At 33.3% G+C, this 72,089-nt stretch overlaps 1 protein-coding gene across 1 annotated transcript; it reads left to right on the top strand.

Annotated features, from left to right (window-relative positions):
* Positions 1–36,565: 36,565 nt before the first annotated feature.
* Positions 36,566–59,964, top strand: RGS21 (regulator of G protein signaling 21). The gene is made up of 4 exons (XM_025991648.1): positions 36,566–36,576; positions 41,166–41,242; positions 45,184–45,350; positions 59,685–59,964. The coding sequence occupies exons 1-4, from the start codon at positions 36,566–36,568 to the stop codon at positions 59,886–59,888; spliced, it is 459 nt and encodes a 152-aa protein (XP_025847433.1). The 3' UTR covers positions 59,889–59,964.
* The last annotated feature ends 12,125 nt before the right edge of the window (positions 59,965–72,089 follow it).

The raw sequence follows: 72,089 nt of genomic DNA, 5'->3' as shown, positions 1-72,089 counted from the left end.
GAAACCTCAAGAGAAACGTGACACAAACCTAGAGAACAAGAAAATGAAATTTTAAAATGAAGTAGGAATTTCTCTAATAATTTTCCATTTTTAAACATGCATATATGTGCATATGTCATAAAGTGTATATGTAAGTGTAAATTATATGTATATGTTTGCATATATAAACAAATATATACATGTAATTTATACCTTTTATACATATCTACCCCCTTTTTTGCATTTATGTCATTTAGCAACACAAACAAAATCTAACTCTGTAATTGTGTGTCCAGCTTCTGAGTGGAGAACACTAAGAAAATGAATGTGGACTTGGTCTCTCCGCTCCCAGTTGCAGTAATAACTACATGCCTGACAATGTTTTTAATATTCACCTTTTATTCTCTGTGTATTCATCAACCCAGAACATTCCTCTAAACAACATTTTCAGACCATAATATTGAAAAGTTTGAGAGTTATTAAGCTATTGAATTCTTATAATACGTAAATTATACACACATTTAGCTATGGTGTTACCTACAATGATGAGAAACATTAGTCAGCATTATTTAAGCTGGTTTGTCTGAGGAGGAACAGCCTGAAGCTCACATCCTAAAGACCCATGAACTACAGCTAAGAATAATTATTTACATTCCTTCTATTGTGAAAAATGAAAAAGATGTGCTTTTGGCTAAGTCTAAATTATGTATTTTTCTCCCATTATTTTAGATGTAGAATTTAAGCAAATAGAATATTTAAAAAACAAAACGGACAGATAAACTGAACGTAACCTAAATAATGTGTGTGCTATTGAGTGAATGCCATGCTCGAAGAAAATAAGCATGAGGAAAAAGACAATGGGAACCTCATTTTTAAACGTTTCTCTCATAGGAAAGACTCTATTACTCATTATTCTTTTATGTGCCTATTATAGAAAATATAAGCAATCTGTATTTGTGCAGTTAAGTAATAATTCTTTCCAAAATACTGTTGAAAGAAAGAAGGAGTGACATCTTTTGCCCAATCCTTAGAGAAACATTCTTCTCCAGGGAGCTACAAACAATGCTGCTAATGACATTCTGATGCATTCTTTGCATATCTTTGGGTACACATGTGTATACAATTCTCTTGGAATTATCAGATCATAGGTTTTGCTTTGCATATGTTCAACTTTAAAAGACACTTTCAAACAGTTTTCCAAAATGGTTGTTAACTGCTACACTTCCATCAGACCTGAGGGAGAGATTCTGTTGCAATAGCCTTGCCTACACTTGGCATTACCATAAAAAAAAAAAAAAAATTCTAGACACTGTAGTGGGTATCTACTGGTTTCAATGATGACTTATCTAATTACTAATATTGATGTCATCTTTTCACATGCTTATTGGCCATTTAGATATTCTCCACTATGAAGTTTGCTTCCTTAACTCTTTTGCCCATTTTTTTTCCAGTTGAGCTGAATGTCTTTTTCCTGATTTGTACAAGTCTATTGTATGCTCTGCATGCACATCTTTTTTTTTTTTTTTTTTTGGCATGCACATCTTTTGTCAGGTTATATGTTGCAAATATTTTCTCCCACCTTGTGATTTGTATTTTCTTTCACTCAGTGAGTTTATGAAAACACATTCACACACATACAATCATTTTATATGTAGGAAAGAGAGCAAAAAAGTTATCTGCATGACAAAAGATAACCATCAGCAAGTAAGAAACCATGTTAAGTTCCTGGCATATAGCCTGAGCTCAATAAATATGTCTTGAATTAATCAAAAGATGACAGCATACATTTCAGTTCTGTTCAATGAAATTCTTATCCAAATATTGTCTCAATATATTGTTTGACACAATAATAGTAGTTTCTAAGGGGAAAAATCATGATTAATTTTTGAAATATCTCATAATTGTGCATTTCCCACTGACCAAAGAAGAAAAGTATGGCACACCCTTCCTAAGAATTATGAAGAATTATTAGCATGCTTTTAAAATTATTGATTCAGGTAAATATACCACACACTATTCTATTTTTAATATTATTTCCAACTCCAGAAGATGTATCAAAGGAAGAAACAGTGAGGGTGTAAGAATATTAAATAGTAGAAAAGGGAATTTAAAAACAACTGTATCCATTGGAAGTGTTTTAGAATGAGATTAGTTCATGTTGAATTCAATGTTCATAATCATGTTTAACAGATATAATGAGTACTCCATTGCCATACAACCACTTATAATTTAAAAAAAATAAAGTTTTATTTGCAAATGCCTTGGACTGTGTTCCCGGATAGTTTTTAAATAAGTTGCTTGAAACCTCCCATAAAATCTCCATAGAAGACATAAAAGCACTATACATAAGAACAGTTTCTTTTGTGCTTTAAAAATTGCTCAGCTGGAGGAATATACATAAATCTATATAAACAAAGCAAGCATTTTTTAAAAGTCCTTTTGATTTTGTGAATATTTCCTATAGCTCTTAAATATTTCAATAGTTGCAATCAGTTAGGGAATCTATTAACATTACCTATTGTAAACTCCATCATGTCATAAATATATATTACTTCTCAAGGTGAAATAATAAAAAAGACCATTTAAGGAATGATACATTCCTTTAAATACTAACCTTTTAACAGTGGCATAAAACTAGTACATCTGCAATAATTTCACTAATATGGTCAACCACTGACATCTATTGGCAAAAATAAGCAGACAAGGTTTGGTTAAATTATAAATGCAAGTAAGATTTTTTTATATGGCTCTAATTTGAATATTAATACTTATTTAGAAATCGCTGTTAGGGATAGTTTGGTTGAGTTACATAAGGCCACAGGAGACTATTTAAAATATTTAGCCCTAAAAACTGAAGTTAAGAGTTCAAAGGGGCCTAAACAAGTTTATTTTTTCCCTCAGAAGATTAAAAATTAGAGAGAAAGCCAAAGTTGTTCTAAAGAAACACATCTCATTTCAGATTTGGAGAACTTTAGGCTAGTTAAGCTTAGCAAATACATGGTATTCTTAACTTTAAAAAAAAAAAAAAGAAAAGAAAAAGTGTCTTAAATTCTCAAGCAAATTAGATCAAAGTTTCATATCTCTTTTGCACTTTTATGGGCTTTTCATTGTCTTTACTCCATCCTTTTATTCCCACCCTCCTCCCCCATTAAGAATCACTTCCTTGACTCTTATCCATACTCTTCTCAGTATTTTATAACTTTAAGACAATGATGTATTGTCAACATACCACTATACTAGCAAGAGTCTGGGTGTAACATTGTTGATTTATACATTCAACAAATAGCTTTTAAATATCACTACATACTATAAACTGTTTTAGGTTCTGTAACTCAAAAGTAAACAATATAGGTAAGAACCCCAGTCTACCTGGAGTTTTCAAGTAGTAAGAGAAAATAAACAGAAAAAAAAATGAAATAAATGGTATAGTAGGTCAAGTGGTGATCAGTACTATCGCCATATTAGTGCCTATGGAGAAAATAATACAGGGAAGGAAGATAGTGGTAATTAGGTGGAAGACAGGCTTCAGGGTGCTAGCCCTGCTCTACCAGTGAAGACCTCACTTGATATTTGAGCAAACTAGGTGAGATAGTAGTATAGTATATCACGAAGATTGCTAGGGAGGGAATGTCCAGAAAGAAAGAAAAGCAAATGTAAAGATGCTGAAGAAGAAAAGTACTCTTAGGGTGGAAAAGCAGCAAGGAGGTGATGAATGTGGCTTGAAAGAACAAGCAAAAATTTGTATAATAGGAGACAATGTCAGAAAGGTGACAGGGGGATAAATTCTGTAAGAACCTTCAGCCCAGTCTAGTGCATAGCTTTAACTCTGAGTGAGATGGAAAGCCATGAAAAGGATTGAGTAGAGGAGTGATATGATCTGACTTACTTTTTCAAAAGGTCACCCAGGAGGCCAGAGTAAGAATAGACAGCAAAAGTAAAGGAGAACATGCAGAGAAAACTGTGGAAATCTGTGGTGAGCGTCAAACAGGATGGTGGTGATGGAGATGAAGGAGTTAAAATAGGGTGGTGACTATATCTTGGAAGTAGAATCTTGGACTTGGTAGCTGAATGGAAGAGGGGTTTGAAAGAAAAAGAAAGTCAAAGAAAAGTCTACAAAACCAAAATTATTTCCTCTCTGCAAGTACCAGAAAAAAAGCGAGAAAACTAGGGATTTTTCTTTCCTTATTTGCACTTAAATATGTGATAGATTCGTATGGTAACATAGTCTGATAACATTCTGAAAATCAAGGGCATTGAATTACTTCTCTCATAAGATATCCTTGGCCATGGTTGCTGCCAGTGAAAAATCTATTATCTTTCTAGGTATATATCAGACATATAACAAAACATGTCATTTCAGTTATGATAATATTATAGTATTAAATTGTTCCCTGTGAGCATTTACCAAATCTGTTTTCCAAAAACCCCTTCCATAAGTCGCAAGACACATATTATTAGAACTCCAGTTCCATTTAACTATAAAATTGCAATTAATAATACTTTCCAGTAAAACATAATACAACTTCCTAAGTAGTCACAGTATCACTACTATACCAGATTTAGATCATGAAAGGAGCAGAGACATTCAATGGTAATTTTTATTCAATAGTATCTGTAATTTGGACACTTGATTCATTTCAAAGATATTCTGTTGGCCAAGCTACCTGAGAGCTACCTCTGCATCAATTAGGAGATCCGGATATGTAATCAGCAGCTCCACATGAAGGCACCCTGGGTAGCAAACTCTAATTTCCTTGTATTTCCTCCAATTCATTTTGTATATCTGAAAGTGGCCATAATTCCTCTTGCAAGCTATTACTCTCTCCACCCACTATATGCAGACCTGTTTAGGTAAGTTCTAAAAAAAAATTCCATCCTTCAAAACATTTTCCTAAAGTTTTTGGCAAAATAATTTGCATTCAAATACCTATATCTTCACTGTCTCTTTTGTACGTTTTCTTTTACAATATTGTTTCTTAAGTTTGCTCCTCACAATTTTTTATCACTGTATTCATTTTAACTTCATGCACTTAAATTATTCAATTCTACCTGCAGTTATCTTGGAAATAAAAGTCCTTTAAAAATACAATCTATTATTGTATAGCATTAACTCAAAAAAATGTAGGCAGTTGCATTTAAAACTCTACTTTGTGTGTGCTTGTACGTGTGTGTGCACGTGCATTCTTATCAGGTGCTTTAAAATTTTCTTCTTTTCTTGGTTCTGACCTTCCATTTTCAATATCCTTTGCTTCTCACTGGATTGTGAATGTGCCCTTTCCCTATGTCTGAAAATCTTTCAACCTTCACCATTCATTCTAAGAATCAGCAATATGTTATGTTTTTATAGAACCTTTCTTCCAGGGAACAGAGAGTGTTTCATATATATTACCACATTCATCCTTAAAATTTCTCTCACAACACCCATAGCCCCGGCTAAACTATGTCTCAGTTGAAACCTCAATCCGTATCTTTAGTTCTTCCTTCCTTGACTGCTTTTCCTATAAACTCTGTAAATCACATTTTCAGAATCTTGCATCTGTAGAAAATAAGCATAATTCTATCACTCAAATGACTTTTCTTTCTAACCTTGTTCTCAGGATTCACCATCTTTATTTCAAAACTTTACCAGTCTTCCCGGTAGACATTAGGTTACTAAGGTCTCACTACTTGCCTCTGGAATTTCTTTTTCTCCTCCCTCAGGAAAGTGAAATAAGCAGAGGTGATAACATATAGTATCTGCTCTTTTTTTCAACTATGTCACTTATCTTTGTGCTGTTATAGTGTCATTTTTAAATTTATTTTCTTTTCTACTTTTGATTAAAAGTCATATTCTAAGTTTTATTTGGCTTTTATGTAGGTACCAAATTCGTGTTTTAAGACACTGGCCGCTTGGTAGTAAGAGCTAGAGTTTGTTATTGTTTACCGTGAAGTAGTCACTTTGGTAAATGCCCAAGTGGATTGCCTTGTTTAATCTTTAAAATAAGCATAAGAGCTCAATTCTATTTTCTATAGATTAGTGATAGAAAAACTATAGCGATAATGAAATATATATCATATATATAAACCTGTCCCTAAAGGTACATAGTAAGTGACTGAACATGGACTTACACTGAAGCAGTCAAACATCTCACTATTTATTGCTCTACATTGTCTCTATACAATTATCTTTGATTGAGAGTTTAAAAAACAGCAAAATTATTTTTCTCAGAATTCTTCAATTATGAATAAACAAAACACTAAGTCTGAGCTCAAACTTCAGAAAATCAATCTAAAATCTAACTATTTACTTAAAAAACTAGTTATTTAGATTACTAGTAAATGTTTTTTCATATTTAAAATAAGCCATTATCTTTAATCAGCCTTAAAATAATTAATTTCCTTCAGCATGTATTTTTAAATAAATAAAACCCTTAGATAGAACTTAAGAGGAAAGAAATATCCTATAGAAGGTATGCCTCCTATTTTTATGTCCTGAGCTATCCAGTTACCTGGGGTTTTTTTTTTCTTTTTTTTTTTTCTTCTTTTTCTTTTTCTTTTTCTTTTTTTCTTTTTCTACTTACATTAGTTACAAATGGCCTACTTCATTACACAGCATTGACTTTACCCTTTGACTTCTTAATTCTGAGGGCTTAATCAGCATTTCATGTGCACTGGTTTATTTTCATGCTCATTTCTCTTCAGTCACCTTAGGGACATAAGAACCATGTTAATTATACAGTCATTGAGACAAAAGCAAAACTTAACCTAAATTTAAAGATTGTTTGGGAAAAGCTAATGGTTGTGGTATTTTCTTTTGATGTATCACATTTCAAATACTACACATACAAGATCTTTTTAATGGAGTAAAGAAAAATGCCAAATGAACTAGCAAATAAAGGAACATGAATATATTTTCCCAGCAATGCAATTCTTAAATAATATTACTTTATTTAAGAGTATGTGAGAGAGCAAAGAAGGAGCTTGTTATTTGAACTAAAACCATAAAAGATCAAGACTAAAAATGTGACAACCCAATCTATCTAGTTTTTTTTTTTTTTTTTTTTTTTTTTTTTTTTGCGGCGGGGAGATGGCAGGAGCATAGGGGAAGGGAGGCTGCCCCCCCACTATAGAGTCGGTAAGTGGGGCTCCATCTCATGGCCCTAAGATCATGACCTGAACTGAAATCATCAGACACTTAACCAACTGAACCACCCAAGTGCCCCTCTATTTAGTGTTTTGATGTGATGTTAGTGTTACAGCTCAGAAGACAGGCCATATTCCATAAATTAATCATCAGTGCCTCTAAATCCTTGAATAAGAGGGTATTAAAGATGATCTCACTACAGTAGCTGTTTTACTGATACAAAAAAGATTCAAATGATTTGGCAGATAAAGTGGTTATCTTTTCCTCTTTTCCCACTTCAAGTGCATCTTTCCAATTTTAGGCTAATTTCTTTAAAAAACAAATATTATAGCATGACAATTTTCCTTCAAGTCTATTTGACTTAACAAACATGTTTATGCATTAAAAACTATTTCCTGATTAGCTGAAATTATAAAAAGAGAATATAGCTTTTAAGCATTTTAAATGTCCTTCAGATAAGCTTTGAATTATTGACTCTAAAGACTATGAGCCATGCAGATATCAAATAAAAGATAAATTTTCAATGCAAACACTTATACCATATGAAAGCCATGCAAATGCTGTTTTCAAAGGAAAAAAAAGACTTGTTTTTGTTTTGTTTTCTCAAATTATTTCCTTGAATACAATTGCAAAGTAATGATTTACATATTTTTGACTGAAAAAATAATTTACATGTCACAAGGTAAGTGACTTCACAAAGTGAAGATTTCAGGACACTGACACGTTTAGGTACCAGGTTATTAAAAAAAAAAAGGCACTCAGAGAGTCAAGGTTATCATTGAACTTGATTTACTATACATTGGTTAGAAATAGCCAAATCCTTCACATTAAAACTCACTAAAATCTAAATACCTTGAGTATGGAATGGATTCAATGGTGTTCAGATAGTAAACTTGATCTCAAAAATAATGTAGTTATATGAAGATTGTGTAGAAAAAATATATATATACATACATATATATATATGATAAGGAATATATCAATATAGAAAAGTTAGCACTTGGAAAAAAATTCATCTAAAAGAAGCACAGATTCTTCCATCCATCCTGTCAACAGAGAAGGAATCAAGAGAGCAAGAAGGAAAGCGTTTTCCTCTGCATTTCATTTATGTGAGTATAAAGAGATTTAACACTTGTTATATAAATGAATTTGTTAAAGATTAAAATGATGGCATTTAAAGAAAAAAATGCCAAATATTAGATCCTATTCATCAAACTCAGCAAGTTTAGAATCATAAAAAGAAAAACTTTTACTAGCTATTCATTTGGTAACATTTGCACAAAATAATGTATTGTCACAGATTGTCAGTGAACTGACACTGTGCCAAGTAGCCTTTGATTCAAATTTGTAAAAGAGTGAGATGAACAAAGAATATCAGACTCCACAGGGAGGGAAAAAGAGAGAGAGAGAGAGAGAGAGAGAGAGAGAGACAAGACATAGGATCATAGAACCCATAGAATTTTAAAGTTAGAATGTAAAAAACTATCTCATCCTTCTCCTATATCCAATGTCTTTTAAGAAAAGCAAATAGAACAAGAAATAATAAGACTTTACTCAAGGGCTGATTACCATGCTCTAAAGTTATAATTATATAAATAAAGAAAATGTAAGGTGTTATATATATAGCACACAAAAGCATATTGAATGTAAAATTACTCTTTCTATATTTGTATTTACATAGAGTTGAAATAACTTAGGCAGAACTTGAAATATCCTTTCAAGTACTACTTTTGTAATGTTTAAAGTTTTAAAGATGCATTTAAATTAGTACTTTCACTATTCTTCAATTATTTATTTTAAAAATAATTTTGAAAAATGTATGCTCATACCATCTTGAATAAGATTACGCCTTATGCAATATTTCATTTTTTCAAAATAGAATTTAGAAAGATTTTGGTAGTCATTGGGCACATTCCATACACAAGAAGTGGTGTCACTATTTTTGTACATTCACTAGTATAAGATTCATAGCAGTATATATATATGCGCATGTTAGTGGTTAGTAACATGCTCTAAAATTTATGACATAAAATGCTGACAGTTCTTTTCCTTTGTTTCCTTTGTCTCTAATATTTATCATATTGTAAAATATCAATAAATATTAGTATCTCCACCATATATCTGCTTTTAAAGAATTCAATGCCTTGCTATTTACAGAAACACCGTCAAAATGTAGTATTATCTATAAAACATAGTCATTAAACGTAAAAATGTCAAGTATGCCTTTGGGTTGTTAAGGGGACACTACAATTTTCCATTTGATTTGAAAATAAATCAAGCAGCCACAGCATTCTCAAAGTAACACTATTAATTACTTCTGCTAATTACCTCTGAGCCAAATGAATGCTTTGTGGGGAAGAAACAAAACAGTCTCCTATGTGGTCTGATTTGAGGGACATCTCAGAATCTCACCATATCAGCCTGCCTCTAACTTTCCCCCTCCTTGGGGCTAGCCTCTGACCTTCCCAGAACAGCAAAATCTATCAGAACTTCTGTGCCGAATTCCTCTGTTCTGATCCTTCTGTAATGTTGTCCTCTCCCAAGATTAATCTAGCAGAAGAACTAAGGAAGAAAGGTTTTCTATTTCTACAAGATAATTTTATCTTATATATAAAAGATAAAATTTCTAAAAGAAGAGACATTCCTGTGCCGAACATAATTTACTTCCCAATTTTGGCTAAGTTAGTTCCGTCTTTACTAGTGGGTCTTATCATTCAGGAGACATTTTAGAACTTAAACTGATAGTGATTGATTACTATCTTAACTGCTCAATCTTAGAAGAAAAAATATGTATTGAAAGAATAAGAATTTTCCTGTTCAACAATTTTTGGGGGGAGGGAGTTTTGAAAATGTTTTTCCTGAGAGCTAATACAGATCCTTAAATCTCTGTCATAATCACCATAAAGGTGTGCAGGTCATTTTCACTTAAAGAAAAAATGAAGAGAGGAAATGTTTTAACATAGTCGTGGTATCCATTTGTACACCAATAACTGAAGAGGAGGGCAGAGTTCAAATTGTCTTAGGAGTACAACACGCAAAATGTAAGCCTTTATAGAAAAAAGTGCACAGGGTGCCTGAGTGGCTCAGTGGGTTAAGCATTCTACTCTCGGTTTCCGCTCAGGTCATGATCTCCCAGTTGTGGGATTGAGGCCCATACTAGGATCTATGTTCAGTGCGAAGTCTACTTCAGATTTTCTCTCCCTCTCCTTCTTACTCTCGCTGTCTCTCTCTCAAATAAATAAAATCTTTTTTTTTTAAAGTGTACAACAAACTTTTTGACATAAAAACTCATTCTCAACATTTTATCAATTTAGTTTCAAAATGTTTGTATTCTAGGGAAGTGAATCTCAATTTCATATATAAAACATATATTTTCTACTTTTGCTGCCTATTATAGATTCCTCTCCTAAAGAAAACACAAGCATATAGAATTTGGTATTTGGAAGGAATTTAACACGAACTAAGGCTGATTATGCATGCAATTTACTGAAATGAGATAAACTCCTGGATATTTAGCAAACTTGCCTCAATCTTTTTATTTTTATATTTTTAGGAATTGACTCATTAAAATGAGTCATTGTGGTTTAGTAAGAAAAGCATGAAATTTGGGGGCTCATCACTATTGAGTAAACTTCTCACTCTGCTGATGATCAGTTATAAGAATTGAGGCTACCTTTTTGATCTGTTGGAAAGGAGTCATTTTAGCTATTTCATAGGGCACCTACGTGGGTAAAGCTGATTCTTAAATATAAAATTTCTGCTACAAAGCCTGACATGTAATAGACAGTTAATAATTGGCAATTTCCTTTCCATTTCAATTTTTACTACAGCTTTATAAAGTAGTATTTTTAACTGTTTGTTACACAATAGATGCCTTATAATATATGTTAATAGGGCTTATATTTGTGCAGTAGTCGCTGATTTATTCTGCTTAAGCTATGTGCTAAGCTCAAAGTTGAGGCTCGTGTAGTCCTTATGGAGACAGCCCTTACAAATATGCTGTACAAGAGAAGTATATTGCTCAGACGACTAAATCAAAATTATGCACTGAAGGACCTAGGGAATCAGGGAGTCAACTGTGAGAATTCTAATCCCAACTATGCCATCCTGGTAAGGTTACTTAACTTCCATGCCTCCGTTTCCTTATATAAAAAAAAAAAAAATGAAAAAAAAATGGTGGTAAAGGGGAGCTGTTGGAGGATGCTCAATGCTCAATTGAGCTACACCTGCAGTTGCTAGGAGGTGGCAACATTTGAGTACAAGGAGGATAGGGTGGACAAACACAATAGTACATCAGCAGTTCAAAGCAACGAACACATGGCAACATGGATGTACCTTTTAAAAAAACACAATGCTGGATGAAAGCCACTAAGAAACAGAACTAATATATAACATATATAATATATAAAAATGTATTTAAATACATGCATACAAAACAGTAATATACATTTTGCAGGACTAGATGTACTCAAAATGTTTCACACTATAATGGTTGTACAGGAGTTTGAGCAACAGGGGAGAGTTTATAGTAGAAACTCAGTAAATACTTATTCTCTAGCCCAAACCATAAAAAAAGTAAAGAAAAATGTATGTATAAGATAATGTGGTGTAATAAAAGCTCTCTCTGGTAAGAAAAACATTTGCAATCTAAAACAAGAGCTACAAAAAGAGGACTGTAAATTTCATCAGAACATATTTATGATTTATTACATTGTTAATTTAATTTCCTACTGCCACATTGGCAGTTTCAGATAAAAAAAAAGAGAACCAGAAATAGCATGAGAGGAAACAAAGCAAATTTAGGATTAGCTAATTGACTAAAAATATTGAAAAAATCTTTTTCAGCTTGGTTGATTTTAAATTAATAATGTGTATGCTTTTAAATCTGGCTAGCAAAAAAAAAAACCCATAAAGGCTAATTACAATGCTCAAGGATTTACAAAGATTTTAATCTCTATGTCATTTATAAAGCCTGCAATTAGCATATTTTCAAAGAACGGACTTGTATAGCAGGTAATATTATCATGACTCTGTCTTTAATTCATTTGATTAAATATCTAGTTTTAAATTGAAGTCTCACATAATGAAGAAAAATCCTAATGTTTAAGTTTTAAGCTAAGAATTCACATCTTTAAAATAGGTACATTAAAGTTTGTTAATAAAATCAGGTCAATATTCATAACAAAATTATTGTATTCTGTTAGATTTAGATTTCTATTAGACCCATTTTTCCACTAAGCAGTTATTCAGAAGAAGAAAGAACAATACACCTTGATTTTTCAAAAAATAAAAAATAAACTCTTTAAAACTGTGTGTCAACTAATGAAACCACCAATTTAGTTACTTTTCTCATTCTTAAGAATATAAAATGATCTAATTTATAATTAGTGTTGTTATGACAAGTACCTAATAAACTTATAATGATTTGAGATAGGGCTTAATTTCTTTGGAACTCGTGGAAAGTTTTATGAGTTGGGGCTTTTCTAATCCCCAAGCATATTGATGAAATCCAACTCTAATAAAAAATCATCTTGATCTTTGCTATTTTCTAATTATAGCTTTAGGTACTAAACACTAAAAATATAAATAAATAATGAAGTTATTGACTCTTTATCAGAAGGAGCAAATCCCTATTGATTTTATCTTTATGCCTTGTTACTGCTTTTTTTTTACAAATTATTTGCACAGACATATAAACATGATAATAAATTGAAAGATGTACTATATATCTGTACAATTAGTATAAATCAAATTATTTTCTCATTAACTCTATCTACACACACTGATATAATAATAAGAGCCCTGATATGAGGATAGCAATATGCTTTTGAATGTAAATTCTTCATTTTCAATACTTGAAACAAATCCTTCATTTTGAGTAGTGCATTATATTACCTTAGAATAGAAAATTTTAATTCCAAAAAACAACCAAAACACAGACCCACACCCACACATACAGATTATAACAAGTAAACCTTTTGTAACGTCTCGTTTTTGAAAAGGAATTTAATGCAGATTTTTCTTACAATGTCCTTGTAATCACACAATATGTTCCCAGGAAATTAAAAGTGGAACAGCTAATCCAATATCCTGTGCCTTGCAGGGGTCTACAGCTGATGCTTCCAGGGAAGTTAGAATCACATCCTCCTCCAATTTCTGTGTGGGTAATTTAGCCACAACATTACATTTGCTTCCTTTAGAACCTGAGGTGATGCATTTGAATATAGAAACATGACATTCGAATACATAAAATCAATCATAAATGTTTTTATCAGCTGGAGAAAACCCTATCATAGCAAGATAGTAATCAAACTAGTTACTCCAAACCTCAAAATATCTATTCCCATCTCTAAACCAATATTTTCTTCAAATGACACACAATAGATCTATTAAAAAGAAATCAATAAATTTGTAGTTCTAATCAATAGTACATATACTTTTAGTTTTTTCCCCAAATATGTTCCTATACTGAGTTTGAGTTCATAATAATTCAATTCAGCCATTGAAATGTTTGTTTGTAATGATTTTTTTCTACTGCTTTTATTCATTGTCCTCTCCATTTTGCATTTCCTAAATCAAGTGTCCTCGGGTTGTTTCCTGGTTTCCGAGGGTCTCCCACCAATGCCATACTTCTCTCAGCTCAGGGTCCCACACCAGAACACACCACTCAAACTCTCAACACACTCTCCAAATTTCACTACCTGTTGTGTTGTTTGTTTCCTCTTCTGGACCTACAGTCCCTCCATTTCTTTAGAGTATAAGGAGTGATTGGCTAGTTAATCTAAAAAATTGCCTTAAACTAAGTTTTTAATAACTGCAGTTGATGTTTATCAACATAAGTGTTGTCTAAATGTGTGGATTGGATCTTGGATAGGAAAAAGGCAAGCAGTGGGAAACCAGATGAAATCTAAATAAATTTTGGAGTACAGTTTAGAGTAATACACCAATGTTGGTTTCTTAGTTTTGATAAACATAACATGATAATTTAACCTGTTAAAGAAGAAAGTGGAATGGATGAGGAGTCTCTATGAACTCTATATTATCTTTGCAACTTCTCTGTAAAAATTAATCCAAAGTAAATAGTTATTTAAAAAAAAAAAAGTGTTGGGATGCCTGGATGTCTCAGTGGTTGAGCATCTGCTTTTGGCTTTCCCGGTGATCCCTGGTCTGGGGATGGAGTCCTGCATGGGACTCCCTTTGGGGAGCTTGCTTCTCCCTCATGTCTCTGCCTCTCTCTCTCTCTCTGTGTGTCTCTCATAAATAAATAGTCTTTTTTAAAAATAAAAATAAATAAAAAAAAAGTGTTGCATTTTAAAATAAGATTTCAGTGCATGAATAAAGAATAAAGAAGATGGAAATTTCGGGTATAATGGTGGTACTACAAAGAGAAATGAAGGTCAATTACTCCTCACTTTACCTCATAGAGGCAGCTGCCTCCTTCTGCCTTTGCATAAGGATTGACTGTGAAGGAAACAGTATTCATTTGCATGACATCTGGTCAGGCCAGGACATAATCTCAGATTTACTTTTCAAAAAGATGCATCTTGTTGCATATAGAGTGTGGCCTTCACGAAGGCAACATAGGACACAGATGAACAGTTAAGGAGTTGTTGCAAAAATGTCAGGCAAAACCTGTCCTAGGGGCAGCCCCGGTGGTGCAGCGGTTTAGTGCTGCCTGCAGCCTGGGGTATGATCCTGGAGACACTGGATCGAGTCCCACATCGGGCTCCCTGTGTGGGGCCTGATTCTCCCACAGCCTGTGTCTCTGCCTATGTCTCTGCCTCTCTAAATAAATAAATAAATAAATAAATAAATAAATAAATAAATAAATAAAATTAAAAAAAAAAAGCTGTCCTAACCTAGAGCAAGCAAAGAGAAAGAGAAATGCTGACAAAAGATATTAAGAAGCTACATTCGAGGTGGTGAGAGAGAGGGAAGAGTCAAAAAGGATTCTTGGTTGTTTTTTGTTTGTTTTGCTCAGTTTACTGAACAGATGACAAAAAAAAATGACTGAAAAATAAATTACAAGAGAAAGAGCCATTTCATTAGAAGCAGGCAAAGGTGATAAGCATGCACACACATAAGTTTGTGGAAATTTTAAGTAGAGATGAAAACTCATGAGAAAGGTCTGAGCTGAGATCAAGATTTGGAAATCATCAGCCTGACGGTGGTATGGATGAATTTACTAAAGATTATCCAAATAGTTATTGATAGAATTCGAACAGAATGCATATTTATAAATGAAAAAGTCAAGTGCCATACCATTAAAAACACATAATACAGAGATTATTAACCAAGTTATTTATTGAGGAGATTTACAGCCCTATGCTAAGTAATTTATATCCAAAAAAAAGCAGCTTGTAGGGAAAAAGACTGGTTGTTAAAAGCTAATTTTGTCTCATATAAATGTTTATATTTTATTTCATTATTTGTCCCTGAGAAATATCATAACTGATAAAGAAATTTAAATATATAGATAAGTACAGAAAGAAATGATACACATGTAATACTTACTTTTTCCACACATGTATTTCTCTCTACTCATAATGTTAAAAAATCAGCATACAGAGTTTTCTTTGAAATTAAAAGATCACTAAGTTTTATTATCAAAAATATATATGTATATACATACATATATATATAGTTATATTTTGGTTAAAATCAAGTTGGTAAAAGCTAGGATGATGACAAATTCTACAAGAATGATTCTAAAATTATTCTATTTAAATAATCTTCTTGCAAGAGAGTTATCACTGCAGTGTAATTATTGGTCTACATTCAGTATAATTCCCCCCTCATTTAGATTTCTCTGTAAAAGAGATTTATTTTACTGGATAAGGCATTAGTAGTTGCACTTAACAGAGATTTCATGTTGCACTGGTTGTGAAATTGAACTAAAAGTCAAAAACATGATTTGCTGTTCCCTTTGGAATAGTATTTCATTCTAATGAGAATTTCACATTGGGAAAATGGAAATAATGATTACATTGCACTTGAAAATCTGCACATAAAAAAACAAAAGTATTCACAGAGGGATATATATTAATATATATGTACATATGACATATATATAATATATGAAATATATAGATATATTTTAGACCTCCACCCACAGAAAACAAATTATATTGGTTTTATCCAAATTTATTAAACACTAGTTAGAACTTCTGACTTCAATGTTGAAAAATAAGTTATATTGAATCTCACCAAACATAAGCCTACAAATTTATCCTTTACAATCAAATGTATAAGTCACAATGTAATCATTCAGAAGCTGAATTGAAATAATAAAAAACCTGACATTTCTAAGAATAGACTGGAAAAGTGAAACTTCTTAAGCTATGAAAAACCATTTCCCGAGATAATAAAAAGACAAGTTTCAAAGTAGGAGAAAATATTAGCAAAAGACACATCTGAAAAAGATTGTTATCCAAAATTTGCAAAGCAGTCTTAAAAGTTAATAATACGAAAACAAACTGACTTATAAATAGGCCAAAGGTCTTAACAGATACCTCACCAAAGAAGATATAAAGATGGCAAATGAGTATATGAAAGGATGTCCCACCTCATATCACCAGGGAAATGCAAATTCAAATAGTGAGATACCCCCACACACATCTTTGAAGGACCAAAATCCAGAACACTGACAATATCAAATGCTGAGAAAGATCTCGAGCAGCAAAAACTCTCATTCATTGCTAGTGGAAATCAAAATACTACAGCTACTTTGGAAGACAATTTGGTGGCTTGTTACAAAAATGAACATATTACCAAACAGTCCAAAAATTGGACTTTTTGAACTTACCCAAAGGAGTTGAAAACTTATATGCACATAAAAATCTGTACAGATGTATATATCAGCTTTCTTCATAATTGCCAAAACTTGGATACAACCATAACATCCTTCAGTAAGTAAATGGATAAACTATGGTACACTCAAATAATGGGATATTTTTCAGCACTGAAAAAGAATCTATCATGTCATGAAAAGACATGTAGGAAACTTAAATACATATTACTAAGTGGAAGCAGCCAATTTGAAAAGTCTAACTATTGTATGATTCCAAATATATGACATTCAGGAAAAGACAACACTAAGAAGATAGTGAAAAGATTAGTGGTTGCAGGAAGTTGAGGGTGGGGCAGAGGGTTGGTAAGGAATGAACAGTGAGTACAGATTTTCAGGGCCATGAAAATGCTCTGCATGATATTATAATGGTGGATACATGTCATTATACATTCATGCAAACCCATGGAGTGTACAACACTAGGAGTGAACCCTAAGATAGATTATGAATTTTGGGTGATTATATCAGTGTAGATTTATCAGTTATCATGTGTATGTAACAAATGTAGCACTGTGGTGGGGGATGTTAGTAAAGGAGGAGGCATGTGTGAAGACTGGAAGTATAAGGGAAATCTCTTCCTTCTCGATTTTCCTGTAAACCGAAAACTGCTCTAAAAAAAATGAAGTTAAAAAAAAAAAGTTTTTGCTGACAGGGGGAATTTTGACTCTTCTCTCTGTCTTTAACTTTCACTGTCCCTGAGAATATAGGTATGCTGGCTTGAATATCTTACTATTTTAGTTTTAAATTGTCTTATAATACTAAGAAGAATTTTGCTTTGATTAACTGAAGACAGATCCCGCCGGAAGAATATTGATCTTTTTAGGTTAGTTTGTGAAAAAGAGGTAATGTGCTATGCTACATGAAAGATTGTAATGAAATTATTGCATCACAGAGATAAAATATGGCTATTGTGTAGCTAATAATTAAAATTAAAATTTAAAAAATTAATTAAATAATTAAAGGTGTGTACCTTGTAACTATTACAATTTAAGCACAATTGATATGGAATGGCTATAGTCTACATGGATGGACAAATCTGGACAGGCTTTAGAGGATTGGATTTAGAAAAAATGCTAGGTGTGACTTTAAAATAATGATATTCCTTTTTATGTTATACCACCTCTGGAACAAAAGTTATTTTAAAATCCATTAACACAGTTATGAGATAAACAATGGCATTTTACCCAGGATTGTTGAACAGGATATGGAAAGGAAAAGACCATATTAGACTCCCCAAAACTGTTTAAGTGAACCTGGTTTCCGACTTTAACCTTATAGTTTACTAGTTTTATGACCTAAGTGAATCATTTTCCACACCAAAAAAAATATATAAATAGCAATATTTACCTCAAAATTATTGTCAGTAACCTTGAATTATATGAGAAAGAATTCTATAAATACTGAATATATATGTGTGCTTATTATTTTTAAGTTGTATTGCCTAATCAAACATAATCAACAAAAAATATCATCTCTACTTTGATGAGTAAAATCCAATAATTGGCAATATGAACTATATCCCAAATGTAAAATGAAATGCAGCCTTCCCAATTTTAGAAAATGAAGGCATGCACAATAATATAGTCCTGTTGAAATTAACACTAATATCATATGAAGTTTATGTTTATAAAAACAACTGCTTTTTCAAATACAGCATTCCTCCAAAGGCTCAGAAGCAGCATCTGGATGTGCCTATATATCATTTAAGTTAAGAAGAACATCAAGTGTGCCAGTCACTTGCCCAGAGCAAGTGAATGATGTCAATAAATTGATATACTTACCTTCATAATTATAGACAGTAATATGAAAGACAGTAAAGAGCTCAAAAGAGCTCTCCAAAAAGTTCTAGTGGACTGAAAGCTCTAGTACCCCTTGAGCTGTTCAAGAATATTGTCAAGGATGGTAGAAGAACCAAAACTTACTTTGTCTTCTGAGGAAATGTTTTTTACAATATTCTTCCCAGAAAAGTTTTGTAATGACTCTTATTCACAATGATATTTTCAACCACTTCCTTCAAAAAATAAGAGACTCTCTGGTAACATATAAACTCCCCTTTCAATCTGCATCACATCATAGAGATGTTGTTAAACATTTTAAAATAAGTGGCCCAAGAAGTTGTTAAGAGTCAGTCAAAAAGCCTGCAGGCTTAATAAGGAGGTGGATAGGCATTACCAAATGGTAAAGGACAATGTGTACAAAGACACTAAGTGCAGTAGAAAATAAGCAGAGCCCAGGAAAATAACAGCAGCCTTACAGAAAAGGTTAGGAGACTAACCCTCCAGCAACAAGCAGATCACATAAATTCTAGGAAGTAGGAAATTGAAAATTAAATAAAAACCCTGAGTCTGAAAAATGTATGAAATAAGGAATATTGTATTTTTTAAGGGTAAGTGAAAACATCTTAAAAGGATTTGCTATGTGGAAAACAAAGTCCTACTAAATAATTAACTATTCTTTTGGGGGATCTAGAAATCAGTTTCTTCCTTAAAATGATTACATGAAGAAAAACTATCTTGGCAGAAAATTGTGATTGACTTCAGCATCTGTAGCAACAAGAGTATTCACAGTTTCTTATGAAATACTTATTATTTTTTAAGTCCTATTGCCTAATCAAATGAAAACCATTATCTTTATTTTAATTAGCAAAATCCAAGTAATTGGCAATGGGATTCTATCTCATATGCAAAATAAAAATGTAATATTCTCAATTTTTAAAAATAAAAGCATACACAAAGATGCAGACCTATTGAAATTAACACTGATTTCATATAATGTATACATATTATGCAATTTTATATTATTTATTAATTTAATTTATCAGAATGGAAATATAGCAATTAACGATAAAAGAAACAGATGGTTATCATTTACTTGAAATTAGTTGGTTTTATTATTGGTAATGTGCTTAGTATATTCCATTAATAATCTTTCTTTATAGTTTTCTTTTTCCTAAATCAAATGCATTTACAAGTTTCAAATAAGAGTTTCAACAAAATAGAACAGTTTCATTACCTATGCAATGGCATTTTATCACTTCGGTCAGACAGAAATGGCAAATTCTTTTTTTAAAATATAAAATCTCGTTGAAAAGTGTGTATAAATGCAAATTAGTACAAAGTTTCTAATGGATAGTTGACAATCAGTACAAAATATGAAATGTGTGGGGATCCCTGGGTGGCTCAGTGGTTTGGCGCCTGCCTTTGGCCCGGAGCGCGATCCTGGAGTCCTGGGATCGAGTTCCGTGTCGGGCTCCTGGCGTGGAGCCTGCTTCTCCCTCCTCCTGTGTCTCTGCCTCTCTCTCTCTATGTCTATCATAAATAATAAATAAATATTCAAAAAAATATATGAAATGTGCATATAATTTGACCTAGCAATCTTATTTCTAGGAATTTACACTGATACAACTACATGATAAAACATGTGAATACAGTAATATCTATCACAGTATTATTTAAAATTATGAAAAAAAAGGGAAACAACACAAACATTAGTAGAGAATTGACTAAATACATCATGACATCATTTTCAGACACAAGTTATTATGTTCAAGGAATATATTTACTGATACAGAAAAATTAAAGGTTAATATAATGGGATCTCATACTTACATTATAAATGTGATTACATTTCATTAATTTATTTGTATATCATTATATTATTTAGAATAATTTCAAATAGAACAACTCAGAAACAATTTCATGAGTCATTGTTTTTCCTTTTAAATCACAAAAAGAGGTTTAGAAACACTAATCTCAGAGTGACATAAGTAGTAAGTTATTTTAATCAATAAATCACAAATTTAATATTAACAAGTTTTGTTTGTGCATTTAGTGGCTTAGTATGATCAGGTTTAATTGAAAACAAAGTGACATCCCTGCACTAAATTCAGTGGAAAATGTAGGTATTTGGTGCCTAAGTACATACAGAACTGATCTCACTAGGATGAACACAAAATCCAAGTTACCCATTGCTTTTTCCTTTGAATATATGTTAGCATTATGAGGAGCATAAATTGTATATCCCATCATTAATTTTCTTTCTCAAAGTCATTGCCCTAAGATTAACCATGTCTTCTGATTATCAAAATAATATTTTGAATGTTTATGACTCTGCACTGATTTTTGAAAACAGTGAGGTGTGGAAATGTCTTTTAATTTATGTGCTTGGTTTTTTATTTTTATTTTTGTTTATTTAATTTTTAAGGTTTTATTTATTTATTCATGAGAGACACAGAGAGAGACAGGCAGAGACACAGGCAGAGGGAGAAGCAAGCTCCACGCAGGGAGCCCGATGTGGGACTCAATCCTGGGTCTCCAGGATCAGGCCTTGGGGGCGCTAAACCGCTGAGCCACCCAGGCTGCCCTATGTGCTTGTTTTTATTAAAGGAAAAAATATATTTATGCAAACTACCGCTTACATAAGAAAAATAAAATTGTATGACCACCTGTTACTCTGACTTAAATATTTGTAACCGTAGATTTAAAGTATTAAGGCAATTTCATAGACTATAAAGGAGAGAGATGTTTCTCAAATGAGGTGTGTCATGCAATTAATGTAAAACTGTAGCCAAATCTTTGTGCCATAATCTTGCTGCCTGAGGCAATAATACAAATGAGGATTGGAGGTCAGCACAGACAGAAAGAATTTAAAAAATTGAATCATGCTCCAAACCCAAAAAAAGTCTAAATATACAGATATCCACATTTTGAATAGGGAATTTTTTTTTACTTAAACAGCAATATTCTTATTCAAAGGTAGATTCCATCTTGCAGATATATCCATGGCAAGTTAAAGCCATGTTGTTATAAAAAGCTATTCAAAGAGGATGTAAAATGTTAAAGCTATTTTTAATTCCATTCTATTTAATTATTTTATACTTAATGTTATTAATATTGTATGTCAATCAATTTTGTTGTTACATCCAAAGACATGTGCTAAGTATTGAGAAGGAACTCAAAGCTGAATAAAAACTTATCCTCATGGATAAGAAATTTATAAAGGGAGAGAAAACATGCTCGTACACTAGCAGTACACAAGTTAAAAAGTGATGAAGCATCATGTAGATGTGAGGGAAGTTCAGAGGAATAAAAGATCACTGCCAGCCCTGTGGATGAGAAATGGGAAAGCATGCAAATCAAATTTTAATTCATGGGCATAATTTAGAAAATTAAACTTGATGAGTTTTGAGTATGGACAAAGATACAGAAAGGATCAATTAAAGTTAACTGGGAACAAAAATAGTTTTCCTAAAGTACAACCTACTTTGAAACAATAAACTTTGGAAGAAAAAATCAAGAAAATTGGGTTGGAAGCAGATTCTGGAAGATGTTGAAAGTCATCTTAAGAGGTTAACACATAATTTAGTAAGTAGCAGAGGGATATAAAGGTCTTAGGACTAAAAATGATGAGGTCATATATGTTTTCAGTAAGGCTCTTCTATGATATATAGGATAATTTGAGGAGGGAACAATCTGGAGACAACACAGTAAAGACAGATGTGTTAGTCTCACTAAAAAGTGAGGGCACAGACTAGGGTAATACTGGGAGACCTGGGGAACCATAGATAAATGTGAGAGATACCTAAATGAGACCTGGCAGTATAATATCTTTATGTGAGGGAATATTACTGATAACTCTGAAGTTAATATCTGAGTGGCTGAGAGTACAGTTTAGTGATAGGTAAAATATGAGGAATGAATGATAGGAGATGTAAAATGAGGAAATCAGTTTTGTCACATTGAATATGATGAGCTGAGGGAAAACCAGATTGAAGTGTTTAATAACTGGTACTGCAGCACTGAGGCTTATTTTGATAATTAATAGAGTAATTGCAATTTAGCAGATTATAGTGTTGATGACTGTGTCTATATTATAATAGCTCATACTTGTGGTTGATGTATACTGTTTGGTTGTGCCAATCTCTAATTTAATAAAGATTCGATGGTAGAAAACATATAGCCTGGGTAAATAGGAGCTTTGCATTCTTGTTTAGATCTAGCTGTATGTAGCAGTACAAATTTTGCACAAATTTTTCTTTTTGCTGGATCAAGAAGCTGTAGGTGAACTACAAAAAATTTATTGTTTTAAATAAACTGATTTTTCAGCTTTATTGAGTTATAATTGATACGTGGGAATTATATACATTTAAGATATATATTTGATGTTTTGATATATGTATATATTGTGAAATAATCACCACAATCAAGCTCATTAACATAACCACCACTTCACATAATTACTATTTTCTTTCTTAGTGAGTGTGTGGTAGGAATCTTTAAGTTCTACCTTCTTAGCAAATTTCAAGTACAAAATATGGACTATAGTAACCAGCTGTGCATTAGATCCCCATTACTTCATCTTGCATTACTGAAACTTTGTACCTTTTACCAAACATGTTTCCATTTTTCTCTTGTGTCCACACCTGGTCACCATCTTTCTATTCTGCTCCCATAAATTTGACTATTTTAGATTCTATATATAAAATAGATCATGCAATCTGTGTCTTTCTGTGCCTGCCTTATTTCACTTAACACAATGCCCTCAAAGGTCATCCATGTTGTCATAAATGGTAGGATCTCCTCCCTTTTTTAGACTAAATAATACTCCAAGTATAGATATGTACAAATTAGGATATGGATATCACATTTTCTTTTTTCATTCATCCATCAACAGACACTTAGGTTGTTTTCACATCTTAGTAACTGTGAATAATGCTGCAATGACCTGAGAGCACAGCTATCTCTTCAAGACCAGAATTTCACGCCCTTTGGATATATATCCGGTTGTTTAATAGTTCTATTTTTGATATTTTGAGAAACCTCCATACTGTTTTCTATAATGGCTATACCAGCATTCATTCTTGTCAACAGTGTACAAAGATTCTCTTTTTCCAAATTCTCATTAACACGTTACCTTTCTTTTTTTTCTTCTAAGAGTCATCCCAATAGGTATGAATTGATAGCTCACTGTGGTTTTGATTTGCACTTTCTGATGACTTGGTAATGCTGAGCACCTTTTCATGTGGCTGTTGGCCCAAATATATAAAACAACTAATAACAAACAAAAAGGAATTTACTGATATTAATATAATGATAGTAGGGGACTTTAATATATCATTTGTATCAATGGGCAGATCTTCTCAACAAAATAAACAAGGAAACAATGGCTTTGAATAACACACTGGATCAGATGGACTTACCAGACATATTCAGAACATTCCATCCTAAAAGAGCAGAATACACATTCTTTTCCAGTGCACATGGAACCTTCTCCAGAATAGATCAAAAAGGTCACAAAACAGGCCTCAACAAATAGAAAAAGATTGAAATCATACTATGTATCATTTCTGAACACAATGCTATGAAACTAGAGTCAACAATAAAAAAAAATTTGGAAACATATGAAGGTTAAACAACATGCTACTAAACAAAGAATGAGTCAACTAGGAATTCAAAAAAGAAAAAAAATTATATGGTCATTTGTATGTCTTCTTTTGAGAAATCTCTGTTTGGGTCATTTGTGCAATTAGTTTTAAACCAGTTTACTTGTTTTTTTGCTAATGAGTTGTATGAGTTCCTTATATATTTTGGATATTAACCTCTTACCATATTATGGTTTGTAAGTATTTTCTCCCATTCTGTAAGTTATCTTTAAATCTCTTAATTATTTTCTTTGCTGTGCAAAGATTTTTGGTGTAATCCCAATCGTCTATTTTTGCTTTTGTTGCCTGGACTTTTGGTGTGATATCAAAAAAAAAAAAATCATTATCCAGACCAGTGTCAAAGAGCTTTTCTCTAATCTTTTTTTCTAGTAGTTCTTTTTCAAGATTTTATTAAGTATTCTCTATACCCTATGTAAGGCTCCAACTTACAACCCTAATATCAAGTCACATGCTCTACTGACTAACAAGCCAGGTGCCACTCCTAGTAGTTTTAGGGTTTCAGATTTTATATATTTTAAGTCTATAATCCATTTTGAGTTGATTTTTGGATATGGTGTGAGATAAGGGTCTAATTTCATCCTCCTGTATATTAATATACACTGTTCAGAAAATTAAAAACCTAAATACCTAATTGGTAGCATAGTAAGAATAAAAATTAAGTCATGGGTATTTGTTGAATACCTGAAATTATTAAATTCCATGATAGAGTAGAAAACTTATAACTATATAGTAATTTAAAAATAATAATAAATATTTTTAAATATTTAATATTTTAGAGAATTTTTAAAATTAGATGCAAAAGTCTGTAATTTTATTTTAAAATAACAGATCAAAAATATATTTATCTCCTCTCCCTCGATAGACCATTTTGAAATAACATTAAAAGAATAAATATTGCATACATACATAATAACCAGGATATTCGGAGAAGGGTCTTGAATAAAAAAAAAAATTTCCAATTTGAAAAATTTCTTTGATGCAAAAAAATTATCAGTGAAGCAGAATCTTAGACTAAAATTTCACAATGAAGAAAAAAGACCATGTATAAGAGTGAAATTTAGTATGTTCATAATCTAATTGATTAATTGAAGTACAGAAAAAAGAAAGCAGAATTAAAAAGAATATATTGAGAGATTCCTGGTGGCTCAGTCAGTTAAGCATCCAACTCTTGATTTTGGCTGAACTCATGATCTCAGGGTTCTAAGACTGGGCCCCACCCATGTCAAGCTCCACACTGGGGGCATGGAGTCTGCTTATGATTCTCTCTCCCTCTCCCTTTGCCCTTCATCACACTCTCTCTTAAAAAAGAAAGAAGAAGAAAGAAAGAAGAAGAAGAAGAAGAAGAAGAAGAAGAAGAAGAAGAAGAAGAAGAAGAAGAAGAAAGAAGAAGAAGAAGAAGAAGAAAAAGAAAAAAAAAGAAAAAAAGAAAAGAAAAGAAAAGAAAAGAATTGAAAAACTAAAGAAAAAAAATCCCAGATCTGAAAAACATAAAACTTCATATTGAAAGGAATCATATGTACAGCTCAGGGAATTTAAAACACACACACACACACACACACACACACATGCACATTAAGGAATAGCATCAAAATATTAAATAATGCCAGCAACAAAAAATATAAAGAAATGTGAATTTCTTTGGGATCAGTCATCAGCATTATTGGATGAAAGCACACACTGGAACAATACCATCAAAATTATAGGGGAAAGTGGTTTTCAATTTAAAATTCTCTCTTGGGCAGCCCGGGAGGCTCAGTGGTTTAGCGCCTGCCTTCGGCCCAGGGTGTGATCCTGGAAACCCGGAATCGAGTCCCACATCGGGCTCCCTGCGTGGACCCTGCTTCTCCCTCTGCCTGTGTCTCTACCTCTCTCTCTTTCTGTGTCTCTCTCATGAATAAATAAATAAAATCTTTAAAAAATAAAAAATAAATCAAATTCTCTCTCAAACAATCAATTGTATATCCATTAGCAAAAATAAATAAGTAAACCTAGGTCTAAACTTCACATTTTATATAAGAATTAACTTTATCGATCATATTTTTAATGTAAAACATAAAACTCTAGATTTTTAGGATATAATAGGTGTTTGAGACCTAGGATTTGAGAAAGAGTTCTTAGAAATAACATGAAAAGCACATCCATAAAACAACAAGAGCAATGCATCAGACTTTACCAAAATTAAAAACATTTGCTCTGTGAAAGACTCTTGTAAGAGGACTAAGTAGTACTAGGAAATGATATTTATAAGCTACATATCTGACAAAGAACTTATATCTACTATATATAAAGACTTCTCAAAACTCAATAGTTTTTTAAAAAATAACTAGTGGTCAAATCAGAAAATGAGGAAAACTCATGAAATGGTACCTCACCAGGAGGGTATACACAGGGAAAATAAATACATGAAAAGATATTCCCCATCACTAGTCATAAGGGAACTAAAATAAGACCATGATGAGTTATTATTACATACCTGTTAGAACATATAAAATACAAAACAGTGACAAAACTAAAAGCTGGTGAGAATGTAGAAATACTGGATCTCTCATACATTGTAGGTACAGGTGGGAATTAAAACGATAGTCTCTTTGGAAATATTTCATGTTTCTTAAAAATATATGTGTGTATGTACATAGGTATATACATACATGTACATATATGTGTACTTACCAAATGACCCAGCAATTACAATCTTCACTATATATTCCGGATAAACGAAAGCATGTCTCCATAAATGACTTAGACACAATGCTTCATGATAGCTCTTTCAACCAAAACCAAAATGTTCCTCAATAGGTGAATAGTTAAACAAACGGGGGTACGTCTGTACTATGGACTATAAGAAGGAATCGGCTGGCTACTCATACATACACGATTTGGACAGATCTCAAGGATATTGTGCTAAGCGAAAATAGCTCATCTCTAAAGGCCACATATTGCATGACTTCATTTACACAAAACTATCAAAAGACAAAAAATAAAGAGCTGAGGCCAGATTAGTAGTTTCCACGGGTTAGAGATGATGCAGAGGGGGAGACTGTAAAGTCATTGACATGATAAAATAGTCCTGTATCTTGTTTGCCGTGATGGTTACATGAATCTGCACCTGTGATAAAAGGACAGAACTATGGATCATGTGTAAAAATGTCAAGTTTCTCATTTAAAAAATATTTTATTTTATATATTTATTTATTTTTAGAGAAGGGGAGGTGTAGAGGGAGAAAGAATCTTAAACAGGCTCAAGCCCAGCACAGAGCTCAATATGGGGCTCAGTCTCACCACCCTGAGACCATGACCCAAGCTGAAATGAAGTCAGATGCTTAACCAACTGAGCCACCTGACCCAGGCACTCGTCAATTTTCTCATTTTGATATGATGCCATAATTTTTTAAGATGCAACCACTGATAAAGTCTTAGTGAGGAATATATGGACCTCTCTGTCCTATTTTTATAATTTCCTGTGAATCTATAATTATGTCAAAAATTTTAAAAAACTTTAAAAAGGTAAATAAAGCATATTGTATGGCTTAAAATATAAGTCAAAATTATATCATTAATTCTGTGATAAAAATGAACTCCCTTAACATATGGCTCTTTAAACACATTGTGGTTATAAAAAGGATGGACTTCCTGTATGTATAATGCTTTCTTTGGTCTGCATGTCCTTTGCTAAGCTAGGCGATATTTTAAGACTCATCAGAAGTGTAGTAGAAAGCATATTTGGATTTAGAGAGATCTGAGCTTCAGTCCAAGGTCCAGAAGTTGTTAATTTAAGAAGTTTACTAGCTATGTAATCATAAGTAAAAATCTTAATGCATTTTCTGAGCTTCAGTTTATCATCTTTAAAGTGAAGATAATAGCGATTGTATAGTTTTGTGGTCAAGATAAAATATAACCTATATAGTGATTTCTACCAACATTCTTCCATTTTAGTTTCAGAACTGAATTTGTTGGGGCACCTGGGTGGCTCAGTCACTGAGCATCTGCCTTTGGCTCAAGTCATGATCCCAGGGTCCTGGGATCGAGCGTTGCATCAGGCTTCCTGTGGGAGCCTGCTTCTCTCTCTGCCTATGTCTCTACCTCTCTCTTTGTGTCTCTCATGAATAAATAAATAAATCTTTAAAAAAAGTAAAATAGCTAAATTTGTCTATGTTGAAAGAAACTTACATCACTTCACAGAACAATGAGTATAACCCACTTTTATAATTGTATCATGACGGGCCACTTAACGTATGTTTATTTCTAATTTAGAAACTTCATGAAATGAGAACAAGCAATATCTAAATTCTGCTGAAATATTTGTAGGAACCTGAGGATATGCCCCTCCCAAAATTCAGGGAAAAACAAATGCTGAAGAGGAGGAGATGGAATGAAAACTGAATTGCAAATAGATACTAGGGAATAATATTTGGTGCTTATGTTTGTGTATTTAGCTTACTAAAAGATCCCATGCAATAAAGGGCATAAAAAAATCATACTCTAAAATTTGCAAAAGAAAAAAAATTGCAAAGGAATATGTGCTCTATATCCACCCCACCCCCTTCATTTCCTTTCCCTTCTCCCATCAAGATTGGTTGACTCTAGGGTAGTACTTCTTTTAAAATAAGTTATGATGCATCTTTTACTTATGTCATCACAAGACTTCAAAACCTGCCTAATAAGTTTGCATATATCCTATTTTTAAGTTGTATTTCATATGCTTTTTCAAATAAATATTTAAGAACATATTAGGACCTATAATTAGCAGTATTAAGATAGGATCCTGAACAAATCTGTTCACTGTTATTCTCACAGGTGTGTCTTCTATTAAAAAAATTAATTTCATAGGTCATCAGAATAATGTTTGATGCATTTGTTCTGTTCAACATAAACCACAATTGAAAGACGTATATAACCTGAAATTTTAAATTATATGCAAGAAAAGAACATAGGTTTTTGGAATCAGTTAAACCCATGTTTGAGTTCTGATATGAATCTACTACACACTTTCTCATTTTTAAAATATTTTTGTTTATTTGTTTCTTTACTTATTTTTAGAGTGGTGAGGGGCAGAGGGAAAGTGAACCATAAGCAGGCTCCAGCCCAGCATGGAGCTCAATGCAGGGTTCAATCTCACCACCTTGAGATCATGACCTGAGCCAGAATAAGGAGTCACTTAAACCAAGTGACTTTTGGGATGAAGGAAATGACATTTTCAACTTGTTTCCTCACACATATAATGAGAATCTTAGAATTGATAGAAGAATGAAATTTAAAACTATGTAAAGCTATATGCAGTAAATGGGATATGATAGAGGCTTCAACTGACAATCACTCCCATTCATTGTATTACCTCTTAACCTACTCTTCACTGTTTCGTTTTTTTATACTTCCAGCGTGTCAGTAGTATTATATATGGTTTCCTATCATATCTATCTTGTTTTTTTTCCTCCTGCAAATATTCACTGGGCGTTCTTATAATGCACGGTACGATGCCATGTGCTTTGAGATGTACAAAACTATCTCTGCCCCAGACAAGAAAATAAGACTGGGACACAGTATTACAGTAGGAAACAGGAGATTAATAGCATTGTAGTGCTACTTGCTGAAGATTATCAGTAGATAGTCCTTCGGAGAGACCAAAGACTCCTGAGAAGAAGTAACTTTTAAGCTATGTTTTGGAGGTTTTTCAGAAGAAAAAAAAAGTGGGTGGAGAATTGCAGGTAGAAGAAAAATCCATCTGAGTGCCTCGGTGGCTGAGTCAGTTAAGCATCTTCTTTTGGCTCAGGTCACAATCCCAGCTTCCTGAGATAGAACCCTACATTGGGCTCCCTGCTCAGCGGGGAGCCTGCTTCTCCCTCTGCCTCTCCTCCTGCTCTTGCTTTCTCTCTATTTCTCTCTCTTTCTGTGTAAAGCTATTGTCTAAAAATCAATTGATTTAAAATTAATGTATATATGACATTTCTGAATTTCCTGTAGCCAGTCTATAAGTCAAGCCTAAGTACCACTGATCAGAAGATTAAAAGGTTCAAGTAGTCAAAGAATGATAAATTCAATGGAAGACAGTGTTTCTGTCTGATTCCTGGCAGCTCATGTATTTGATGACTTCCTGTCTTCTTTATAACATTGAAAAAAGAGTTCTTAAAGCAATAATCTACAAATTAAGAGAAACTCATTCAGCCTATCAAAAAATTAAATGGTTGAATGTCCCTGAGTATCTAGCCAGATATTTTACTAACACTTGTTATAAAGAGTGAATAGTTTTCCATTATCTCTTTTCCTCCACCATTCTAGAAAAATAATTTCACAAGTTATATAAATGTGTTTTTAATTTATTCATATTTATATATAATATATTTTCATATCTATGAAAATAAAATTATTGTGCAAGGATAAATACCTTGTTATGAAGAAAAGAAATGAACATAATCTTGTGTGTTAAGGAAGAAAGGTGATTGGCTTGGTGAGAACTTTATTTGCCTTTTTCCTTCTCCATTCTGGGTAACTAATAAATAGGAAGGATCACATTGTCCCTAGTTGGAATTTGGATTTTGCTGAAATAATATAATTAACATATTTTAATTTCTATCATAGCTTAGACAATTGATTCTAGTAATACACAATAAAATAAATAGAGCCATTGTTTTATAAAATAATAAAGAATATTGCACGCTATGCTTGAAATATATTTGGATGTAGCAGAGAACTTCAATTTAGATACACATTTATGTGAATTTTGTTTCATCCTTTCTTTGTAGGGATTAGTGTTCTCAAATGCATGGAGCACCTTAACATCTTCTCTCTGTTATGTGTTTTAAAAAACTACAGTGTACAGAGAACTATTCAACTCAATATTTGAAAATCCCACTCAATAAATACCACTACTCTGACTGTGGTATTTATGCCCTATCTAAATCTCTTGAATATTCTCTTGGACCACAGAAAGTAAACAAAATATTTTTGGCCAAAGATGTATATAGATTCCAGTTTAACTTGTTTTATAAATTATATTACTAATTTTATTAATATCTTCTTATGACAGCTACCTTGCCTTACATGTTTTTGTGTCGCATAACAAACGCTACCAGATAGTAAAGCAAAGAGGTTTAGCTCAAGAAAAAAGTCAAATAGTTGCTATGTGTATAAGATAGGAGGACAGAAATTTGAACAATTGGGGAGAAAAATCAAATAAATGGTTATTCACCTCTATGTTGTTAAAAATCTCAACTAAAGTAAAGAAAAACTGAAAAAAATCAACAGATATTATGAAGACTATGAGATTATAATGCAGAGTTAAATATTTTTTACTGAAAACAGAAGAAAGGAGTTGATCTTTTGATTTAGATAATACTTTTAGCTCTAGTCATTTCTATCAAACTATTCAAATTTAATTCTTATTAATTAATTTAAGTATATGAATCTATTAAAATGTAAGATGGTATTTAACTTTTAAAACTTAAGACATTTTTGCTTGCACCAGAAAACTTGTTAAACTTCTTAAACTGCTTCACTTTCCTGAAGCAGATGTTTCTTTGACTATCAGTGACTTGGTATTCTAAGATAACACAAAGAAAGTGCATTCAGGACATACAGCATGAGATGTGACTAGCAAGTAATGCGACGGATTTGTCAACAAGCATACTAAGGACTAAACATCCAAATGAACATTATATTTCTAAGCAGCCACTTTGGGAGATCAGACACATTTCAGTGGTGTTGCCATTGCTCAAAACATTTCAAACTTCTCTTTTAGAATGCTCTCAGAAATAATTTATGAGCCATACAAAACTCAGGCTCATTGCTTTATAAATTGCACCTCGTATCGCAGTAACTTGAAGCAAAGCAGAATTGAAAAATATAATTTTTTCTTTTGTTTACAAAAAGAAACTTGCATTTTAAAATAGTCCCCAAAGAAACTGGTTTTATATAAGTCTAGAAAAACAAGTGGAAAAGTAATGAATAATAATAATAATAATAATAAAATTCTTCCTTTCTCCTTATAATTTGAATAGAACATAATATAGACTAAGAATCAATGCAACTTGGGGCACCTGGGTGGCTCAGTTAGTTAAGCAGTTGCCTTTGGCTCAGGTCATGATTTCAGGATCATGGGATGGAGCCCAGAGTTGGGCTCCCTGATCAGCGGGGAGCCTGCTTCTCCCTCTGCCCCTCTCCCAGCTCCTGTCCTCTCTCTCTTTCAAATAAATAAATAAAATCTTAAAAAAAATATCAATACAACTTTCTTAGAAGTATCATCCATCTAATCTCAACTTTGTTGGTTCTGAGTGCTTTTTCAATGACCACTTTGGCAAATTTTCTCTCTTCTCATTCTCCTTAACCTCTCTTAGCTATCTGACACTGCTGATCATCCTTTCTTTTTCCCAAATTCCATGAACAGTTTTCTTAAAGGAAATTCCACACCACTCTATATCCTTAGCCTTTCCTGAACTTACTCTGCTGTTCTCTTTCCCATTCAGGTAAGCATTACTCTATGTACAGAAGCTACTAAAATATTTAAATATTTATGGAATAAATAGGCAAGCCCTTGTTTCTATGCTCTATTTTCCTGTGCTATTTCTCTTGTTAAACTAAATACCACAGAGATAACTATCACCACTGCTGAGTCAAGTTCCACCACTCAAACTTCCTCTCTCCGTCCTGCTCTACAACTGTGCAAACATAAAAAAATTATTCAACCTCGCTGAGTCTAGTTTCCTCATATGTAAGATAGGGACAAAACTATTCCCTCTCTCATAAAATAATGCCTTGCAAGATAGTGCTTAAGAAGTTTCTGATACATTTTAGTGTTCAGTTATTATTTTTTTAAGCTCTGCACCCAACACGGGGCTTGAACTCACAACCCAAGATCAAAAGCTGCATGTTCTACCAACTGAGCCAGTCAGGCACCCTTAAAAGTGTTCAATTATTTTAAATATTACTGTTTTCTCCAAAATCCTTCATGACATCCTCACAGTCAATTCAGTATATTTTATATGAATACTGCCTGAAACTTGCACCTAAATAAAATGTTATGTTTTCACCTAGATTAAATCATGCAACTACCATAATTAAATTCTGAATTAATTATTTTTCTCCTAACTTTAGTAGTGCAGATAGCAATGGTTTTCTTAGGCTAATAGAGAGCCATCATATAGACTTAAAAACTTGTATTGTCTTTGAGTAGGCTGTCAAAATGCTGTGACCACTCACTAACAGGAAAGTTAATCAAACACATCTGATAAACATCCCCATACTTCTAAACTTTCCTTTACCTGTTGACTTCCTCAAACCCGCTTTTCTTTTGTTATTATGGTGACCCTAGTGGGAAACCTATTCTTTCAGGCTATGAGGCTTGAAATCTGTTCTTTTGACCTTTACTATCCTAGCCTTTCTACACAGGCACCCAGTTTCTGAAGTTCACTCTTCCATCCCTCTCCAAATGTCCTTGTCTTAACTCTTGTCATCTCACCCTGGACCACCACACTATACTTCTAACTTTCCCAACTGCCTTTATTCTCACGTTTTTCCAACTCATTGCACATACAACCTCATCATGCTAATTGTCCAAAAATTACCAATATTATACTGTCTGATTGATCTTTATATCCCTATACCACTTATCATAATTTTTACACAATGTAAAAAAAGAAACTGAAATAAATTCCATATCCTTATGTAGAAGCCTCCACTGATTGCATGATGGTAGTACTGTTCATAAGAGTCCCATAATACATACTCTTTTTTTTTTTTTTTAACCATAATACATACTCTTAACTATGGTTCTGTGAATGCTAAATGAGGGGAAAAGAAAATTTTAAAACATATATAAACAGCACTCTGTAAGATGCTTTGGCTTAGTGTATTTCCATTTAGTCTCACACTACAACCTGTGAGAAAAGTACTATCTCCATTTCAGTAATAAAGATGATCAGAGAAGTCAAGATGACTATTCAGCGGGAAGGATTTATGCTATTTATGAACTCACTGCTCCACTCTCAAAATGTATGCCCATTTTATTCCATACTACCTTCTTTAAAGCAGCGTTTTAAGACTGGAGTTCCTTGAATGTATGAGTTTTCTATTGTTGTTGTAATATAATATTACAAACTTAGTGGTTTAGAATAATACAAATTTGTTATTTTAGAGTCCAGGAGGTCCAAAGTCCAAAATCAGTCTCAAGAAGTTAAAATCATGATGTTGGCAGGGCTGGTTGCTCCTGGAGATTGAAGGGAAAATCTGCTTCTCAGGCTTTTTCCTCTCCTAGAAGCCACATGAACCCTTTGCCCTTGCACCTTCCTCACACATCACTCCAGCCTCCTGCTTCTGTCACATATCCAGCTACTGACTTTACCCATCTGGTCCCCTTTTGTAAGGGCCTTGTAATTACACTGGGCCCATCTGAATAATCTAGGATAATCAACAAACCTTTGCCATGTAGACTAATCTATTCACAGGTTCCAGGCATTAAGACATGGACATCTTTGGGGGCCATTATTTAGCCTGTAACACTAGGCATAAGCTCTGACTTTAGAGCCTAAATCCCCTAGGACTAAGAAGTGAAGATATTTAGCTGTCTCAACAGTACCTATGCATTACAATCTTTTCTCAAAATGTACTGAACACAATAGAGAATCATTCAACCGAAGAAGACAGTTCATTTACTCACCTGCTCATTTATTATGAACCTTCATTTTGATAAATAAAATCCAATTCTTGGTTTTTCCTGAAAAATTAAAAGAAATTTGTAAGAAATGAGCAGTGCACATTACACAAATTATAATGTGTGTTCTGGAAGGATATATAGGAAAGAGCATACTTGCAACTGCATTGAACTCAAAATAGAAATTTCAATTTTTGTTTTAAAGTTTTAATATAAAATGAGCCTACTCCTAGCTTGTATTTCTTACCAACTTAGCATGGCTTTTACCAAGAGGGTCTTTAAATTTTGACAGGTTAGTTTTCCAAAATGTATATGTTCAAGTATATATTGTAAAGTTAGTGCTTCATTATACCCCCTCAGCAAAACGAAAAGTCTAAACATGTTTAATGATTCAGTTTTTATATAGCATAAGAACATTACTTAATGGTGCTTGAATTAACAAAATGAATTGAGCTAATTGATGACATCTCCTCTTAATGATACATTGACTTTCTGGGTCATCTTTTATACTTCTGTCACTCTCTTTAGCCCATGGCCACTAGCATATGAGGTGCCCTCTGGCATTTCTATAGATCAACTAAATGCGCCTGCTTCAATGCTAAGACAGGGAGAAGCAGATTTCCTGCTGTCTTCTGACTCCTTTCTTTCTCCCACCCTGAAAATCATCAATCTTTCAAGAGTGTTAAATTTACTTTGGGATCATAAATATATACTGGTGGAAATTTATTACCGAAGAACTCTGTTATATTGAGATAAAACCTTGATGAAGCATGAGGTTACATGTACAAAACTTTGACTACAAATAAAAATACCAAAATACAGCCTTTACTTTAATAAATACATTCAAGCAAGCATTATTCCTTAAACATCAGCATTGCATAATGAAATATTGGCAGAACACGCCATGAGATTGATGGTTAAAAGAAAGAGAGAAATGTGTGTTATTAAGCTATAAAAAGTGCATACATTTTGAAAAATATAACACCTTCTACTAGAACATTTTAGTCCATGAGTAAAATTGTAAAAATACTTAAACACAAATAGTTGTTGAAGATAAGGATACTAAAGGTATTAAAAGTAGAGTCTTCTGAAAAATCAAAGAACAAAGGGAAAAAAATGATCTTTTAGACAGACAAAAGACCTGAAGGTGAATATTAAATTTTATATACTTTTCTTTCTGAGTTGATTTAACCTCATGTGAACAATAGTTGTCTTGTAAATGGATGTATATGAACTTTAGAAACCAAACTTTCAAATGGAATCTATTTCAGTTATGCCACAGACTCAGAGAAATGTCACATTTATTCAAAGAGTTATTTGTTACTTAGAAGTTTAAGTGTTTTGACCAGTGAAGTTAACAACAAAATGAAAAAAGCTGAGCATAGCATGATTTAAAGAATGCCAATTTGTAACCCAGGGGATAGGTATTTGCATACTAATTGTAATGTTCCTGCTGTCACATTACCTTCAGCTTGAAGATCAGTCAGAAAAAGAAATTCGGCATCATCTGTGACAGTCAGACAGTGGAACGAAAAATGCCAGTGAAGTGAGTTGCTATTTAAAGCTATTTTTATCTCAGAAGATGTACAAATGAAACACTTGAGCCTTCATTAGTCTCGATGTTTTGTTTCCTTCATTTAAGATAAATATGCTAATTGTTGTGTTTCTGATTTATTTTTCCCCTTTCTCTATTAATTTCTTCTTCTTTTCTAAAATATGTCAACAATTCATGACTTGCTTTTGCACTTAATTCTAAAGAAAGGTTATACAAGGGAGAAAAAAACAGTGAGCTCTTTTTTTATGTGAAACTTTTCAAAATTAATTTAATAATTTTAAATTAAAGTTAAAGTTTGAGACAAAAGATATCAATGATCCTTGCAAAAGTTATTCATTATTGTAATACTTATTAAGAAATTTGAAAACACATATTAAACGCTGGGTAAGGAAGCAGCTGTCACTTCCTGGAGCACATGGACTCCTTGCTTGAATTTCCCATTCTCCAGCACACTGCTAATTGAGTGTGAACAGCTAAGTTGTTGGATTCCACATTTTTTAATGCAATACAACTGGTTCTAGCTGGCACAATTAGCAAGATAACTGGTAGTTTTCACGCAGTTCCCATCTGGCCTGGCTCTTCTCCGGACACATAATATGGGGACTGCTGGCCTTGATGGCACGTGCTTAATGAAGGAAACAGAAAGGAAATCAGCCAAAACCCCATGAAACACTAAGTGCAATTTTGGCTCCAGATACACAGTGAATTTTCATGGCAAATCATACACATATGAAAAGTTACTCTGATTATGCATCACAATTATACAGGAAATGCACATACATTCCCAAATGAGAAGAATCAGACAAAAGCTCTGTTAGTTACAACTAAAATAAAAAGGAAAAGAGAGAGAAAGAGATAACAGAGTGCCACATTATCCATTTATTTAAGATAACACATACCACGTAAAATTTAACCAAGTCAGTACATTTTTAAATTGACCACCTTCTTTTCTCCCCCAATTTGAATTCAATAGTTTCTTTAACATTTATGTAGTTACATTTTTTATTTTATTGTATTTTTTTAAAGATTTTATTTATTTATTCATGAGAGACACAGAGAGAGAGAGAGAGAGAGAGAGGCAAAGACACAGGCAAAGGCAGAAGCAGGCTCCACTCAGGGAGCCCGACGTGGGACTGGATCCCAGGTCTCCAGGATCACACCCTGCCTTGAAGGCGGCGCTAAACCGCTGAGCCACCCGGGCTGCCCTGTAGGTACATTTTTTAAAACACAAGATACATTTCTCACTCAAATCTAACATAAGAAGTGTCTTATTTTCATTTGACAATGTACAAGATTTAAGAATCTATCTTCTGAAGACTTTCTACCAAATAGTCAATTACTGCAATCCAGCTATTATTTACAGGAAATGTTTATGTGAAAAGCAATAAACTATTACAGAAAAGGCATTTTCAAAGTATTCATTATAAATGTTCCAGAACATGAGCAAAGTACGCTAGTACTTATGTGTATTGACTCATTCTAGGAAGAATTGTAAGAAGAATTTGGGTTATAAGGAGACACACCTGTGTTTGAATTCCAACTGCCCATTAGTATATGCAAGATATTGCACCAATTATTAGCATCTCTGAGGCTCCTTATTCACTGGTAACAGTAGGATTAAAACAGACTGTCATTTGCAAAATTAAATAAGGCAAAGTATATGACATCCCTAACAGTATGGTATAGATTGTGAACATTCAATACATTGTTGTACCTTTTGATGCTAGTAAAAATATTCTTTCAGTTTATTCATATATAACAACAGTTTACTCTTCCACAGAATTATAAATATAAAATCAACCCAGAATATAAAAATTTAAACAAATTAAGAACATTCTTTAAAATAGTTGCATCTTACCTAGCTTCAGAAAAGTGAATTCTGCATTGCCACCAACTCTCCCTCATATCAGGTAGTTGATATGAAACCTTTCAAATGAAACTTGAAATTGGTTAGAAAATAGTGAGCTGAGAGCATTCCAGAATTTATCACACACCAGCAGAGGTATTCCTTCAGAGAGCCAAAGGGTAGATTTTCCTTTTATAATAATGAAGCATTTGGTGGACCATAAATAATGCTAGAATATCCAAGTATCTCTAATTCTAACACCTATAATATTCTCTATCTATAGAAAACAATATTCTAGTATATCTCTCTAACTCAAAACACTAAAATTTTTTCCTTGATTTTACACCATTTCCCAGACTGTTTTTACTGTTTTCCACGTCAATAAAGGTGCCAAGAATAGCTGCCATTTATTTAAATACTTCCATTCCTAAAAGACTCCTTTACATCTAATAAGGACTTCACTGAGCATTCCTTTATATTTTGGGGCGTGAACAGATTTTGGCTCTTCCTAAATGACAAGACTTGCTTGCTCTAATGCCTTCTAGAGTGGATGTTGTCCATTTCCTCCAATTTCTCATCCCTCAGAGATGAGAGTGAGGTCCATGCTTCCCCTTGATGCTTTCACATCATGTCTCCTCTTCCCTCCACCATTAATCACACCCTTTGAAGCTAATGTAATTTAGCTCTAACCTTCAATAACCTTATCACTGTCACCTGCCAGCATCTTGAAAGCCATTGCACTGCTTCCATTGAAGGTTTTAATACCTGACACTATTTGGGATCTTGCCATTCATTCATTATCTGTTTATATGTTCAACAAACATTTTTGGACCAGACATAACTATTCTTGGTAGTAGAAAATAATATTTATTCCTATCATCAGATAGTCTATACAATGGGGAAGTGTATATTCATCCCTGAATGCTTTTCACCTAGATTGTTTCTCAGTGGTTTTTGTTTATGTTTAGTTTTCTGTGTGCTTTTTTTTTTGGTGGCTTTTTCTCATTCAAAATGGGTATACTGTGTGGCCAGGCTTGGGCTCAAAACTCCTCACTGCTCTGTTCAGTAACATATATTTCACTTATACTAAATGGTTTGTAATATGAATAGTCTGTTAACCACCAGAAACCAATCTTCAAATACAGATATTTTTAAACATGTGCATTTTAAATTATTTTTATGTCCATCTGAATGAAAAAACACTATTTCAAAATGGTTTCCCAGAAAATCTTACATCCCTAAGATTTAGTAAGTCAAGAGAGAAAGGGAAGTCAGCTGTCCACCACCAGGGAAGAAAGTTTCAGTCAGGAAATATAAGTAATGGAAGAGAGTAAAATGAATTCCCAGTCAGAGAGCCCCCTCTCTGTACCCTCTATAAGGACAACTATTATCTGAAAATACAACCAGATCTGCAACAGCAGAGGGGAGCACAATCAATCCCAACAAAAATAATAAAATCAGCAACAAATTACAAGAAGTAATACAAGTTAAATGCATAGCGATCGCTTCATGTAGTACATTTAAAGGTAGTGCATTTATCAGTCACCCTGATATGCAAAAGTAAAATTTTATTAAAGTGACTAAATATGAGATGCTTTCTATTTTCTCATCAATCATTTAAATAAAAATTTTCAATTAGCTCATCCCTTTCCACACGTAAGTCATTTGCAATTCACAGATACATAATCTAATTTTTTTTTTCTAGGTAGCAGATGCTTTCTATGGATAGGAGCTTATCTCATCAGAATCTTAGTTTATTAAGGGGAATAATGCATGATATATTTGCATCTCAGAAAGTTTATATCTTAAACCTGATTTACTATTTCTACATCACATCCCCAAAAGTATACCTTCTTCAGAAGACTTAAGTCTATAAATTTTTTGACTGCTTTGGAAAAGATATTACTCTGTCTTGACAGATTCCTATATTTAAATAAATCATCCCAGAACTGGAAGCATACCAGTCTGAGGAGAAATAAAGGCTGTCTTAGAGTGGGGTAAAGATTTCTCAAAATACTATAAATAAACACTTTTAAGATCATCACATGTTAGAAATTCTTAATTGAAAAATTTTAAGCTTTTTTGAGATATCTAATTATGACATGTATAATTTTATATACCATGAAAACTTAGAAAATGATTTATTTTCTAAGTCACTACTGTTATCATGATAACTTTTCAGGAATAGATCAGAGGAATGCCACATAAATTAACAATCAAAATATTTATAGTTGTGGGACACCTGGGTGGCTCAGCAGTTGAGCATCTGCCTTTGGCTCAGGGCATGATCTCAGGGTTCCAGGATGGAGTTCCACATTGGGCTCTCTGTGAGAAGCCTGCTTCTCTCTCTGCCTATGTCTCTGCCTCCCTCTCTGTCTCGCATGAATAAATAAATAAAATCTTTAAAAAATGTAGTTGAGAAGAAGAAATTCACTATGCTTCGTAGAACCATGAGCAATATTTCTCTTGTGCCTTTATTGGAAGGTAAGAATTTGCAAATATTAATAACATTATAAGCTAGATTAATAAGTAATTTGCTGATGTCAAACTATATACCATTCTATATAGCTATTGCTATATAGTGTAGAAAACATTATACAATTTTTGTTGACCTTTTGCGGTTTGATTAATGATGCAAAGCTCTTTAAAATTATGTAATTAAACAAATACACATAACTAAAATATTACTATAGGTTATAGAAGAAAAAAAACACAATGCTATTGTCAAGGGTAGATGTTGTTTCTACAGGTCACCAACAACAGACACACTGGCATGGTCTGAAAATATGGACACACTTTTAACCAACCAAGGTAAGACCCAACTAAGTTTAAAAATGTAATGATTAATAGTAAATCATTAATTTCTAAAAGTTGTAGTCATTATAGAACATAAGTTTGGTCATTTTTTGAAGCATGAGATTCCCAACAGTCACACAAATTTGTATGGGTCTCAAATCCAAATGGAATTAGGTTGGGCCTAAAAAAAGACATGATTATATAAACTCCAAACATTAATACAAAAAGAAAATCCCAAACAGGAAATAAGAAATTTGTCATTTTCTTAGATTCATTATCATTTGATGTATCTATGATGACTCTTCTTGTTACAAGTTGAAAGAAAAAAAACTATTGAAAAGTTTAAAATTTAAATAAATCACTTGTTTTGTCATGTCTTAGGAGCTAAAAAACAGTTTTTTAAACTATTTCAACTGACATTCTCATTTTTAGCAAAAACAAAAACATATTTAATGTATTAATATGTACATGTGCAGATGTGTATTTATATTTAATAGTGGCTCAAGAAGGTATTTTTATTTTCAATAAATAAAATATCCTGGTATTTGATCAAAGTAGTCATTTGGAATTTCTGTTTCTGTTATACATAATTCTGTTTTACAGGAGTTTTATCTGATACAGGGGAAAAAAGGAATGGCACTACAGAGACATGTATTTAAAAATGTTTAATATTTAATATTGTTGGTACTAATCAAATGGAATGTCTACTTTAAATTTGTAAAGTCAATATCAGTATATTAGAAAAGTTTACATAATAAAGTTGGGTGAATTCTTCATAGCTATTCATTCATATACAAAATTAGATTGAATTAGACAGAATTATTCTGATTTTATGATTCTTAAATAATTAATTCCTAAAGTATAGACATTAAAATAATCCACATCATTCCTAGAATCCAGCTAAGGACATACTAAAGTCATCAAAGATATGAAATTGCATTTTTTTAAGTTTTAAATGGCGTGTTTCTTTTTTACTTAAGTATGTAACCAGTACGACAAATCAGGTTTACTAAAAGCCTTGAGAAAGTATCTCTGCCGGCGGTGACTTGGCTGGCTTGAGTGGAGGAGTTCTAGAGGACAGCACCACCAAACAGAGGCACGGAAGACGTCAAGCTAAAGGCAAATGTTTTCATCTACAAACCTCCTGAGATTTTCTATTTCATCCCCACATAAAAAGTCACATATTTATTTGAGCAGCTGTTTGGTTTTTGCTTTTTATAATACCAGAAAAATAGCTTGAAAATTTGAAAATGCTTTTTAATGCTCTATACAGCTAAATGACTTACTAAATTATCTGTTAAGTCGACTTGGGGATATGTCTTGCAGATACTGTGTATAGGCTCTCATGGTGGTTTCAATACCTAGTGCTCATTCCACTTGTCAGCCCCGTTGAGCATAACCAGTAGCCATTCCATTCTGTAGAGATTGTCCTCAGAGAATATCATTTTAATTGCATGGAGCATATTATTCCAAAGTCATATGAAATCTTTTGATCATTCAAATTGTATATAGAGAATAGAAGCGTAGTTCAATAAAATAGTGTGTCCAAGACAGAGATAACTAGCTCATTTTAGCTGTTTTCTCTGGTCCATTGTATCTCAAACCAAGTGACAGGAGGGGGAAAGAATTTGATAATTATTATCTCCAAGTAGTCCTTCATTAAAATTGCAAGATGTGAGAAAATAATAAATTTCTTGATCTCCTACTTCCCATCTCTCATGGATGCATTTAGATAATCCTCATTGGGAGGAAGCCTCATATGCCTTAATGATACACATAAAATATTGCCAGATAGGAATCTACAACATTCTTTCAGTATCACTAAAGTATACTTTATCCTCTATATAAAATAGATTTTAGCGTAAATTCTGTTTTGAACCCTCAAATTCATCACTGTTCAGACAAAACTCATGGAAATTTTAATTGAGTGTTACTAAAAGGATTTTTATAACCTAAATTTGTGTCACAGAAGCTTCTTGGATGTATTTTTAAATGCAATAAATGTGCAGTTAATTGAATTTTTTATAGTGCTCACATATTAATGACATCTACACTCTCCAATATTTCTACTGAGAATTTTAATTGGTACCTGATAACTTTTTGCAATGACTTGTTATTTCAACTCTATTTTGAATAATAAAAAATTATTAAATCTATTTTTAATTTCCCAATGTTTTTGATGCTTTAATCTTGCTCCCTGAAGCCTTTTCTATTTTCTCTCACTAAAATCACTTTATTTCTCACCTGCAGCAACCTGCAAATAGCTGACTTTGGCCCCTTTTCCATAAATTTTTCTCATGTTTTCTTTTCTACTAGTTCATTTTCTCTTTCCCCTTATTCTCCAGAAGCTTATTTGTACCTACTTTGGAACTAAAAGGTTCAGATCTCTGAGTATGTAGTCAGGGAAGAGCAGTTTTGAGCACATGCAAAGGGGCCCTCATGGCAGAGGGAAGAGAAAAGCCACCAATGTTTTGGAAGGCAAATCTCTCCCGAGGCAAAAGTGCTGATGTGTATTTTCCTTCTCAGAGAGATCCACAGTCTCACTGATAAACAGATATTGACCTCAGAAAGGTGAAATCTGTGAAACCAAATAATATGAACTCAAGGTACTGCCTGAGTCCATTCAACTGCAGGAATGTGATAATGACCTTTCTAACTTGCTATCTAACTAGAAGCACACTCCTAACCTTACTCGTCCCTAAACTGATTTAGCCAGAATTACCTTCTCAAATGAGCTCTTGGTATACTAAAGAAGAATATTGCATGCCATATTTTGATGAGGAAAATAAAGAAAGGGATAGTCTAAACAGGTAGTCATAATCTCAAATGGGAATAATACTTGTGTAAATTTGGCTGAAAGTCAAATAATTGGGAGCAGTAGGACCTATGGGAATCACAGCCTGCAAAGCACTATCTCTGCTATGAAATTTAAAAGAAATAGCACATGCAAATCGAGACAAAGTAAACAAGCCTGCAGGTAAGTAGTCTAAAGTTTCTGGAGAAATGCAAGCTCAGGAGAATATCTGGGAGCAGGAGAGAAACACCATGCATAGGTTAAGTTAGACAGGTACTATGAGGGAAAATGGGGCACATTTTGCTTAGGGCAACACTGGAGAAAAGCTCATTTATTCCCTTTATTGACTTAAAATTGCCTATCACCACATAAAGGGGAGAAACATTCTCCCCAAGTATCTTGCTGGTTACTTTCTTGGTTTAAAGATTAGAATTGGCCAATATATTTGCTCAAAAGTAACAAATGCCAGTCATTCCTTCTTTGCTTTCAGTCCAAACCCACACAATCTAACTCCCTAGTATCAACCTGTGTTTCCTCACCAACTCATAGCAACAAAGATATCCTTACTATAAAGTTAGTATAACATCATTAACTTGATTTGGGCTTAGTGCATCGAGTGAATAAAACTAAGCCCATGGATTTCCTGTGAAGTAATTGCCTTCAAAACTTTCCTCTAGGGGCAGCCCGGGTGGCTCAGCGGTTTAGCGCCACCTTCAGTCCAGGGAGTGATCCTGGAGACTGGGGATCGAGTCCCATGTCAGGCTCCATGCAGGGAGCCTGCTTCTCCCTCTGCCTGTGTCTCTGCCTCTTTCTCTGCATCTCTCTGTGTCTCTCATGGGTACATAAAATCTTAAGGAAAAAAAAAAAAAAAACACTTTCCTCTAAACCTAGCTCCTAGGTGTTTCAGATCTGGAAAGAAAAAGTACAGGTTTTCTTTGTTAATGGAGCTAATTGGAAAATAGAGATAAGAATATTTTATTTTTATGATTATTGATCCAAAATAAGGTTTCTAAACTTAAAAACAAAGACATATAACTTAGAGATGGATGATAAATATTTGCCACTGAATACTCAGTAAATGCTCATTATTATACAATGTATTCATGTTGGTTATGTATATTGCACCCGTGATATACCATAGTTTTTCTTTTATATTTTATAGCTGGTTTGGATGCTTTTCGAACATTTCTAAAATCAGAGTTTAGTGAAGAAAACGTTGAGTTCTGGCTTGCCTGTGAAGACTTCAAAAAAACAGAAAGTGCAGAAAAAATTGCTTCTAAAGCCAAGATGATTTATTCTGAATTCATTGAAGCTGATGCCCCTAAAGAGGTGAGTAAAATATTCTAAGATAGTGAATATTCATCTCCTAGCAAATCTGCTCCCAATTATAAGACACTAAATCCATCTGAAAGGAAATCAAATTGTTGCTATGAAATCAAATAGAAAATGTCTGTAAACTCCAACAGAAGTGCCTTAAGATGATTCTATCCTTTACTGATTTAGCAAATATTTTACAACACCTACTATGTGCCAGATATGACCATAATTTTTTCCTTAGTACAACATACAGACTTTTGAAAAATAGTGTCTATTATCTTAATTAACTCACTCTAATGTTAACCCTATAGAAATGCTACTTAAATGTGTTCTTGTATTGCAAGTTCACTTTTGTTTATCCTTCTGCAAATCATGGTGATCAACATGGAATAAGAATTCTAGAATAGAATAATTTATGTAAAAATTAAGAATAATATGTGGGGGGAAATACAACTACTAACCAATAGCATGAATTCTTAATTTTTAATATTTTGGATGTCCACATTATGGTATGTAATGTCTTACTTTCCAAAAGAAGAGTTTGCTTACCTTTATTTCTTTGATGGTAAAAATGAGCCAAAAGTGTGAGGCCAAGTTTCTGGTGATCATGATCCACTTGTGCTGCTTTAAGATCAGGAAGTAGAAATGGCCTTAGAGAAACCTGGGATGACTGATAATACCCACCCCTCAAAAAAGGATTCAGTGTGTGTAACACCTCATTTATATTTGATTTCCTTTCCAGAACCAAAACCTTGATCATCTCCACATTTTAATATTTAAAATTTAAGCAATTTGTAGTTTAAAATTATTTAAATTCCTCACTGAACATATCAGATAAGCTAAGAATTTTAGTGCATAAGTAGTAAACAGAAAGCTACATTGCACTACTAGTACCAAACATAACTTACCAGTACAAGTCATCTTTCCTACAGAGACAAAAACATCAATTTGCTCTTAGAGGAGAGTTATCATATTTTCTGATTTAAAATTAGGATTTATGGTTTGAGGGAACCTGGGTGGCTCAGTGGTTGAGCGTCTGCCTTTGGCTCAGGGTGTGATTCCGGGAATCAACCTGGGAATGAGTTCCACGTCAGGCTCCCTGCATGGAGCCTGCTTCTCCCTCTGCCTGTGTCTCTGCCTCTCTCTGTGTGTCTCTCATGAATAAATAAATCAAATATTTAAGAAAAAAGGATTTATAGTTTGAGAAGGGTTATTATACTTATGTGCACAAAGAATAGAATAGGTGAAATTAGAACATTAAGTGGCTGTATCAATAGTTCAAGTTTTAATTGACATTAATTACTGCTGCCTACATTGGCTAGTATAACTTTACAGACACATGAGCTACCAAAGGAATTCATGGGGGCAGGGGAGGTAGGGTGAAGAATTTTAACTGCTGTGGAGCTATTTCAACATTCATTTCCCAGTCACCATCTAAGAATCAATAAATAATTCTGGAAAATTGAAAATACAGTATATGAGATTTGTCAAGTTGATTAATGTGTCATTCCCTAAAAGGCCTTGAAATCAGCTCTAAAGATATCCTATTTATTGTGATATTGATTTGAAAGCCAGATTTTTTCTTCTGTATGAATTCAGCTAATTAACAGTGATTGTTTAGAATAACATTCTCAAACATTTTGCATGAAGTCTTCCAATAAGAAATGTTATCTTTTAATTATAGTTGAATTCAATCTTATATAATAAATTACCAATTTTGACAAAATAGTTTTGTATAGTTTCCTAATCTTTTCTTCCAAAATAAATTTATATGGTAATAATTTAAATAAATAGCACAATTATTTTAGGATATAAGATTTTTATGGCTTTTTGTACTTTGTCCATCTAATTAATTTGACTAAGTAGTATATAATTAAGTTATGGCTGCTTTCCTTTTTTTTTTTTTATATAGCTGCTTTCCAACTAATAGATTATATCTTCTCCTTGAAGTATCTAAAAATATTATTGTTGAATATGACAAAATTCACTGAAAACAAAGAAATATATAGATATACATTTGAAGTAGTCACTATCTTTCCTATTATTTAGCATTAGTTGTTTCCAGTTCAGCAGATTACTAAATTTCACTACCCAAATTACTCATTGGTATTTGGCTCTCATATACCAATTAGTCATCAAAGTATTTCTCTGTAGTCCATCAGCTGTATGTTAAATATAATACAATTGTGAGTATGTTGACTCATTAAACTGATTTTCTGAGTGCCTGTCCCCACATTGAAGTCACAGAGGACAGACTGACATGTAATCAAATCAGTCAAATACACAATAAGCAACATAATAATAAAACCACATTTAAAGTTCATTATTAGCACACTGGAAAAGTACATGTGGAGAGTTAAGGGATGCATTTTCAGGGTGATTCACACATGAAAATGTAGGTCATGAAAAAAGTAATATCAAGACAGCAAATGAAAAAATATTTCAGACTAAGGAAACAGTGACATAACATGGAGGTACAAAGTTCCTTAGTGTTTCTGAAAATTACAAACATTTTGATATTGCTAATGAGAAGTAGAGGATGACTTTGCATAGGCAGTGGTAAAGATAAAGAAAAGGTGGGAAGTATTCTAGGTTTATCTACTAGGCAATCTTAACGTGACAAGGTCATATTTTTGGTCTGGAAGCTGGAAAACACGATTTTCATAAGTAAAAAGACTAATTCAAGAATGAGATTTATATAAGAATATTATCCATTTTTCCATATTCAATTATAGTTGTATAAGTGACTCTTAAAGAATCAAAATCACAACCAATTTTCCTGGTAGAAAAATCCTAAAGTAAAGAACAATAGCAAAGTCATGTTATCCAGGTGTCTATTAACTCCTATTTATTTTCTTCTCAACTGCTTGTGTCTTTATTTCCTCATCTATAAAATAGCTAACATAACTTAATTTTTAATTGATGCAAGTAGACAATTTACAATTAGACTATACTAAATTTACCAAATAATCCCTGTCTATAAATTGGCATTACTAATGACTCTCAATTTCCTGTTCTAACAGGCAGAGACAGCACACTGAACAAAACAACAAAAATTGAACTTTTAGGTCTCTATGAGAAATGATAATGGTAACTAGACTTTATGCCCTTTTTCTTACAGCATTACCTTTTCTCTGGTTTCTACACTAATAGAGAGCTAGTGTAATATAGTAGAAAATTGGAAGTTTAGAGATATCTTGACCTAAATTCAAATCCTGTAATGTTGGAATAAACTGTTTTATCTCTCTGAGCCTCAGTATCCCATCTACTAATTCATCTGTGAACCAAACACATTACCCACACAGGACACATGAGGATGATGAATGAGAATATGTGTCTATGGTTTTATATCATGCAGAACAGCTTTTAAGAAATTGTAATCCCTTTCTTTTTTTTTTTAAAACAAGTCACTGTAAGGGCTATAGTTTCAACCTGAAAATAACCATTATAAGAACATGCTAGCAAATCACTAGTTTCAGATAAAAAGAGCTACTCATTGAATAGATTATACTTAGACAGTTTCAGAAGAAAATACTGAGGAAAAAAAAAAGCAAAGCTGGTATTTTAACTAAGTGATTTGAAAATGAGAAAATTATTAGACAAGCAGTATTTTTTAAAGTGCCTCTACCTTGCACACAATAAGAACCTGTAGGTGTTAAAGAAATTCTTAAACTTTTAGTTATTCTCCCTTCCATTTGGGCCGCTCATTTCATATCACTTGGAAATGTTGAGAAAAGAATATTACTCTTTTTCAACAGAATGGAGCTGTTCAAAATATTTCAAATAATATTTTCATATTAGTGAAAACACTAACAGATTTTAAATATTCATGTTATATTTATATAATTTATATAGATTTGTGCAATTTCTCTATATTGAAAAGGAAATTGGTCAGGTTGGAAAATCTGTGATTAGAGAGAAAAATGTTTATGTTTATGTTGATTGCCATTCTGTGAGAGTAGAAAATGTTCCAAATCAAAAACAATGTAATGTTTAAAATTATATAAATTCAACTGCATATTATCACCAATCCAGGAGCAAATACATTGGTAGTTTTTTAAAGTCAAAAAATATTAGTATGAAATACTTAATTCTTAAATGTATTTATTAAATGTGAAGACACCATAACTCATAAAACAAAAAAGAAACTATAGTCATAGAGGAGAAGGCATCTTAATGAATATGTGCAGGACACTTTTTAAAATATCTATGTCTTGTTTTTAACTTTTATTTTTAAGGCAGTATAATGTTATTTATTGATGCATTTTATTTCACATCAGTAAATGCTTGTTCTGTGCCTACTATTCACCTCCTTATAAGATAAAGTACCCCCATGGATGGGAAGCTCAGTTTAGTCAGGAGAACAGATTTTAAAAACACTTAAATATAATGCAATATGTTGTGTGAACTAGGCAGCTTGATAAGGAAATGCAAGAAAATAAAATAGGTTGAAACTATGGTTGGGCTCAAGAGAAACTTTAAAGCTATCTGGGTAAAAAATGAAAATTATGGAACTAGGAAAAAATACCAAAGCAATAAATGATTAAGTGCAAAAAAAAAAAAAGTTACAGAGGAAATTTTTTGCATTATACCTAGAAGGATATAATGATTGAAGAGTAGTGAGACAAGATGTTGACATGAGGTCTTTATTTTAAATAAGGTCAGCTTTAACCAGAATCTCAAGGAAAGGAATTAGGTCTATGAATTATTGGTAGAAAGAAGCTCACGAACATGGGCACTTAGAAGGATTTCTTGATATTACTATCATGCTGATTTTGTATTCTTAATCTTATATTCAACTTTTTTCTTTGCAGTTTAAAGTGCCCCTTCCCCAACATGTTGATATTTTTATCTGGCCCCACAAATTGTTTCTTGTCAACAGTGTCTCCCAACTCTTGAATTATCTCCAAATAGAATGAGTCTGTTTATTTATTAATTTCCTAACTTTTCATACACTGATCACTAAGTGTCTGGCATATGCTAGGAAACGTACTGGTGCAGACAAGAAAAAGACAGATACTCTGAATAGATAAAGCTAATCATTTTGAGGGTTTTTGTTAAAAATGTTTTTTATTATTTTTGTTAAAAAATAATTGCAAGGGACACCTGGGTGGCTCAGTGGTTGAATGTCTGCCTTTGGCTCAGGTCATGATCCAGGGTCCTGGGATGGAGTCCCGCATCCGGCTCCCTGCGGGGAGCCTACTTCTTCCTCTATGTATATTTCTGCCTCTCTCTGTGTGTCTCTCATGAATAAATAAATAAAATCTTTTTAAAAAATTACAATATACTTTCATGAGAGTCGTGATAGGGAAACACAGGTGATGCAGCAGCATGCAACAGGAAAATTCAATTATAGTGGATGAGAAGGTGTACCTCAAAAGAAGTAGTTTGTGAGCTTTGACCAGAAATAGGAACATAAAGAAAAAGAAGACAATGGGGGAGAAGGATAGAAAAGGAAGAGTAAGTGAAACAATGGACCAGCCAGTGCCTAGAAGGCTAGTCCAGTAGTGAAGAAAGTCTAGCAATCTATGTCTCAGAGTGTAAAGTGAGGCAACTGCACCTCCTGGATCCCAATAATTTCCTCCTCCTTAGTCATTTCATCTTAAAATAAAGGGTCTGAAAAAGAGAGAAGAGAAAAAGGAAGAGACTGAGAAGCATGAGAAGGAAAAGGGGTAGAAGGAAGAGAGGAAGGATAAACAATCTAGAAAAACTATATGTAACATCTGCACAATGCTCTTATGTAGATTATGTCATCTGACCATCATGGTCACTATCTTAGGGAGGTATTGCAATCATCCACATTGTACAGGTAAAAATGAACTGAGCCCTAGAGAAAAAATAATGAGCCTTGCAGTCATAAAGATACAAAAGATCATGAGGAGAGAGGTCTACAGCCTACGCTTTTAGGTTTCAAATTCCTTTCTCTAGATCTACTATTTATTTTTAGATGTTTGTAATATAGCCTGGGAACATTGATGTTTTGCTAAAGGCAAAAGCATAAAATTATCTTGGTGCATAGAGTCTATCTTCTTTTCTATCAAAAAGCTTTATTTCTCTTCTCATATTCTGGTTAATTTGTATAACTTCTTAAACCATGAAGTTTAGATTCAAATATGGCATTAAGAGGGAAAGAGTTTCAGGAGTATTTGTTCTAAATAATTTGCAGTATCACTTTGGCCCTCTGAAAAATGGGTTGCTGTATTTCAACTCAAAAAGAAGACACTCGGCTGTTTTTTGAACTTCTATGTGTCTCTGAGCTACTGAAACTAATCTTGGATAAGCATGTTTGGGTTGGGGAATGCAAGCAGTCAATCTGACTCCCTCCCAGCTACTCCAGATAGTTTTTGCTTATGTACATCTATTTTTAGCAATCCATATACAGTATGTACATCTATTTTAGCAATCCATATACATTACCCATATACATTATGTACATCTATTTTTAGTAATTTGTGTGATTGCATATGTTATGATTTCTTCTGTTTCTTTTGCCCAATTTGAGATGTTAACACTACTTCCCAACTCGTGTCACTCATTTCTGTCTCTAAGAGCATTAAGAACAAAAGGATAAAGTCCTGTTGCAGGGATGGATTCCATCTAGATGTTACAAACTTTGCCATTCTCAGTTTTAATAGCCACCCTTAAGAATATATTTCAGAATATTCGTTTTCCTTTAATGATGCCAAAAATGAAGCAATACAAGAGGTGTTCATGGTGATTAAATAGAATTATGTAACCAAAAACATGATTATAGGGGGCTTTAATTGTTAAGCTCTGTTGTACAATGAGGTCTAAGATGCTGCTTGCTCCATTTTAGTCAGATGTTTTACATACGCGTGCACACACCCTGTGCGTAATGGCAGTCTCTTGCCACACTATCCATTCTAAATGAGGAAAAGGCTATCTAATTTGAATGTGAAAACACAATTGAAAACTTTTCATTCAAATTATGTAAAGAATATAGAAAGCAGAGTGGAGGGTCACAGGAAAGCCAACTAGTACATTTTAAAATGTATTCTTTCTGATAGAGTAATTTGTTGAAAACCAAGAGGATTTAAAACTGCTGGCGTAGTAAAGGGGAATTTGCCTGGCACACTTTATTGTTAACAAAATCACATGAGTATTAAAATATTCTGGATCTTTAGAATAAAATTGTTTTTAAACAACTACCTCAAACATCATTCAGAAGGCAGACATTTTAATGTAATGGATTGCTGTCAATGTCACCTGTGTCAAGGCCTTTTCAAAATTGACAGAATTTAAAAGCCTCTAAATGGTTGTGATGACATCTCTACTGTCATTCGGTAAGAATCACAATTCTTTTCTGAGATTGACAGCACAGTGGGCTCAGATATCTAAGATAATTCATAATCTTTTGAAAAAATAAGCAAAGGAAATATTCTATTTCTCAGAGTCCTTGAAACTAAAGTGTATCCACACAAACAAAATGCAAGTAACTATCATATTAGCAAGTAATATAACTCTGTTTATTTCCTTAGCTGATACACTGTTCAGCCCAGGCTCTGGACCTAAGATTTTGCGTAGCAAAGTCTAAGCTTCCCTGTAACTCCCAAGCGGTTCAGAATGCCTCAATACCATACAACTGGAGAGGCTGCAGCTTTAGGTCACCTCCTGATAGGATCTTACCTTTGATCTACTCCTCACTCAACATCTCCTGTCTTACTTTTTGAGATAGGAATTTACACATGTCTTCCGGTAGAACTCAATCAAAAATCACAGCTGAGATGAAGGCAAAGTTGAGGGTGCAGCTTAAGACATGCCTCCAGCACTGATTCTTTTAGAGAAATTTATCTATCTATCTAGCCTAACATCTTCACTTTTTTCCAGTTACTGAAATTTTAAGGGATTTGAGAAGACAAGGCACTTTTGATAGCCTAATTCTCACACCTCACCCAAATTGACTTCTCAGGGGGTATTTAACAAAATAGATCACTCTCTCTTAATTGAAATACTATCTTCAATTGACTTCTAGTATTTGATTTCTTCCTTCCTTACTGACTGCTCTTTAGCAATTTCTTCTGCTATTCTGATTCATAACCCAACAGACACTATAATGAGGGAAAGAAATCCTCATTTAATTTTTGCTTACATTCATTCTCCTAATGATTTCCTCTGGTCCCATATATTTTTTTTCAAAGATTTTACTTATTTATTTATTGAGAGGGAAAGAGAGCATCATATGGGGTCCAGGGGCAAGGAGGAGAAGCAGAGTCCCCACTGAGCAGGGAATCATAACCTGAGCCAAAGGCAAATGCATAACCAACTGAACCACCCAGGTGCCCAAGGTCCCATACTTTTAAAAGAGCTGCTCAAACTTAACAAATTCAAATCTGAGTACTAATAATTCTGTTCAAAACTTTCTTCTACCTGAGTCTCCCCATCTCACTTAATGGCAACTCTTTTTTAATTTGCTCTAGATAAATAACTGGTAGTCATCCTTGATTCTCTTCCAACTGATTCCCTATGTCCATTCCAGCAACCCTTTCTGTCATCTCATTCTTCAGAATATTGCTAAAATCCAGCCATTTGTAAAGATTTTGTCCCTCATCCCAGCACACTATTCAATCACAAGATCCATCCAGTATACTTTCTAGATATCTTTAAAATCTACACACTTCCCACCAATCCCTGTGACATTACACAGCCACATTCATCATCACTGCCCACCTGAACTTCTGGTAAGATTTTCTCATTTTTCTTCCTTTTATCCACACCCAGCTATTATACCACATGGAAACCAGTGATATGTTTTTTTTTCAAACATGTGTTTACATCATGCCCTTACTAAAATTCTTCCCATTGCTCTCAGGTTAAGTAAAAATTCCTTACCAAAAAATCTACAAGGTGTCACGTGATCTGGTACCTTCATTCCTTTCCAGGTTCTTGCCTTTCCTCCTCTCATAAACCACTGGGCTTCTGTCAGCTTACCCGCCCCTGTGTAAATTCCTTCCTCAATCTATCTATATTTGTGACAATACTTTGAAAGCCTTCTTAAAATCTCATTTCCTTCAGAAAGCATATTTTTTCCTCTGGATTGCTTTCTCAAAATCTGTCTTCTTGATTGACTTTTCACTTTAATCACCTTTGTATCTTCAGAACCCTCACACAATCTCTAAGCACCTACTCAATATGATATTTCAAATAAATAAATTGTAGGAATGGCTATAAATGAAAGCCTACTTTCTCAGATACATATTAATGTTTTTCACAGAAAAATAGGGATAATAATATTGCATATCATATAATTGTGCATAGGTGACATAAAGTAGCCATAGAAAGATAGTATATCAGTACTAGTAGTTTAATAAATAATAGCATTATTGACAGTCAAAATAATCATGCTTAAATATCATTATGCTTATTTTAGAGATAATGCCAGTGTTGAAATATTTTGCCAGGAAAAAAGATAGAGTAACCAAGGAAAAAAATCTAGGGAGAGACTTGGGATAGAACTGAGAGAATGCATAGCTGTTTTGCTCATATTTTGAGGGGCATGCAGAGAAAAGGGAATTAGCAAAAGAGATAGGGGAAAAGACAACTAATACATTAAAAACAAATTAATTTCATGTCATGAACTATTGAATTTCCTCTGTAGTGACAAATCTTTCTCTGATAATCAGACTGAATAATTAATACTAAAAGAAGCCTTTGTATCTAAATTTGTTTAAGTAAGAAATCAAATTTCTTAAGATTTGTAAATCAAAATAATATATAATGACAAAGAATTTATAGTGGCTTTCCTTCTGTGGCCAAGGAAGGCTTCTCAGAGGATATTCAACTTAAGCTAAATCATAGAGGATAAGGAGAATCTGTACAGAATAAAATTGTGGGGGCGAAAGGGATTTTAGATGGTGAAAACAGCATAAACAAGCTGTAGGTACCAGATTTGCTTTGGGAACAGAGTGTAGACTAGTTTTATAGATACTGCTAAGGAAAGTACATGATTTTGAAACGACACATTGAAGTCTGAGTATGAGGAAGCTCAAATGCCAAGGTAAGATATTTACAGTTTATGTTATAAAAAATAATGGATTTTCAGCTGAATATTCATATACTGTTAGTGATATTTTGGTGAAATTGATATAGTTATTATTTCACATATTCAGAAGGGAAAGATATTGTTAAGAAGAGGTATCAGGCTAGAGGCAAATTTCAGAATTTGGTAAAGAGATTCCATTATAAAAGGCTAAAGGGAGAAAGAAGAGTGAAAATGAAAAGGGCCATTGTGAAATTACAAAATAATAAGGCAAATGAGGGAAAAATAGAGAAAGAGATCAAAGAAAAAAGAGGTGTCAGAGATGATTCCTATGTTTCAAGCTTGAAGAACTTGGAGAAAAATAATGACATTTATACAAACATGTGGGTGTGATGTTTTGTCACTGACATTAAGCTGAATTGCCAAGACACAGCCTCATAAGACTACTAATTATCTCCTGGGATTAGTATATCTGCTCATCACTCAGCTATCATAGCTGATGCTGGCAGTTCCTTGGTAGGAAAACAGACAAGTTAGAAAAATGAGAGGGATAAATCAGAAATACAAGTTTCATCTATTTTAATAAATATTAGTTTACCAGTATTAAGTTGAAATGGGATAGTTCTCTTTAAAATTTAAACATGATTTTTAATAAATATAGAAACTTTTTTTTCACTTTACTTACGCAGTGTATGTTTATTGAGTCCTTACATGGTGCAAGGCATAGAGAATGATGGACAAAATGTAAATATCGTCTAAGTAACACAAAGTTCTTGGACGGGTCTGAAAGGAAAACAATCCACGCATAAACTTCACAGGGTAGATATTACTTGAATATAGCCTCATGGACATAAAAACCTGTGAATGACTTGGTAAAGGAAGTGACTTTCAGACAGACTAAAAAAAGTTGATAGGTGGGGAAAATACAAGGAATTTGAGGGAAAGTGTCTAGCTTGGTAAAAATACAGGGCACACATAGAGGAGAAAGAAAATGTGTAAGTTAGGATTATGTTGTAAAAGCCATGAATGTCAAAATCAAGGCTTTATATTTTTTTAATTAGGAAACGGGGAGTTATTGCACGTATTCATTTCTGATTAAAATAATAAGCTGGGTTACCTAGGTGGCTCAGTCGGTTAAGAGTCTGCATTCAGCTCAGGTCATGATCCTAGGGTCCTGGGATCCAGCCCGAATCAGGCTCCCTGCTCAGTGGAGAGCCTACTTTTCCCTCTCCCTCTGTCCCCCCTCCTCGTTCTCTCTCTTGCTCTTGTTCTCGCTCTTGCTTTATCTCAAATAAATAAAATCTTGATGCACCTGGGTGGCTCAGTGGCTGAGCATATGTCTTTACCTCAGGTCGAAATCCTGGGGTCCTGGGATCGAGTCCTGCATCAGGCTCCCTATAGGGGAGCTTCTCCCTCTGCCTATGTCTCTGTCTCTCTCTCTGTGTCTCTTATGAATAAATAAATAAAATCTTTTAAAAATAAATAAAATAAAATAATAATAAGCCAACACTATGTACCAGGCACATACCAGCCCTGCTATCAGTGAAACCTCCACCCCATCAATGGATACCTCAATGAGATAAATTGCTATATTTACTATTACAGGGAATACATAGTTAAACAAATGTAAATGATACCATTACACAACAGTTAAAGGAAGAAATAGGCAACATCTATTCTCATATCCTCACAACACAATATAGGATTTATGAAACAGAGTACCCTAGATGTTTAAAAAACACTGCAGGAGCTTGATCCCCACCCACTATGAGGCAGGCAATGGATTGGGTTTCAAACATGTCATCATGAACTTCCCTCCTCAAATCCCTTCAGTGTCTTCCTTTTGCTTCTAGGAGAAAAATAAGAATTCCTTACACTGCACGTAAGCCCTATAAAACTTGTAGGCAAATCTCATTACAGGAACTTTCTTTCTCACATCCTATGCTCTAGCCATCCAGGCATAGTGGCTTTTCAGAACCTAAATTCTTTGTCACATCAGGGACTTTGAATTTGTTATTTTTCTGCTAGAAACGTTTTCTCCCCCAGACTCTTAGAGGACTAGCTTCTTCTCATCCTTCAACTTTATTTCTAAAATAATACTATTTATTTAGTTGCCAGTTATCATTTCTCAAGTATAGAAGCATTTGGTACGTAATAGATACTCATAAACATTTGTGGAATCAATGAATGTATGGATCATTTTATTTTAATTCTTATAAAAACTCAGTCAAGAAATACTTAACAATGAGGAAGCATTCCTCAGAAATAGTAAAATATTCAACCAAGGTCACCAAGATACTGTTAGAGCACAGATTAGAAAATTATCCCAAAGTCTTTCCACTGCCCTCCACCATATTCCTACAGGAAGGAAGGAAAAATTGATTCTACATTTCAAGGCCTTCAGGAGTTGTAGCATTTGACCTGAAACTTTAATGGAGGATGTAGGAGGATGATCAGGGGAATAAAGTTGCAGATGTGGGGTTACTCCGTAGCTGAAATCCCTAGGAAAAACATCTGTGAACAATAGTGTTCTTTTTCTGATTCTTTTCAAATTAAAAGTTTTTTTTTTCTTCTCTTCTTCCTGGAATAATAATAATAAAATATTTTGATATTACTTATCTCATTTAGTACTTGAAACACTTTACACTTTAAGATTGATGCTATTATTATTCCTTTTTATACCATGGAATCAAAGATTAAAATAAATTATAGAACTTGCTTCACTCATATGAATAGCAAGTAAGTAGCTGAGGGAAGGTTTGATTATAGGTCTGTCCGCCTCTTTTAACCTCAATTCAATAAGCACAAATTGCCATTTATAGTCTTTCTTTTACCAGACCCCCAAATTATGGCATTTTTACAATCTCTCTATTTTGCCAAGAGACATGTTAATTCTATTCAACAAATATTTATTGATTGCCTATTATGTGGTAGATATTCTGCTAAGTGCCAAAAAATAGATGGATGAATACGACAGATATAGCACCTGCCTTTCTTGAGTTTTTAATTCTAAGATTCAAATTTCTTTTGCACTTCATGAATATTTTCAATTTAAATTAGACGACTTGGATGCGAAGTTTTCTGCTTAGCAGAATATATCCTGGAATATGTATAGAGTTGGACAAGTATCTTCACAAAGTTTGGGGCATTTTACAAATTTGTAGATGAATGGTGTATTCCAATGTAATAGATGTGTTAGCTCTTACAGAGGATACTCACATATGGTAGTGGTGTAGGGACAGAGATATGCACACGCACACATGCATACACATATAGGTCTATTCTGTGGAAGGCATGGGAGTCAGTGAAGATGGGGATGTTATTTGGTTTATTTTGGCAAACAAAAAGAAACATAAATTAGAATGAAAAGCAATGTTGTCTGGGAAACAAGAAGGGGAAGTGTGGAAAATGGGAATGTGTTGATAGAAGCCAACCTACTAAATTTTAGTTATTGTTCTGCCTATGGAAAGTATATTATAGGGATTGGGGTTAAAGTACTAGAAAAAAAAAGATTTGTGGGAAAATAAATTTAGAATCATGAAGTATTTTGCTTGATTTTTCACTTTGCCATTTTTCTATAATCTCAAAATAAGGCTTTACCTCTGTTCTCTGTCAATGCTGTCTCAACCTAGAAAAAAATAATTATTTTTAAAAGATTTTATTTATTTATTTGAGAGAGGGAGGGAGTATGAGAGAGAGAGAGAGAACACCAGTAAGGGTAGAGGCAGAGGGAGAGGGAGAAGCAGGCTCCCCTTTGAGCAGGGAGCCCAATGCAGGGCTCCATCCTGGGGCTCTGAGATCATGACCTGAGCCAAAGGCAGACTCTTAACCAACTGAGTCACCCAAGTTAGATTTTAGTCTTTGGTCAGTCTCTTTGAATACAGCATGCTTTAGTTTGCTGTTGTATTCTTCCTCAAAAGACCATCTTTTTACTGTCCTCTCCATTAAAAATAAGAAAAGGTCACTGGGTGGCTCAGTGGTTGAGTGTCTGTCTTCGCCTCAGGTCGTGTTCCTGGGGTCCTGGGATTGAGTCCCATATCAGGCTCCCCACCGGGAGCCTGCTTTTACCTCTGCCCATGTTTCTGCTTCTCTCAGTGTGTCTCTCATGAATAAATAAATAAAATATATTTTGAAAAAAAAGAAAAATAATTAAACCAAACATGTGTTCTACATTCCAGAAAAAATGCACGACTTTTCTGCTGTTTTGCATCAGATTAACTTTGTGTTTAGAAAAAAAAAAATCAAATTATATATATATATATATATATATATATATATATATACCAACTGTATAAGCCAAGTATTCCTTGATTAAACTAATGTAATGATATGCAAACTTATTTCCACAGATCAACATTGACTTCAGTACCAGGGACCTCATCTCAAAGAATATTGCAGAACCAACTCTCAAATGTTTTGATGACGCTCAGAAGTTAATCTATAGTCTTATGGCCAAGGATTCTTTTCCTCGATTTCTAAAGTCAGAGATTTATAAGAAACTGGTAAATAGCAAACAGGTTGGAAATCATAAGAAATGGCTCCCCTTCTTATAAAGAAGGTAAATGATGAACTAATAATCAGGTACTAATTTGGGAGAAAACAAGTGACAGAAGAGATCAACTCTTAATCACTATACTCAAAGTTAAAATGTTTTAAATATCCAAAAACAATGTAAGCTTTTTTCTAAGGTTTAGAAAACATTTTTTCTTTACTCTAGCAGAAGGATACGTTTTTTTATATGTGAAGCTTGAGTTTTTAAGTCATTTGTTTAGAATTATTCATTTTATCAGGTACTAAGAAATCTCCTACTGGGAGAGTACAAGGGACTTAATAGAGATGTAATATACTCTTAAATCATAAGTGGATATTCTCATGACATTATGAATTCAAGAACTATATATCTTTATGTTGCTGAGTGGGAGCCTGTTTAGCACCATATACATGATTTTAAATGCCATTTACATTATTCAAAACCTTACTTCTGTAAAAAGAGAAATTCTGAACCAAAACACAACCCTCCCTTTAGTGTATTCAGCTATGTTCTTTTAATCAGGATCTGCCACATAATAATAATGGTGATTATCTAAACTGCTATAGCCTTCGGATGAATTAAAAAGAAAATTGCAAGTATATATACTTCAATTTTCTTTTTAATTCATCTATATATATGAATTATATATATATAATATGTATTCATATCATGGATCAAACTTTGTCAAAATATATCACTTGGTTCAATTCCATGGCATCATATAGGCTTATGCATAGAAAGAATCCCGAGGGTGCAAAGGACAGTTTTCTTCAATTTATAAGAATATAAAGAACAAGGCAGAATAAAATAGGTAAATGGATGGATAAATCTTATATAATGAACTGCATAGCAGTAATTGGCCCACGAAATAAAAAATTACTGCAACATTATCTACTCAAATTGGGGAGTTAAGTATCTATTCACTCATTCAGTACTGAAACTTGTTTATGGAACTCAAAGAAATTTTCAAAATACATTTTGAGATGTTTCTAAAATTGTTTCTATATATAAATATGAGTAAGTATGAATAATTTATTGTCAATATGAGAAGCTAAAAAGATTCAACAGATCTTGTATGTTTCCATTTTATTTGCAGATTTATTTATTTATTTATTTATTTATCTCTTCAATTTGGAGATTATTTCAACATTTAAAAATGGAGGAAAAATGGTCTGGTTTGCTTTATGTTTCCACAAAGTATTCATTTGATAGACAAAATTTTGTCTCCCCTGTGTCATGAAAAATAAACATTTAAGCACATGCAAATGGAATATTCCCTGTACATTTGCAAATTCTTTAAAGGAGGCCATAATACAAACTGATTGTGAAGTATTCAGTGCCACCTTAAAGGTGTACTTAGGCAGAAATAGCTACATACTTTTCATCACTGATTCTAAAAGTTCCAACCTTAAGTTAGTCTCTAGTTCAATAGAAATTTAAAAATTATTCCTGGGGTAGGGGAGGGCGGGATATCCCCAGAGATGTAAAAGGCTTTACAAGTTAGAAGGAGACTTAGAAACGAAAATTACATCACTCCTCTTAGAAACAAAAACCTCTAGCTCTCAGTTTTTCCCTCCAGTTCTACAGCTGGTCAGTGGAGGAGCTGGTAAGAACAGTGCTTCTCCCACGGAGCCACATTGGCTCCTGTTCTTGCAGCAGCAGCATAGACTCCTTCCCAGCTAGAACTGTGGTTAGGCCTAGGAATCTCAGTTCCTACTAATCCTCAAATATCCAGGCACTGCTCCTTTCACTGAATATTTAATTTGGATTTTTATACTCAGTTTGCAACTTTCTTCTTGTATCACAGTGTAAGATGTGATGCTTGATGCCTGTCTCCCAAGTTTTCTCAAACTATACTGAGGAAGCCAGAAATCAAACTTAGAATGCCTAGAAGTAGGAAATGATTGGTAATAAATAAAAATACACTAGGTGTCAAAAAAACTTGTTGAAAAATTGGAAGCCGAATGACCCTTAAGAGATCTCAATCAGAGACCATAAATAGCCATAATTTCCTCCTATTTCCCTGACTCCTTCCCCATGTCAAGCTATAATTGTTGGTTTTCCGATTTAATAGGACAGAAAAAGGAACAATTGTAGATTTTTGGAATAAAAAATCAGGTTTTTGGAATCTTATTAGTGAAGATTTTCAGGAAAATATCAGAAGTATAACTTCCATATGTGACTCTATTTATGTCTCTTTCACTCCATATGCTATTTGATTTTATCAGTTATCACTGATAAGTGATCTTATGAATGGAATTTTTTTTAAAGAGATTGACTTGCAGAAAATGAATAACAACATTAACATTCCTGGTAAAATATTTAAATAATCAACGATCGTGTAATACCATTTTCTAAAAATATGTCATTGGCTTTAAATGGAGTACTTATATTAAAAGCTAAATTAAGCAGTAGAATAGTAATAAAATGACAAGATATTGATATAGGTTTCAAATTTTGAGTTTTCTCAAGCATAATGTTTTCCATTTTCTGATAGTTCCTACAGAATATATTCTAAAGAAATTTATATTTGACCTTCATTAGATAAGACCTAAACAAATTAAATTATATATTCCTTAAAAAAATCTTAGCTTTTTTAATAGTTCAATTTGGAACTAGAATCCATTAATTTATTCAAAACCCTTTTGAATTTATTTGAATATCAAATAGCTATAATTCATCAATAATGATTATTTATTCCTATAAGTTTATGAAAATGTGGCTTCTTACATTTGCCTAGAAAGGATCTATTTCAGTCTCAAAATAAAATCAACAATTTTTTTTTTTTACTAATACTATATTGTAAAATTCTAAGACCTTAAGGGCATTGCAACCATGAGCCAGTGTCAAACTTTACCTTCCCAAAACTTTTTTTTAGTTTGTCTATATATAGAATTCACTCTACTCATCTTCATTGCTTTACTTTTCTCTAGAGTTTTCCTAATTTTTTGTGGTGCAGTAACTATTTGCATCTATGGTATTCCTGATGAGAGTTCTATTGATACAATAAAGAGAAAATTTTTTGGTTTCCTTCGTGATATCCTATCTTATAAACTTAGTATCATCCTGGCTTGTTTATTTATTTATTTATTTACTTACTTACTTACTTACTTATTTGAGAGAGAGAAAGCACAGAGAGAGAGGGAGAATCAGAGGGAGAAAAAGACTCCCTGCTGAGCGAAGAGCCTGACGTGGGACTCCATCCCAGTACCTTGGGATCATGACCTAAGCCGAAGGTCATGGATCATGACCTTCCTTTTGTTTAAGTGGATGCTGATCAGCTAATGGAATCATGACCTAAGCCAAAGCAGATGACCTAAGCAGATGCTTAACTGACTGAGCCACCCAGGTGCCCCTCATCTTGGCTTTTAACAATAGTAGCACTCTGTCTTACAACTTTGGAGAACAGGCTAAATTTCTTTCCTGGAATTTCAAGAAAAGTTCAAATCATGGAACTTGAAATTTAGATTGAATTGACTTTCCTTTTGTTTAAGTGGATGCTGATCAGCTAATCTTCCCAATCATGTATACCCTAACAGTAGCAATCAAAACAAATCACTGTTGCAAATTTAAAAAAAAAAATGCATTCTTAAAAAAAAAAAGAATATTCTTTTTCTCCTTAAAGACAAAAACAGACTATTTGGTCTCAGTATCACTAGCCTTTCTCACATTTATTTCCTATGCAAAAATTCTATCTGTAGCCTTCACCCACACAATTCCTATATAACAGTTTCACCCCAATTATATCTAATGTGGGCCTGATTTGCTTCCCGACCACACAGTCATGTAATTTATTTCATGGTGATGCCAATTAATTTAAAGTGAACCTTTTTCATAACTATGTGGAAAAGGTTGGATGTTGTCACAATAGCAATCAATTATTATATGAATCAAGAGTCGCTCATTCTATGTTCCTCTTATTATTTTGTCAGATCTGCCATTTCATTTTAATGGGAAATCATCAGGAATGAATATCAAATGACAACTATTTACTTTAGCTATGTCATTCCAGAATAATTCTTAGAGTTATATACAATTACTATTCATAGTGTACTTGAATATAAAATGCATATATGTAATTAACTCTAATAGCGAATGAACTGGTGTGTTTCCAAGTATAACTGAAGTGGGCAAATAACATTTTTAAAATGACTTCATTTCTTTAAGAAACCACTTTATTTTTTCCTCCATATTTTAAGATGCAAAAACAGATTGGATGTCTAGTAGAGGAAGAAAAGTCCAACAAAGTTTGGCCAGGTTATGGTTTAGCCGTTAAATTTTTATGCCTTGAGTTATGTGTTATACCTAGATTAAAATCAGCTATGAATATTTCTGAGAAAACTGTCTTGTTCAATTCATATTCTTTTTTGAGTGATGATTATGTAACTAACTATTCTTGGATATCTCACATAAAACATTATTGACATATTTTTACAAATAAGAACTTTGAAGCAGTTACTTCCTTACAAATATGATGTATTTTTTGTTCTAATACTTTTAACTTTTTGTGCATTTTGGAAAATAAATTATAATATTTAGATTATTAATTTTGCAAGTAATGATGGCTCAGATACAAAATATAATAAATATCTGGCTCTGTTTAAAAACTGATTTTAAAAGTTAAACTTTTCAAATGTAGATATATTAAATATTCTTTCATTTATTTCATATAGATTTTTCATTAAAATGTCTTATTTTTAATGTATTCTTTTAGGCCTTTAAAAAGTAAACATTGCTGGATATGATGCCTTTGAATTATTATTTTTGTTCTACTTTCCAAATATGTCATGTTTACCATGAAGACATAATCAGGAATTCAAAATAATAAGACTGGTTTTCCTTACTTCTTACAAAGAGAAAAATCAGGAGGAATTCTTATTATTTAGTAAGAAAAGCAGATGTTAAATTTAATCATTCAAAGCAGCATTTGTTTCATATCTGAACATAAATCTTTCATGGGAATACAAAAATCCATTATTAAAAAACAGGAGCACTTCAAGGGAGATTTAAACGTGTAATTTATGATTGATTGATTACAAATTTGCTTTTAAAGTATTATTTAGTGTCCAACAATTCTATAGAGTCTTTTATAGGATTTTCTTTTTGCTAGAAGCAGTCTTTGAAAATGAGTAAATAAACCCTAACACTAGAAGGTTAAAGACTGATTGGAAACTTCAAACCATGAACCCTGTGTTTTAAGCCAGATAAAAAGCCATTTTCCCAAATGTTGTTTACATACTATGTGGTAAAAGCCAATGGAGAGTAAAAAGTATCATTAGATAGTGATTTTAAGTAAACTTAGGACTTCATTGAGAAATTTAAGGTTATATGAAAATATGAACATACACATATCCACTAAAGGAATCCTATTTCCGTTTTCAGTTCCTGTCTTTTGAAAGCATTCACTACTTATCTCAAATGGTTATTTTTAAGTTTATATAAATTGTGTTTCATAAAACCTCCACTCCAAATAGAAGTACAGACTTGAAAAAAGAAAATGAAAGCAAGTGTTAATCAATTTAGATTTATTTTCAAAATCATTAACTTTGAAAAAAGGCTAAATGTAAGCAAAATACATTTACTTTCTCATTCTGTAATCAATTAAAATGAAATCATTAGCCCTGAAACATGGATGAACATTTCTTAAGGCAATGTTGAAAAATAATAATTGTATATTCATAAGTGTTTAATAACTATCATCTGATCAGTTGGCTCTTAAGAATTTCTCACTGAATTAATAATTCTAAAGTGTAGAAAACACAAAAAAATTTTAAGTCTTCAAAAAACGTGCCATAAACTGGAAAGACAGCAGATTTGTACAGCAGCTCACAAAGTATTTCCACAGAAAAAAGTAACTTTTACCTTATGTAAAATATACAATTAAAATAACTATAGCATAAATGATAATTGCAGGATAATATATGCATATATAAATGTTGATAATTCATATCATTACATTTAAGATATATAAAGACAAGACAAGTGAAAACAGGGTTGGGGAAGACTTAGAAATTGAGAATGAAGGTGTGAGAAATACAGTGGCCAACTACCAGAGAAAAAAACAGGAGAAAACATGAACAAAGCATTTAATAGCATCTGAAGACCATAGGTAGAAGGCACAGTCTGACAGGGAAAGAAACAGTGCAAAAGAACACCTGGTAGTGGTTCTTTGGGCCTTGGAAGAAGGGGAGAATAATGCTAAAACAAATAGAAAGATCTTGTTAAAAAATCAGAACAATGGAAGCAAGAGCATGACTTAGGTTCACGTTGAAGCTCTGCGATGTAACAGTAAAGCTGTAGGGCTGCCGATGTATGTCCTGTGACTTTGAGGAATATAAAAGAAGCATATGCTCCTCCTCAAATAGCTAAAACCTGTTCCTCCCAGCTTCCATGAGCAGTTACAAATGCTCAGGTCTTCCACTCTTGAACATAGAAAGCTATCTCCACGCTTAGTCCTGGCTCTATTTCTACTATAATGTATCCTCTTCACAACCAAGCAGCAGGAAGATTTTTGCCTACACTTTGTCTTCACCCATCCTAAGCTCATTATTTAACTTAGTACTTGTAGGGCTTCTCTCTTTGGCTCTCACTTTTCCCTGAAACTGCCACAGCTGTTTTGAGGTTAAATCTAGTGACCAATTTTCAGTACTCTGAGAAGGTCATTCTGTGGTATTGAACACGTTAACCGCTTCCTTCTTAAAACTCGATATGGGGTCTCTGTGATACCCTTTTTCACAACTGTTTCATTCTCTAGCTGCTTCATTTCCAATTGGCGTCTTGGGCTCCTCCTTCTCTGATTGTTTCTTCACTTCCCAAACTTAGATTTCTGTTCTTGTTCTCATTCTCCTGTCCTCTCAGTACACTCTTCAGGGGGTATCCACACTTCCCAGTCCCCACCACTATGAGTATTTTGACTCCTGGAGTGATTCAAGACCTGTGGGGTTTAAAGCTTATGCAATATGGAGGGCCCTCTGTAAGAAAAGGAACACAGAATTCTGAATACAGAATTAGGTTTAAAAAAGTAAATACGTACTTAAAAAAAATCATATCTTTAAAAAGCTGAAAAATACCGCAGGATTATAGAAACCAAAAAACTAACACATTTTCATCAATTAACTGTCTGGCATGACTCTATAATTTACTCCATTTCCATTATTTTGTAACAACATAGAAAGAAAGGAAAGATAAATCAGTCTTTCAGCTAGCATGGTTCATCAGATGTGATTCTTTATTACTGATGTATGGAATGCAAAATACTCAAGACTTCTCACACAGATAAACTCACTATGTGGTATTGCTATAGATTTGTGTCTGACAAAGGAATTCAGAAAAAGTTTTGTTTCATTATTAAAGATTTATTTATTTGAGAGAGAGGGAGAGTGCAAGAAGGAGCAGAGGAGGAACAGAGGGGGAGGGAGAGGGACAAGCAGACTCCATGCTGAGCATCGAGCCGTGCTCAGGCCTGGATCCCAGGACCTGAGCCAGAACCAAGAGTCAGATGCTTAACTGACTGAGCCAGCCAGGCATCCCTCAGACAAAGTTTATCTCCTGCAAACCCCTTCCAAAAAAATGAGACATTTATAATTCTATACTTCATTATCAAATGAAATATATCATGAAAGAAAAGAATTTGTCTGACCAAGCATTAGTAAGAGCCAAATTCTCCACTGAAAGTTGTATACATCTGGATGATTAGAAGAATTTCCCACAGAACAACTTGCAGTTCCATACATTCAGACTTCATTTCTCCTTCATGATCCACATTTTTCTACAGCAGGCACCTTGAGACCCTTGACCCTGTCTCTTCACATTGTGTCAGGTGAGTCAGCACAGCGGGCATAGACATGTTCCTAAAAACCTTTCCTGAATCAGAATGGCTAGCAATAACTCAACTGTATGGGGACGTGATTATAAATGTCCTAAGTACTTTATCTTCAACCTAAACTATTGCATCATCATCCCCTCTCAGATCCTCAAAACTCACCCACCCATTGTTGAGAAGGAGAATGCGTGGGAGTGGGAGGCAGGGGCATCGGAGTGGGAAGGGATGTTAGTCTTAGAAAATTGTGGTTAAAATACCTTATTTTTGCAAATTTTACAAAAGCATAAGACCATGTGAGCACGTTGTTAGGGTTCCTCCCAGAGCCATGATACTGAGGTGGCCTAAAATTTATCTAATCTAGATGGACCTCTCCACCTCGCTGTTATACAAACATCCCTGTATGCCCTCAAAAATGAGCTGGCAATCTTACCTTCTGGCAAGAGCACCTCTGATATTCTGTGGTCTTCCTTCCATTGTCAGTTACCTATCACCTAGGTGCTCGGTCTAAAATCAAGGAATCTTTTCAACAATTCTCCTTCAATCTCATATCTGGGGCACCTGGCTGGCTCAGTCAGAAGAAAGTGCAACTCTTGATCTCAGGGTCGTGGGTTCAAGTCCTATGTTGGGTGCAGAGATGACTTGAATAAATAAAAATAAATAAACTTTAGAAAATAAATAAGTAAATATAATTATTAACTGTTACTGATTCAACTTATTTCCAACAACACTGCCAGAGTTATGCCACTGGCATAGTTCACAGCCTCATCATTTCTTCTACTTTTCCAACAGTCACCTAATTGACACCCTCCATGCCAGTCTTACCACACTGCGATTCACTTTTATATTTTGTCAGACAGATAAAGCTTTCTAAACTGAAAATCATATAAAGTTGCCCTCTTTTCTAAACACTTAATGGACACTTATCATGCTCAAGACAATTTCTAAACTTTTTAGTCTAGTATATAAAACCCTTCAAAGCATAGTTTGTGCTATTTTTATTTTTTTTTGAGCCACACCTTTCATCTATTCTCTACCCTTTCTCTCTATACCATCTATGGTCTAATAATATTAAAATATTATACTTGACTACTCCATGGTCAAATATGTACATTTATTGCTCCTTCTGCCTAAAATATCATCACCTAAAGAACCTACTTAAATTCCCCTGGTTTATAGAACTCTTTCCAGGATGCTTCTTTGATCACTGATACTCACCCCTCCAGCCTGGATCAAAGCTTCCCAGACAAGCCCATTCTGTACCTTTATTAGGTTATGAATCAGGTATTATAACTGATATCATGTTCATATTTAAAAATGCATTAATCTGGGGACCAGCCTGGCTCAGTCAGTATAACATGCAATTCTTAATCTCAGGGTCCTGGTTCAAGTCCCACACTGGGCATGAAGCCTAAAATAAATAAACAAATAAATAAAAATATTAGAGGCATCATGATCACAGGGGAAGTGCTTAAGTGAAAAACACAGGATATAAACATTACATATAGAATTATCTCTGCTATTTAAAAAAAATGCATTAATTTGGTGGACAAGACTCTGACACCTAAGAGGGTACGACAGTGGTTTTTAGGTTTGCCATATTTGTATATGACAACATGTTGATCTTCTGTTAAATGTTCCATGAAAGTTGATAATAATGTAAATTTCTCACTAAGGCAGAAGCTATTAACTGTCATAAAAGCTAAGATTTTTTTTACTCTCAGGAATCAGCAAAATATCTACTCTAATATCTTTATGGGTTTTAAGTAGTATACTCCTTATTTAATCGTAAATCATCTTGTTCAACATATCAGGACCAGTTAAAGTGAAGAATCATAAAAATAAGTCAATATATAAGAAAATAAGTATTACCTAAAATAATGTTTCTCTGGGTATGAATCTTGTATTTCAATTTCATCTTTCTTTCCTTTGTCTTTTGACTCCATATCCACAATCAAAATTCTTCAATTTATAGTTCCAGTTTCCTTAAAATGAGAACTTAAAAAAATAATCTCAGCATAGGTTTTTTTTTCAGATTTTTATTTTCAAAATATGGGAGCCCAGTCTAATTGTGGGGTCAGCAGTCAGACTATTTATAGTTCTTTACATGTTCTTAACTCAGGTAAGGAGAAGAGTTCAGCTATTTAGAACAAAAGGTGCACCTGCTTCCACATACCTTCCAAATGTCTCACCAAGTACACTCTGGGTTATAAAAGAAAAGAGGCTCTCTGTATCTGGGCTTTTAACCTCAGTTAGCCCCATTCCACACTTACGAAGAAAATGTAACTGCCCTGTTATCATATCATACAAAAGGTAATAAGCTTTCTAGTTGTTACTGTGCCACAAGGCACAAAGATATAACAGACGGACTTTACGTGCAGTATAGATATTTTCAAAACTAAGCACTTCCAAACAGAGGCCTGGTCAGTGTCAAACACACCAAACTTTGGCTGCTGCTTCACTTACACTTGATTGGATGGCAATTATTTAGCAATTCACCTTTGTCAAGTCTTTTCAAAGCATTCAGTTTGGTCTTCATTGAATCAGCTTTCTCTTCCTGCACTAACTTTGTGTACTGTTTAATTAAGTCATGTGTTAACAATAACAAGTAAAACTTACATAAAGAAAAAAAAAAGAAGAAAATATTTCCCTGTCTTTTGATAATTGTAAAATTGTACTGGTAGGAAGATATGAACACCAGCTATGAGGATTCAATATTGTAGAACCCAAACAGTATATTTAAAAAAAAAAAAAATGGAGAAAGTGGAATAACTCTAAAGGCCCCTTACCCGGAGTTCTGTTAAGAGAATATCTAGAGGGTCACCTAGGTGGCTCAGTGGTTGAGCATCTGCCTTTGGCTCAGTTCATGATACTGACTTTTAAGATGAGCAATATAGGAAAATCCGCACTCAGTTGGCCAACTAAATTGTCCACCTAAGTTGTCCACATTGTATTAAAGTCCTTAAACAGCTGATAATTAAATAGGAAAGGGAGAAGTGGTCCATTTATTGTCAAAACTTAAATTTCTAGAAGTTAAAAATATTCAAATGCAAATATAAAATATACGTTGACAAAATTATTTTATTTAATAATAAGGGAACCAGTAGGATAGTAAGGCTGCTTCAAAACAAAATGAGGTTGAACTACTTATAGCCAATTGAAGATGCTAAAATACAATTACAAAGTTGCATTTGAAACTGGTTAATGTCCTAGAGAGTAATACAGACATAATCTTAGGATATCTTTTTTACCAGATATAAAATATTGCTTCTCCAATAGACAAAAGTCATTTACACTTATCAATTTATAAGTTATCATCTACCTTCATGGAGTCTGAATCCTAATCAATAGTAAATAGTAAATCAAACAATGGTTCATTCCCCTAGAGCAGGAGTTGGCAAATATTTTCTATAAAGTGCCAGATAGTAAATATTTTAGTATTTATGGGCCACATAAAGTCTCTGTCACATTCTAATCTTTGTTTCATTTTTAATAACTATTTAAAAATGTAAAATCCATACTTAGCTCAAGGACTGAACAAACACAGGCCTTGAGCCAGATGTTATCTGTGGCCATAATTTGCCAAACTACTGCCTTAGACAATAAAATAATCCTTGGATAAGCCTGTTGCACAAGGTCCTAGTATAACACCGAAAAGACTTGCAGCCTCTCCTTGCCTTTTTTCCAGGTTTGGGGGTAATTTTTTAACTGTACAAATGAAGAAGCAGATGTAAAGAGAGGAAATTGATTCAAAATTCTAAAGCAAGATATGTAACTGGGACTTGAGTTCGATTTCAAAACCTTGTTCTCTCATCTCTTTTAATCGCATATGTGCATCAAGACACAGACACACAAAGTTGTTATACAGTTTTCACGAGCTATTTTAAAAAGAATTTATTGGGGCACCTGCGTGGCTCAGTCGGTAAGCATCTGACTCTGGATTTCGACTCAGGCCTTGATCTCAAGGTTGTGAGATCAAGCCCCACCTTGGGATCCATGCTCAGCATAGAACCTGAGATTTTCTCCCTCTGTCCTTCCCCATGGGCTCTTGCACATGCTCTCAGCCTCAAATACATGAATAAAATCTTTTTAAAAAAGAATTTCTTGGGATCCCTGGGTGGCACAGAGGTTTGGCGCCTGCCTTTGGCCCAGGGCGCGATCCTGGAGACCCGGGATCGAATCCCACGTCGGGCTCCCGGTGCATGGAGCCTGCTTCTCCCTCTGCCTGTGTCTCTGCCTCTCTCTCTCTCTCTGTGACTATCATAAATAAATAAAAATTTAAAAAAAAAAAAGAATTTCTTTTACTTATTTATTCCTTTTTATATTGTGATACATAAGATGTGTAATAAGAAATCCAGTCAACATTGTTTTCCATATTGCTATGTTAAGTAGTCGTAACCATAG

Source organism: Vulpes vulpes, chromosome 5 (genome assembly GCF_048418805.1).
Source record: "Vulpes vulpes isolate BD-2025 chromosome 5, VulVul3, whole genome shotgun sequence".
Taxonomy (NCBI): Eukaryota; Metazoa; Chordata; class Mammalia; order Carnivora; family Canidae; genus Vulpes; species Vulpes vulpes.
Note: the sequence above shows the minus strand (reverse complement) of the source record. Positions and strands in the feature narration are given on the sequence as shown.

Bases quoted from the DNA above. Each gene is read 5' to 3' on its own strand.
- RGS21 (XM_025991648.1), top strand. The intron at 41,243-45,183 runs GTAAGACCCAAC...TATATTTTATAG, and splicing joins CACACTTTTAACCAACCAAG to CTGGTTTGGATGCTTTTCGA. The intron at 45,351-59,684 runs GTGAGTAAAATA...TTATTTCCACAG, and splicing joins AAGCTGATGCCCCTAAAGAG to ATCAACATTGACTTCAGTAC.